Source organism: Phaethon aethereus (assembly GCF_964289735.1).
Source record: "Phaethon aethereus genome assembly, chromosome: 4".
NCBI lineage: Eukaryota > Metazoa > Chordata > Aves > Phaethontiformes > Phaethontidae > Phaethon > Phaethon aethereus.
The window spans coordinates 57,052,652-57,124,740 of record NC_138578.1 but is presented as its reverse complement, the minus strand read 5'-3'; positions in this window follow the sequence as shown (position 1 = coordinate 57,124,740).

Below are 72,089 nucleotides of genomic sequence, written 5' to 3'. Positions count from 1 at the left end.
TCTATTTAGTAGGTTTTCATTTCATATATATACATACTTACTTATATATTCATACATGCATATATCCCACACTGGAAGGACACATTGAATTTAGCCACATGAATCAAGAGCTAAAATGGGAAGAAATGAAAATTAGGCAAAGATAAAAGGAAGAGGAACTTTATGTGTGATATTTCAATGACTTCCCAAATTCATATGTGCAAACCTTTGCTTCCAAATTGCAGATTAAGCAAGCATTCAGTGATGAGAGCAGAGAGTGATAGTTTGTATTTGAGGAGAAAGAGTGCAGATTGAAAAAGAAATTGTACTCATCTATATGTACAACACAATTTGCATGCAGCTATACATATTTTGTCGAAAAGGACATTCTGATGAATCTATGCATGAAGCTGTTCACATTTGGCAAATGTAGAGAAAGATTTGATCTCCAGACTAAAGCATTCCAGCAGAGAACAGTTGGGTACATAAAAATGATATTCATCTCTAAATGTGGGCTCACATGTATTTTACCCCCAAAAATGAAGGTTCTGCCATTTCTAAGAGCATTTAGGTTTTTTTCTGCAGTACTACTGTCCATGTCAACTATCAAGAGTACTTCAGTTGTTTACCTCAATATTAATTACCTGCACAATTATTAGCACTGTAGTTTGTGAAAAAACAAAGCACATTTCAAGACCAGTGTTCCAGTTCCAATATATAACTCTTTGACTTTGCAACTGTGGTAATTTAGGAAATTCTGTAATATGAATAGGTCATTAACTCCATTTTAGTTTTAAAAATTGCTGCATCCTGGAATACTCCGGCTGGTGAACCCAACAGTAAAGTGTCAGGCCTGGCCCCTCCCCAAGATTAGCTAGGAAGGTGAAGATGATGGAGATTAGCTGGCCAGGAGGGAAGTTTAAAGTGCTGGAATTCCTTCAGCCAACCCTCTACCTCTGGAGATAGCAGCTGGACAGATGCAGAACATTCACAGAAGTAGAGAAAGGTCAGGCACGGGCATATTTTCATAATAGATGGATCTTTAGTTCTGGGAGCAGTGTAGCGAGAAGGAAACTGATTCCACACAGAAGCTGTGCTCCTTTGGTGAAGACATATGCACAGCTATAGGGGTGCCCTCCTTTTTAAGCAGGGGTCATAAACCTCAGAGTCTGGATTTGTTGTTGGCTGTTGCAGTGGGAGCTGCTGGAAGAGTAGTCGTCCTTACTTTGTGCGTGCACAGGAGGAACTACACATTTTTGGACAGCATTCATGCACCACTTCGTAGCAGCTGCCTAAGACCAAGCTTATATAGTATCCTCTGGGAGTACATACCCTGGAAAAACGTCACCTAACTTTGAAGAACTTGATCAAGAAACCATATTTATGAAAATACCTACATTTTCAGTCTGAATGTTTCTTAGTCTTTTCTGAACTCAAAGGGTTATTTTCAGAACCTTTGTAAAGTCTTTATAACTGTCTAATGCAATTATATTATGTTTCTGAAGAGGTGAACTGTAAACTCAAGGTACTTCCAAGATGCCAGTGCTAGAAAAGAATATTTAAACTAAGAATTTGGGAGGGGGCTTGAGCCACCTGACTCAGTTTGTTTTTTAGACGTCTCCTTAGCAGATTGTGAACTAAACGTATGCAGTCAGAACTGGACAGAGATGGAGAAAAAACTATTTCCCTTACGAGATACTCCATTTTATATTCATGAGCACAACTGGTATTTGCACAGTACTCTGTTCGTTTAAATTTTAATAGCATATTGTAAATGCTATCATCAATATTAAGCCTGGTATTAATATTAATGATCTGCTGCTTTCAAAAACTGCTACATCAAAAACACTCTAGCAATAGCCCTTAACACTTCTATCACTCCAGAAGTGGGAATGTCGTGAAGGCTTCAAACACGTAACAACCACCCTCACTTTAATCTTGAATTATGAATTTTTCTGTATGCAAGGTACAGTGTGTGTGATGGACAATCAGGAAGTTAAAAATTTCTACATTTTAAAGATTTTCAGTAAGAATCACTAATATTAATTCACTATTAGAAACTGCAAATATTGGCAATTATTTTGCAAAACCACAAAGCATTTTGTTTCTGGATACTGTGATGATTGTTCTTAGTGAGTCTAGATCTTTAAAGTTATGAGATATCTTATGTTCCTAATGACAAAGTTGTTGAGTTTGGCGATCTAATGGTGTCCATGAGCAATTGTTGTTATACATTAAGCTATATTAATTCCTCTGTGTATTTCTCACATGCCTAGGATATGCCTACATGGAGAACTTAATCTCTTCTGAAATCCAAAGAGGCCACTCAAGTGCCTTGCATCCACATAAAAAGGTCTCTATATTGGTTTAAGGACTTTAGTGCTCCCTCTCATTTTCATTATTAAAGTCACCCTTTGAGACCTGGACAGGCAGCGAGGTAAACTGATTTCTATTAATAAAAGTTTTCCTGCTGTGAGCCTTATAGCAGTCTTGTGAAGTCATTGGTAGCTGTATCAGAAGCTTTAGTCAGAAGCGACTTTGTATATTTTGTATTGTCAAGTTCACTTTAATTGGATTGGAATTTTGGTAAAGCTAACCCTTGAAAATTCCTGAGAGAAACGACAAACAAAATGCTTTCAGATTTACTTCACAGACTTCAGTCAGAGACCTCTGGTATTGTGATTTATCAGCTCCTTTTTTGCACACCAAAGAGAAATTTTGGTAGACATTATACTACATTATAAACATTGTTAAGGCAGATTTAGTTGAAAATAAATATATATAAGATATTCAGGGTTACAAACAGGATGTTACAGAGAGAAATGAGACCCTGACTGTAAGAGAAATACAAACATGAGTCCATAAGAAATGCAGTAGGATGGTTCTTACACAGTCATGTGAGACACTTACAAGACATTATAAACCAGGAAATGGACAATTAAATTTTCATTAAGCAGATGGAAACATATTTTCCACCCATCTTTTTCCTCGCAGCTAAATCACAGACATAAAAATTATTGTAAGAAAGAAGTTAGCAGTCAGCATCGTGTTCAAAACATGGTTACAATGACAGCAACAATACCGATATTTGTAAAACTTACGTAAAGAAAATTAATATTTGCATTTAAAATAATATCTGTATTTGTATGGTTTCAAAAAGATGTTATTTAAATATTAAAAATGTAAAATAAATGTTTATCTTCACACAGTTATCTTCAAGGATTCAGGAAAAAAGGCAATATCAGGGAAAGCTGTGCTTTACTGCATTTGAGGTCACAAGCTTAATTTGCTCAGTCCCTGCTACTTGTTGCCAGTTCATTCGGGATAAAGCGTGACATTTTGAAATCTATTTGCAGGTGGAAACACGACCTTGAAAAGCACGACATTTAGCAAAACTTGTATCCGGATGTTATCCGGTTCGCCGTGGAGGTGTACCCTGCCCTCAGCTGGCGAGGCGTCCCAGGGAGGGAATGGAAGGCAAGGCTGCCGCGCGCCCGCGCTGTGCCCGGTGCGTGCACGCAGCGTCACACGTAGCTGAACGCGCAGAGTGCCGTGCATAAATATTCCTGCCAGGCTAGTCCAGGTCACAGTGTTTGTCCCTTCTAGATGCTGGCATAATTTTAGCTTTCTTCCTATAGGGTGCCATGCCTTCCTTAAATTCAGTGTAAATGATCCAGAAAACTCCTCAACAGCTTTGAATCTGTAGGATATAAATTATGCCGACCTGTGGATTTTAATACATTCTCCTTGTCCACTCTTTGAAGCTCCTGTTCCTTGTAGCAGTGAAAGAAACTCCCTCAATATACAGATTGCCAGCTCTTCACAAGCAGCCGGTTGATTCCTTTCCTTATAGATCGTGCATCCGTATGCTTCACATGGAAGGAACAGCCAGCTGTTAAAAAACCTTAACAGCAAACAGATGAAGCTATAACTTTCACTGTTTGTTTCTCACTTTAGGGAGAACAGAAAATCTTTATTGTCAGGCATGCATGACTTCAGTTATTTATCAAGCCAGTTCAGAAATGATGAAAGTACTCCTAAGAGACGTCTGTACAGTGGATCTCTGATAAGGAACAGCCGAGTAGGACTAATTAGAAAGTAAGAAATTCATTTTGCAGAATGCTTCCAGGTCTGATTATTTGTTTGATTTTCTTAAATATGGGGATGGAATTGATGTTTTTTGAATTACTTCATGGAATATGAGAGAGAGACCTCACTCTCCAATAAACCTAATCTTTTGTAGAGCTAGCATGGGCTTACCGGCTTATGTAAAATATGAAATCCCCAAGAAAACTTTTCAGGACAATAAGTTGCTTTTCAGATTGGGAGGGGTATCAGAATCTGGTCTACATGAATTAGAAACTAAAATGTGTGCTATTCATGAACTCTATAAAATTTCTGTACTTCAAACCACTTCAAAGGAATGTACAAATCATTTTTTTCTTATTGTTCCTCAGGAACAGCTGTTGGATACTGCTGATTTCTTGCTGAAGTTCAAACTGATGAATGTTTTGAAGGTATAGATAGCGTTACACATTTGTCACATATTGTGATATATTTCCAAAATTCTTATATTCCTCTAGTCATTTCCTAAATTAGCTTCCTTTGAAGAATCTATTAGTATTAACTTGAAAAGCTGTACCTAAAATCATAAAAGAATTTTCTAACATGACATCCTAAAAATGTCAATGTTAAGTACTGTCTAGATGGAGGTCCTTCTCTAGATGATCCACGGTTTTAATCTTCATGAAACAACCAAAGGATATTGAGCAAGTATAATCTTGGCACCTGCTGTATGCAGCAAATATAAAGTATTCATGTCTAAAATAGACAGAAATAGAAACAGTTATGATTAAGAATGAGGTATCTCTGTCCCTTGCTATTAGCCTGAAAAGAGATTTTCTAAAGCAAAGATTATGTGGTATAAATTATGTTTTTTATATCAGATATATGGCTGTTAGAATCTTATACCAAACATCTTTATACCATAATTCAACTATATAGACTAGAAGTACCAATTCCAAGGATTTTTCAAATGTGTAACACTATATACTTATTTACATAAAGTTTCAATATTTATATACACTGATGGAACAACAACATGACTTGGTTTTCTAAATAAAGACCGCACATATCAGTTTGACAGACACAGCTGAGACAGCTGAGTTTATGTTTCTAAAAAAGTATTCATTTGTACTTTTTTTTATAGAATACTGAAAAGGGAATTGCTAATGAAGATAAAAATGATAAGGGTGGGATGTGTAACAGACAGGTGGTTCTGTAGAAATTAGAAAAAGATGTAAAGCACTGTTTTACTTTCCAGTACCATTCTGAACAGTCAGTGTTACTATTTTAAAAGAAATGAGATGCACAGGGTGCTGTAACAAATAAAATTTGATTTTTATTTGTACAAGTTACAAATCATATAACAGAATTTTCTGATTTGCAGGTTGTAATTAGAATACAGAGCTGATCTAATATCTGACTTCAAAGAGTTTTACAAATACCTTTGATATAGCTCTTAAAACGATCTTCTTGGTTCCTTGATGAAGCCATTACTGAAAATCACTATATATTGATTATTTTATTTTGATAAAGGCTTATTTTTAAAAAACAAGACTACAAATATTTAAAAATTTTGACCTTAGCTTGTGTTGCTGTAATTTAATCTGTTACAAGTATTGCAGAGATATAGTGGATCATTACATGGTGGTTTCTTCACTCATTTGGATCTGACATTTTTTAACAGCGTGTGACTAACAATAGGAATTTTCTCTGTCAAGGAGCAATTACCTGCTTTGTGCTTGTGTAAATCCTTTTACTTTCATTGGGTTATATTAGATTCATAATAAACAACAATGAAATTGTGATCTTTCCTGTTGTCACCAGCGAGAACCTCAACAGACCATCAAATTAAAAGAAATCTTACTTGGATTCGTAAAGTAATGTGTAGATAAAAATAATTACGTCCCTGATACTGCATCAGGTTCCATGTCATGTTAGATTACCTCACTCAGGCTGTTTAAGACTGCATGAATCAGGCATGATTCAAACAATTTTATATTCCTTGATACAACTTGACATTGTCACCATATTCTAATGAGTCATGTAAATCATTAGAAAATAGACTTGCACAGTTCCAGAAGATTGTAAATATTTATTTCACGTGCATACGTTTGTTTCGCAAATGTCGAAGGACACATAAACAAGTAGAAAATCTGAATGAATACATGGATTAATCTTATTTGAATTGATTTTATATATTAAATTATAAACACAACAACATCAGCAGTCTCTAGTCAGCAGCAGGAAGAAAAGATTCCATGTTATGCCCTAATTGGCTGTTAAATTAAAATTTCCAATATTCCTGCGTGACTTCAATGCCTAAATTAATAAAACTTAGTTCACACCTCTCTTAAATACTCTTGAAATTTTACCCACTGTCTTCAAACAGCAGCAAATTTTTTTTTACAAAATGGGATTTTTTTTTCTCCCTAGTATTTATCTCAAAGGGCAATACATCCATCATCTAAATAATTCAAAACAAGATTTTGTTTAAATAATCTACTCCAGAATTTCAGGGTGACAGCCTATCACCTCTTCTGTTTTGCGTCAGACGAGATAATGTTAATAACAATTCTGGTCCCAACATCTGTGGAAAAAAACCTTGTCTCCAACCACAGTGGTGAAAGTGTTGCCATTCAGGCAGGCAAGGGTTCCAGCCTGTCAATCTATGAGCTCTGCCAAGACTGCATTTCATTTAGCACCTTGCCATCTTCTTTATGGAAGGAATTCTTTACTAGTTTGACTGTGTGCAGACGATTACAAAATTGAGTGACCAACAGAAAAATAAAACAGCATTGCTCACAACTTTGTTCTGTGGTTACAAATACTTACACCACACATAAAGCAGTGCAGAGTCGGAACTTTTATTCTCTTCCTAAGCAAGGTTTTTATCTGTGTCACATACTCTGCATACTTATTTCGGAACTGGATCTTTCCCTCTTTTACCTCACCATTGAGGACTTCTTTCAGGAACATTGGGTCATTAAAAACAAAGGGGTTTTTAGCTCAGCTTTTTGTTTGTCATTCTAGAAACGTATCCAAAGAGACAGAACAGCTGTATCAATATTTATTCTGTGGCAATACAATGCCTTTTAAATGTATTAAGTGCCCTCTAAAGTGTAGGGACAGCACTATGTGTGTACGTGTGTGTGTATTATTGTAACATAAAAACAGATGTTTAATTTATAATGAATAGTTACATTTATTAGTACATCAGGTATTTATTATGGGCACTTACTTATTTCTATACCTTTTTAATAACAACCTCCACCAACATTTAGTGTGTTCTCTCAGAAAATGTATTAAAATGTTGATTTAAGTATTTTCTCAATTTTCAGGGGAAAAAATCCCTCGCTCTGATGTTGTCTTCACATATTTAACAAGAATTCACACTTTTTGAAGAATGTGTTGTCATAGCAATTCCATTTTTCCAAGCCATGTAATGGTGAGTAAGATTTCATTAACTACCTCAGGTATTAACTCTCTGCTGTATGTGGAAACTGTATTTCTTGCCATTCTTTTACAGGTGAACATATTTGGAACCATATTATTTTCCAGGTCCACAAGTTGAAGTCCAAACATTTTTTTTTTTTTCCCTCTGAATCCCGTTACTCACATGTTAGAGGTGGTCTTGTTTTTTACTGGTGTCCTCCACTTCTCCACCACACATCCCATTGGTTTACACCTTAACTTCATTTAGGAGCAATGCTTTTCCTGGAAGAACTGAGATGTTATCTCAAGCACTGCTTATGCCTGTACTTCTTCATAACCTGCATGTGTTAGGCACTAAGTTAAATAATTCAAGGCATGTTGCCTCCAGATTAAAGACAGAAACTGACGCTTACTGGCAAATGAGCTGGTGGTCGACGCAGAATAAGATGTTTTGGGAGGGAGGGAGGCTGCGATACAGCTTCATCTGCTGCCAAACACTGCAGTCTGGTTGAGATCCATAGTAGACCTCTGAACCCTGGAGCTATATGTCCATTTGCCTCAGTGTCCAAGCCATTGAAGCAGCTGATGAAAAGGGTGAAAGGGTCCCTATTTGTAGACGTCATCTCTGTCCGAATCCTGAATTCTAACTCCTATACAAGTTTTTGACATGGATGGTCATGTTCATGCTGGTAATTGCCTGAGAAAACACAGGAAATGTGGTTCCAGAGTAGGGACTTACAATTTTTAGGTAATGGGCAGCCCTTGAAAGACACGAGATGTGTTACCACCGGGATAGACAATATAAGGCAGGGCATACTTTGGGAAGCCCATCATCTGTCTGGTCCTACATTAGTCTTACAGAAAGGAAACTCAGATTATTTACAGGAAATGGTCTTTTGCCTTCTTGGTCCAGTGGTCACCCTCCAGATCTGTAGTGGACATCTGCTTCTCAAAATTAATGTTCAAGTAATGCCTAGAGACATGCCCTGGAATTAAAAGTCTCTTTAGTAAACTACAGACAACAGTAAAAACCCATCCCTGTCACAAATTCTTGTAATCGAAATCAGCAAGACAGTCAAAGGGGAAATGGAAACAAAAAGGAGTGAAATCACTTGCCTGGGGCCATAAAGAAGGTTAATGGAAGAGCTGAGAATAGCACCCGGTTCTCTTGAGAGCTGAACACATGCCCCCCCATTATTCATCGAGCTACATTGCAGCATCTCCTCATGGTTCCTGTTGGGATGCATGTGCCAGAAAAAAAACAGTCCTTGAGCTTTTCTGAGTCCAGGAGACTTGATAAACCTCAACTATACCCATAGAAAAGGAAATACAGTGGGGGTCATCTTTCAGCTTCCTTTATTTATGATTTCTCACTATTTTTAGACACTGATAAAAGACCTAAGCATGTAAATATATGTACTAATCAAACTACCACTTTGTTGCTTCCCAGTATTTCAGTAGTAGTCTTCTACAGAGTGAGATTTCTGAACATGCTTTAGAAATATTTTATGCAGAGATATGGCTTTTCAGCAATTTAAGTTATTAAGAGAAAGCTTTCAACATCCCTTTGAAATGCTTGCAGGCTTACATGAGAGATTCATGCTCTGTGCTGTAGTTTATGCTTCGTCTTATTGTGTCTTTACTTATGCCTGGGTTTACTTACATTTAATTGTGTTGTGAAGTTGACAGTCACAATGAAAATTTTGCCCTGTTATAGAACGAACAAAAATATTCCCTCTCTATTTTTTCTGGTGTGTGCTACACTAAGACTCAGGCCTTCTCTCTTAACATCAGTCATGAGAGTTCAAAACAGCCCAGTCCTCAAAGCAGGTGTAGGTGCATTGGTAAAAGCCCTAACAGTTCAGTCACATGGTCAGAATAAGTCTCTTGCCAGCTGGTTTTGCTCCTGTTGATATAATAATAAAAAAAACGGTGTTTTGTCAGAAACTCTGTCTTCATTGCAGTGATGGCTTCACATACCTATGTGAGTATGGTAAGGAAACAGCAGTAGCTTTATGATCAAACCTTTCCTAATTTGAAAAGGTCTCCACTTCTGCTCTTGTACTTGATCCATCAATGACATTGAGGCTTCAGTGTAGCAAGAGCAGTGATCAGAGCCATATTTTAGGCAATACGATTTTCAAATTTCCTCCAACGAGCCTTGCACTGATCTCCTGTTCTCTAATAAGAAATGGTGAGTGGTAAAGTGTAATTTTCCTTAGCTTTAATTTTTCATAGTGAGTTCTAATTCTGGGTTGGAATAGACATTTTTCAACTAGATTAATTTTCATATGAAAATTCTGATTTCTTAGCTCATTATTTTCATTTTAATAAGTAGGTTTTGAAAAAAAAATTTAAAACCTTACATTTTAAAAGAATATTTTAAGTTTTCTATATTGATATTCTGGGGCTTTAAAATACACTTAAGATATACTGTTGAAATCTTAGCATGAATTTTTAAATGTGAAATGGTTAACCTTGTGAAAAGGCGGTATTACGAGAACTAACACATATTCAGGATTTCCAGTTAGCTTCATACCTGTCCTGGCTTCAGCCTGCATAGGGTGAGTGGCTGCATGGTGCTTAATTGCTGGCTGGAGTTAAACCACGACAGTCCTCTTCCTCCAGATGCCTGTAAGTTATCTTAATTGCACATTTAAAAGATTTTCAAACCTTTGAAATATTTTCAAACCTGGAGTCTGAAAAACTTTGATATTTAATTCTATTGCACTTCTTGCTGCTCTCCTGAAAAGCAAATTTTTGAGAGAGAACCTGAGGATCCCACATCATTGCACATTTCCCTATGTCGTAATTAAAGAATAGTAAGTCCAGTGTTCTGGAGGTTCAGCTTCGGCAACCTGCATGTTTTTACGAAACTGCTGTAGAAACCTGGAGAAAAATCCTGTGCAACCCCCATAACAGACAGAGTGGGTAATACAAGAAATTAACTTAATGAATTTACAACTGCAATATTATTTTTGCTGGTAATTATACGAATGTACATAAGAATACTCATAGTACATATTCCTAAATTTCAATTAAAAACACGTGTAGAAAGGAGGTTTTCTCCTACTTACATTGAATGTCTGAGTCTGGTTTTTTCCTGCAGCAGACATTTTGGGCTAAGCTCTAGCGAAGACTGTAAGGGAAAAACAAGGCGAGTTATTCTGGCAGTACGAATAACTTGCTCCTTGAAAGAAATTCTTCAGGGGAAGCATCCCTGGCACTGAACACATTAATAGCTCTGACAGTTACCAGAGAGCAATTGGAGAAGTCCACAGGCAGCATGTTACTTACTCTTACTAATAGCTGCACTGGTGACCATTTTTATTGAGTATTAGACTGAACGAGGAGTCTGGGGACTCCAGACTCAGGGTATTTGCAGTTTCAGATTAGGACTGCTCAGTGTGGCACAGAAAGGTAAATCCAAGAAACAGAAATGACAGCTTCCCTCGTGTTGCCAGCACACTTGCTCATAGATTCTTTACTTTTTATTTCCTTTTATTATTTTTTAGTTTCGTGCTGTGTTTCCCTGGGACACATGACTCCTGTCTCAGATGAAACCTGCCGTTCAGCTCGCTCAGCTTTGGCTCGGGGCCTTTCCCTTGCTATACAGAGAACAGACACAAGCATTTCCCACCCCTTTCAGAAAATGTCATTAGAATCTCAATCCATGACACACATCAGCTGAGAAAACTGTAGAGAACAGAAGTAAAAAAGGTTCAGAAGATGCAGATAAATCTTAGGAGGCTGGGGATCATCTAAATGAATCCTCTGGTCTACTGGTGTTCACCATTACTATTGATGACTGTGGGAAAAGTCGTGCTCTTCCCAAAGTCCTGAGTGACAAATAACTACAAAATTCTGTGTGAGAATTCCATTAAAAATCCAGACCAAAGGCTTTCTTAAGAAAGGTGGCAAATGGGGATAATGTGGCGAGAGTTCACTGCTGACTTCACCGACGGCAAACCACACAGTGACATGGCTATCCTCAGATCAGCCACTTTCTTTTCCTTGGACCAGGGACTGATGAGGATTGCACCAGTGCACAGATACTGGTGGGAGCAGTCACTACGAGGCATACAAAATCAGGCCTCCAGTTCTGTACCAAGTGTAATGACGCTCTGCTACCATGCCACAGGGATGAATGTTCAGAAGGTGCTTATTTTCTGTAGCAATTTCATCTCAGCTTTGTCTAAGGCATGGTGTATTGCAGCACTTAACAGATACTTGTTCTGAGGTCTTCCTGCATTTCTCATCCCGCTTCCTTCCCTTTTTGTAACATTGTGTAATTGCAGCTTTGGTAAAGTGCTTCTCTGACTGCAGGACACTTACAGCTTCAGCTGTTTCTTTGGTAGTGCTTATATGAATATTTAAACAGAAGAAAGGGTTTTATCACCAGAATATTTTTAAAGCACATTCACTTCTCTTGATTTCCTTGAGACAGGACTCTTTACATTAGAGTAGAATGGTGGTAGGGTGCATATATCTATATTTTACAGAATTTGTTTTCCATCTCAATTTTAAAGCTTTTGTCTGGAACTCAGCATGTTCTAGCTACACAATGCACCATCAGAACTGCCTAAGAAGTTGACCTAGTGCTCTGCAAGACCTGGACCTTTAAGAGGAGCAGGGATGGGTCTTAACCATGCCTTAACAGGTGTACTTGGAGTTTTTTCATAATAGGGGTGGGAATAGTATCACCTGGTTTCAGGATCTCTAGTTTGGAGAAGCAGTTTGAGCATCTAGATGGAGTCAAGCTTGGTGGAAATGAAGCTGTAGCATGCATGGTGGTTAACGACTAGTCTGGTGAGTGCAAATCAGTAGAGAAGCAGAGGTGAAAGTCTGGTATATTGTTTGGAGTAGGCTTTAAAAGGAATGCTCAGTATTATGAGGTTTTGAGACTAAGGATAAGAAAAGGTAATTGAGGGAGTAATATGTGCTAATATGGGGCTGGATGAGTCCTCCCAAAGGCATTATTTTCTGAATGATAAAGATGTGTTAGTTAAGTTCACATATCCCTTCCAAAAGATTGATGGAAAAAAAAAAATGGGAGAGTTCTTCATTCAGTTGTAAGTGATAAATTTTTTGCCTGTGTTTTTTCCCTCGAGCCATTGTCTTAGGCTGTATCCAACTAGGTATTTTCTAAGGGTGACCTTGAGACAAAGAGACTGAGGTTGTGTAGTCACAAACCTTATACTCTGCACAAGTAAAGTGTGGATAACATCACACATTTTGTTTGAACTTAAATATTGTGCAGGTCATGACATTAGTGAAAAATAATAGTGTAAGATGGAGCTCCTGGTATAGTGGTTTTGGATCTTTCTAACTCCACACGGTTTATATGAAGCAGATAAAGAGCCAATTCCAAATTTCACAGATGGAGAGACTTGGATGCAGAGAGATACAAACAAGCACTTTTAATTTAGACCAGTGGGAGTTGCATGCATGCCTAAGTGGCTTTATTTTCATGGTTGCAGTAAACTTACCAATAACTTTAAAGAGTCAGGTGGTGAATTGTTTCATCTTACCATGGTGTTATTACGTTAAGTTTCTTAATCAGGGCCACAGCAGATCTATGTTGACAAAAGTGAGAGTAAAAACCATCTGTGACATGACTTAATAATTTATGTTGCTTACAAACTGCCAATATTCTATATTTAATTCTTGACAAAAGGCATAAGAATATTGAAAGAGCATTCTGATACATGAGTGTATGTTCCATAGCATAATATTCTGAATCAGTTTTCATTCTCCAACTCAGAGTTGTTTCAATCTAGTGCCTGTGTGCCCAAACCAAGTTTTCCTCCTTCATATTTATCCTCTGTTTACCCTGGAGGATAGGACTGAATTAGTGACAGAATTACACTATTTCCTTGTGTCCTCTGGGGACCAAACTATCAACAGCTCACTGCTTTGAGAATTCTTTACAGCTGTGAGTCAGAGATGACCTTTTCTAAGGCAGACTAAAGGCTTCAGCAGGGGAGTGAAGCTGACCTTGAATTGTGAACTGAACTTTTTCACTTTGATCTCTTGTGACACTTATCGCTAAGATGTGGCTCTATTTGTGACATGCTGTGACAACAGGGTTTCGTGCAACTTTTAAGCAAGTATGATACATATGCTTTGTAAGTCTTGATTTCATCCTGTAATAAACCTCCTGTGAAGGACATGTACAGACAGTTAATTGTTTCCTGTCCTTAGCGAGCCAAAATGTTGAGCCTTCTAAGGTTGATGTGTTCGAGCAAAAATATGATAACAATATAAAGAAGCAGAGCTCATCCTCATAAGCTGTTGTGTTTGATCTTCCTTGTTCTGTATGTGAAGAGATGCACTTGGCATACAGTGGGGGTGGCTGCCATGAAAAAGCTTTTTTAAGTTCCCTTATTTTTAGGGCTGACTCCAGCTCATAATCCATATGGAAGGTTCATCACAAGATTGTAAAATCTGTCACTAATGTAGGCTGCGAGATGAACTGATGTAATGGTAGGACTGCTTCACAGCCTTTCACTGCTAGCAGAGTGAAGGGAATTCACCACGTGTACACAATGTGGAAAAGTAAAGGTCTGCTTTTTATCGCTTGGCATGATATGAAGTCTTGGTCAATATGAGGAGGCCCTCGGACAAGCAATGCTCTTCAAGCACGTACTGTGACTGCATTAAATGTTGGAATTTCCTAAGCGGAGGAATATTTCAAATAGGATTATTGTAATTTTCCTTATAAGAACAAAAGAGGTGCATATCTTCTACCTTTGATGAACTATGTCCTCAAGGAAAGAATATCAATATTTATCCTCAGAGTATTTCTTTCAGAAGCTGCAGAAACAATAGTTAAATATGCTAGGGGCTGTACTGAAGAAGCTATTTTGCACTCTGCAACACACTTTACTGTTTCTGTGAAGTTGGGGAACTAAACTGAGCCATTAATTAATGCTTCTCTATTCATTATTGTTGTTATTGAGAGGAACTGCTGTTATATATTTTTTTATTGTTCTATTTGTGAATAACTCTTCTAATTAGATAGGTACGCTATTCTATACGTGTAAACCCTGAGTTGTGGTTTATATGTGTACAACACAAAGGTATTTTACAATGGATAGCAACATAAAAGACTACTCAGCTGGAATACTGTGCCCCATTTGGTCACCTCACTTCAACAAAGGGTTGAATCAATAGGAAATAGTCCAGATAAGAGAAGCAAGAATGGCCCAAAGTGGTGTTGTCATAGTTGTTATAAAAACAAAACAAAACCAAACCAAACCCAACACCCCCAAATAAACAAACAAAAAAAACCCACCCCAAAACACACACAAAAACCCTGTCCTGCTGTAGGAGGACATGTAGAAAAAATTTGTGATGTTTTTAACCTATAGAACAGAGAAAACATGAATTTTTAAATACACAAAAGGCTGTTACAAAGAAGAACAGAAGGATATGTTTCTCAATTCCTGATGACTATGACAAGAAGCAGTAGGCTTAAATTCCAGGATGAAGAATTCAGATTAGATAGTGAAGTGTTTCCAGTCGGGAAAAAAAGTCAGTGCCTGGCAAGGCTGTGAATCACTTGAAAGAGAGAGGAATCTTCAGGAAGGGAGCAACTCATTTTACGTTTGGGCAGATTGATAATGTCAGTGATAACTTGAGACCCCTTTCAGTCTGATTATGCAATATAGAACTGTAAGTCTATGACAACAGAAATCTGGTGTACCTAGCAAATGTAAACCCCACAATCATAATTTTATACATGCTTGTGTTTGAACTGTGATCCACATTGTACAGAAATACCTGAGCTTTGTCCCACTTCACATCAGGCATCTTTCATAACAAAAACTACAATGACTAGAGACTCCCTCCCTACCCCAACCAAACCAAATCACACCACACCACCCTTTTTGTAATTTCCAGTACCTGAGGTTATCATTCGATATGTATAAATGAGTAAATCATAGACCTTCATCTGTAATACAGTTTCTTACCTGTGGAAACTGTATTTTAAAGCTAATCCTCAGGACTCTGTTTTTTTTCCCTTGGGTCTTACTGCTACTATAAAGTATTTTCTCTCATATTTTGGATGACAATGAATCATTAAGCAAAGCTACTCTTTTGCTGGAATTTACTGGTGCTGAAAATTAAGGGTTTATTCCCTTAATTGGTCTACCCCAGTTACTCTTTTCAAGAGTTTCAGTGAAACAGCTTGAACACAATGCCAAAAATTAACTCCCTGAAGTACTTAGTGGAGTAACCAAAAGTTGAATTTATACATTTATATCTACAAATGTTAAATGATAATATTGTATCTTGGTTATCAGAAACACTGGCAAAAATTTAGTAAACTGATACTAAACACTGCATTATAAACGCAGTTTTGTAAAGTTTTTTTTAATGTAGCAGGAGTTTAAGATGAGTTATTTATTCAATCATTGAAGTAGATATTTCCAATTTTGCTTGTCTAGAATACTACCTTATTGACTTATTGTCTAGAGATGAAAAAGAATATGGTCATTGGAAAGAATGTACTTCGCATTTTTAGAGGTCTTTATGAAAGAAAATGTAGCTTCTGGTCTATGCCACTTTTTAAGAAAGGGTCATAATATTCATCCTCTTGCTATATCTGCTCTTTTCTGTCCTGAAGATGTCATTAATGATTAGCAAAAGGTGGAGCAGGCCAATAGTAAATTCTATTTACCAATCGTAAAGTTTTATCCTTGTGGGAAATAAGTTCATCCTAGAACTGCATGGTAGAGTCTGAGAATTGTTTTTCTGAAGATATTTCTATAATATAATAGCTGGATTTCACATTTGATTTCACATAGGATAACATAAACAATCCAAGTTTTATTGGATTTTTTCTAAGTTTACTGAAAAAACAGGGAAGCAAAATGCAACTTAGCAGCAGCTTGTGACTTAAGGGTAAACCAAAGATGAACAAAGACTTCTCCTTTTATACTTAGAAGTGTGGAGTGACATTAATATAATTTTTATACAATATTTCACTTATATTTTGATGTTGTTTAGGATAGTACCCACTTTATTTTGTTAATACTGTATTTATTAAAAACTTTGTGTTTTTGGAGCATTCACATCAAATCTTTATTTGCTTGTAAAACAGAAATCCTAGTCAAAAGAATATGAGATACATGGTGTTAAATCAAAGAGGCGTGAAATCTACTCATTGGAGATTTGCTGTTTCTGCTTGGTGGACAATTCCTTCATTCTCCAGAGAAACTGGTCATCCAAACTGACATAGCAATTTTCTGACTGGCTAACTAAGGACATCTTACATTTCTGAGGACAGCATGACATTTTGATAATCATTATTTTAAAAAGTCATCTGGAAAGAAATCATCTAACATTTGGTACTTCCAAACATTTGAGTGTTATTGCCAGTGAATGCTTCTTGAATAGTTTTATGTCTTTTTCACTCTTGTTTAATTAATATGTGATTATGGTGTTATGAAGAGTTTTTCCTATAATTGTATGCCAGAAGTGATAAATGAGGATCACCTTAGTTCTTCCATGTGTTGTCTAAGAGGAGGATTGGATCAGGATAGAATAGTACAGCTCACTTATGAGCTGTCCTCACAGTCCTTGGGACTTCTCAGTACACTATTTCAGTTTCTGTTAGAATGGGAATAAAGAGCATCTCTATCTCCTCCTCCTATACTGGAGATTGGAACTTGGACCAGTGAATGCTTGTTTGTTTTTAAATCTTGGATATATGATTTATTTGACTTCTATATGAGCAAAATGATTTTTTTACCCTTATTGCATGTTTTACGGGCCATGTTCAATAGTGAAAAGGAAATGTGTTTCCAGCATTTTGACTTGGACTAGAACGAGTGATGCAATGAGGATAATTGTTTCCTAAGGAGTGGATAACAAATGAGACTTTACCTACCAAATCAATGGGTTATTCCCTGAAGTATTTTTGGTTGGAGCTGGATTTAAGCTTTCCAGAAACAAAGTACAGATTCCAAACCTTCTAAAAGTTGGGTGGGTGCTTTAACGAAAGTCACACCAAGTGTATGCTAGAGAGGCTCTCAAGGAGGATACGGTCAGTAATAGCACAGTCCCTCCTTTCATAACAGCCCTCTCTAGTTCCTGTCCTGCTACAATAGACATTTCTTTGTATGTTCTCTATTGTTCCTTTCTTCTGATGATTTCTCTCTTCATTTTTGTATCAGGTTAGTGAGTCTTCTAGCTTTGAGTTATTTACGCTGCAATGGGTCTGATGCCTGATATTGACATCCTTTCTAATGGCCTACAAATAGAAAACAAAATCCCCATGTTACAAATGCAGATTATGCTAGCAGCTTCTCAGAAATTGAACATTCCTGTTTTCTGCTATGCAATTTCTTATCAAAAGCTGTAAGCTTTCCTGGGGTAACACAAGGCAACACAGAGAGAATATCAGGGGCAAAGAAACAGTGGTAAGGGAGGCAGGTAACAGAAATTCTGTTCCCCAAACTGGCCATTGACCTGTTCCGTGTAATGGATGTTCCAATCTTGCTATCCATCACCTCCTTTGTGTATTGAGATTGGAAGAAATCATGAGTATCATTGTGTCTATAAAATGCTTGATGGAAAAGAGTCTTCCCAGTAGCACTGTAACACAGAGAATCCTCAAAAAATGCAACATGTAAAGATTTTGTACTTTTATTAGGAGTTGTCACTGTTTCGAGCTAAGCAAAAGCTAACCATTTTGATTCCATGGAGGGAATGTCTTTATGGACTTCTGCAAATAAATCACATGCCCACACATCTCTATCTTGTGTACACAAGTACATATAAACAGACATGGAAAGGTCAATTCAATTAATCTAGGACTGAGGTATACACTTCTTAATTCTCTGTATTTTTAATGTGTAGACTTCTAAGTTATTCACTCCTGATAGTACCTGGGGTGGTGAAAACATGCAAGAAGTCTTATTTCTGTGAACTGTCTCCCTGCATGTTATCAGTGCTCAGAAGTAGAGAAACAGGCTAGCTGGCTGATTCTCTCATTAATTTGGACGAAAAGACTCTGAATGAAGAAAAAGATTAATTTTTTTTTTGAAAGATCTTTAATTATCTTGCATTAGTTTTTAAGCCATGCTTTCTGGCTTTTTTCCCTACAAAATGGTATATGGTGTATTATCACAGTAGTTCAGTATGCCCCTAAAGCCAAAATATGATTTGTTTTGTCTGAAATTTTACAGCTGATTGTGCTCAGTTTATTAGCACAATATTCCTTTAAGAAATCCATAATAAAACCAGAAGCCTGAAATAATTTTGTAATTACAGTTTAAAGCTTTAGGGCTAACCTATATGTTAAGCTCAGAGTGAAAAATAGCCTTCAGTGATGTGGGCTGGTATCCTGGCTCTGGCTGGAGAGGCTGCTTTTACATTTTTGAAGGACCTTCAAATTATTTCAAATTATAAAGGTATGAAACAGTAAGTATGAAGAAATGCGATTCTTAGAAATTTTCCATAACCTACACATACCTTGGGCTTTTAAGAAAAATCTTCTATTTTATCAAATTTTCAGGAGAAAAGGTAAATATTTAAATGAAATACACTATCATATAGAATATTTATATGAATATCAAGGATCTTAAATAATCAGTAAGAAAATAATAAACAGTAAGAAAACACCTGAATTAATGTTGTCCACATAAACCTAAATGGTTCCTGTTCCTTTGTAGGTATTCCTTAATACAGAGCTATAACAATATGAGCTATAAAATGTTTTCTGAAAGACATTCTTGTAATTCCTTTCAAAAAATATATGGTGTTCACTGAAAGAACAACCATTCCCTTTTATGTCCTCATCAGGTGCCTATCTCTTGCGTTTTTTTTCATGTAGTGGATAAATGCTGCAACCTCATAGGTGTTTCAACAGCTTACATCACTAACATCAGGGATAACAATGAATGCGTGTTCCCTGTGATCCCAAATTCTTCTTCACAGAACATTTCAGTCACACAGATGTCAAAAAAGATCAGTCCTTTTGTGTATCGCTTTGAAAAAACTATTCTCCCAAATACATTGCTGATTTTTATCCCTAGATTTCTCCAGAGCACAATCTCATTATCTTTTAACTTAAGTCGCAAATTTTCAGTGCTTCTGTGGCTCAGACATCCCCAGTTATCTGAAACCGCAAAAACAAGTTGTGAGGAATACAGAATCTATTGACAACTGTGAGTGGTTTAGTTTGAATTATCTGGCCATGACCTTGTAAGTAGGGTTTAGCAGTGTGCAGCTGCCCAGGTCGTAGGACTGTAACTTCCAACTTGTGTCTGGAAAGCTGCCTGGTGGAAAAGGACCTGGGGCTATTGGTTGCCAGCCAACTGAATTTGAGCCAGGAGCGTGGCCAAGAAGGCAAATAGCATCCAGGCTTGTATCTGAAATAGTGTGGCCAGCAGGACTAGGGAAGCGACGGTCCCCCTGTACTTGGCACTGCTGAGGCTGCACCTCGAATACTGTTTTGGGACCCTCACTACAAGAAGGACATTGAGGTGCTGGAGTGTGTCCAAAGAAGGGCAACAAGCTGGTGAAGGGTCTAGAGCACAAGTCTTATGAGGAGCGGCTGAGGGAACTGGGGTTGTTTAGCCCAGAGAAGAGGAGGCTGAGGGGAGACCTCATCACTCTCTACAACTCCCTGAAAGGGGTTTGTAGTGCAGTGGGTGTCAGTCTCTTCTCTCAAGTAACAAGCCATAGGACAAGAGGAAATGACCTCAGGTTGTGCCGGGGGGGGGGGGGTTAGATTAGGTATCAGGAAACATTTCTTCACTGAAAAGGTTGTCAAGCATTGGAACAGGCTGCCCAGGGAAGTGGTGGAGTCACCATCCCTGAAGGCATTTGAAAGATGTGTAAATGTAGTGCTTAGGGACATGGTTTAGTGGTGGACTTGGCAGTGCTAGGTTAATGGTTGGACCTGATGATCTTAAGGGTCTTTTCCAACCTAAAAGATTCTATGATTCTATTCTATGATTCTGCAGTAAATGAGACAAGAATATTCCAGACATCAAATTTCATACTTCCCACCTCCCATTAATTCTCAAGGCACTGTTTACAACTTTTGCTGAAACAGCCCTGGAGTGGATGTCTTTGGAGCTGGAATAAACTATTAGGTGTGATCTTGTCCATTCTCAGATCTACATTCCTTTGCTTCCAGGATACTAAATTTAAAATTCTCTGTGATACCAGAGAGTCAAATACCACAGTGATGTATTTATCATTTCTTGGAGGTTCTTAGTTTTGATTCCTTTAACAAATACATTTTTATTGCATATAGGCAAGTCTCTTGAGAATAAGAATGGTAGTTGTGAAGAAGGTCTAGATTTTAGACCTCATTCTAATTTTAAGAATTAAAGCAATATTTGTTTAATAGTTCAGCAAAACGTATGTTCTGAAATGCAGGTACTATGAATTTGTTTACTAGTAGGTTTATTGTACCTGTATATTTCTTCCTGCTTATGAAAACACTGCTGAGATAAGCTGCTTGTATTAAAATATTTTCAGATTGCTCCAAAGAAAGGTGAAATATCAGAAGGTTAAATATTATCAGCAGTGATGGACTACTCTGAAGTGATTCATTATTTCACTTCCAGTACTTAGGAGCTTTGCTGTGAGAGTGGCATGCCGAATGGCCACGCTAACACATTAATATACTGAACTGTCTTCTAAGCTGGTGAAAGCTGTGTTTTCATCAAGTATGCAAAAAATCACAGCTCTCTGTAGAAGTGAAGATGCCACGGAATGGATGAATTTGGGGAAATAATGCCTTTATATGGGATAAAAATTTCAAAGTTTACTCACAAATCAGCAGGGTTTTGTAATGAAATAGCATAATTTTCATAATGAAGCGATTCTCAATCTTAAATGTTAATTTCTTGGGATTTGTAAACTCTTAGAGGGCAAAGTGTAAGGATAGAATTTTCAAAGGGGAGTTACATGCTCAATTTTTATTAACTAATCCTTTAGGCAATATGGAAAATCTCAGCTTTACATCACAAATGTCGCTGAGGAATCAGCTAGTTAACATAACAGGTTGTGAGCCAAAGGGGAGGCATGAGACTCAGTTGGTTTTACGAAGAATGTATCAGAAAAGAGGAGCAAGACTGGGTGCTTCTACGTACAAAATGAACCGTGTTAATTGAGGATTTTTTATCTTCCTGTTTTCTTTCATTTTATGTCATTATTTTTCTTAAGGTTTGATTCTTCACATCATGTTGTACAGCAGCGGGGAAAGAAGGTCACTCTCCTTCCCTTGCTCTCACAATCAGTAGCTGACTCTATCTTGAGTTGTCCCTCCGTCCTGGAAGCTGGGGAGAAGAGCCCTCTTCTTTTTCAGACTGCATTTTCTGCACACCTCTGTGGAAGAGCAGAAATGCTAGCCACTGGGCTAATGTTTTTGCAGTTTAGATTTGAAGAGCTAACGGTAGGGATCCTGACAGGTGTTAGCAGTAAATTAAGTTTGTGCTGTTGAACTCAATCCTGAATGAGGAAGAACTATTTCACGTCTACTTTTAGAGGCAGAGGTATTTGGTCTTAAAACAGGAAGTGTAGGCACCTAAAGAACTTTGTGCCCTCAGGAAACCAAGCATGATCTGAACTTTGGACTTGGGTAGTAGTGAAGTAACTAAATGCTGTGTAAGTCTCTGAGGTTTTATCGCTGAATTTTTATGAAAACCCTACCATGTAAGGGAGCCCTTGGAGTTACCTTAGAGCTTTCCTGGAATGCATGTAGTAAATGGGTACAGCAATTTTTTACAGTAACCAGAAAGACAATATCTGACTGGGTACGAGAATGGATGTTTTCATCTCAGCATTTTTAAAAATATACCATATGTGGAAATTTCTTGCAGTATTCAGTGGAAAACTCATGCCTAGTGTAATGTAAATATTTTTAAAATAAATAATTAAATTTATTCAGATATTCATGTTTGAATTCAATGGGCCCCAGACTGACCTGAGATCACAGGAGGATTTGCTCAGGATGTAGATTTAAAAAAAAAAAAAAAAAAAAGCAAACATATTTAGTTTTACTTTTCTGACAAACTCTTCATATTTATTTACTAAAGCTCAACCACAGGGAAGAAAGAGAGTGGAGAGATGTGCACTGAGGAAGTCTTGAAGAAGTTGAAAGAGGAGTTGTCATGCATGAATAAAAGTGACAGAGCAAGAAATACTGACATTCAGTGTTGACTGATAGTGAGACAAAGGCAAAAATGCATGAAGAAAAATGTGCACAAAAATGTATGAAGAAAAATGTGCAGTATGAGCAACAAATAACTATAGCGATGATGTGAGATGAGAATATTTAACATCAACATTCTAATCTTATCTGGAAACCTTTTCACAGACAAATACAATTGCACAAACATAAGTGAATCAAATTAAAATGACATCCAGGTCAACGAGGCAGCACAACCATCAGTAGTTTAACCATGTGACAGTCCCAAGATCCACTCTCACTGCCAACACGGCTGCCTATGGACCTTGCCAAGCAGCCAGATGCTGCTGGAAGATGACCTTCCATAGTCGGCATTTAACTCTTGAGAGGGCAGTAATAACACTCAGGCTTTATTTTAAAGACTGAATTACATCTTGCTTCAATAGCTGAATTTAAATTGTCATACGATCCTACAACTGTTTTAGTAGTGAATTTTATTTTGACATGTGTTACGTAGTACATCCTGATCTACTAAGAACATTGCTTTTTTCTGTGAGAACGTTAATACTGACACAGCCTGATCAGATACTACTTTGATTAAGACTGCATTTGTTTTGGAAGAAAAAAAAGGAAAGGTATGATTATTTTTTTTAAATGTAATTATAGTAACAAACATTTATTAATCATAGACATGACATCTAATAAAGCACTATAAAGTTACGGGACCTTAGAAACCTGGCAGATCTCATGATCCCGTGTCATAGCTTCCCAAGCACATTTTCTCAATACAGTGTCAATATTTCCCTTTTGGTTATTTTGGAAATATTCTCTTTGTAGTAAGTATAAGAATCTGTTTTTACGCAACCTATGTGATATTTTATTTCAGAGCACTAACTGATTAGATGCCTTTTTATCAGAGACCTTCCAAGGCATAGAAAATACCCAGCCTTTATTGAATAAGATTTACTGAAAATATTCCTTAAAGACTTCAACCTTGTCTAAGGTGTTTGTAGAGAGCCATTTGGACTCAAGACCCACCGTGAGAACTTCCAGCTACTTCAGCGCACACTCTCAAAATTCCCACTGTGGATGGGTTTTACTTCGTTGCAAATCTCTGTATTGCTACATTTCAAATTTACAGGAATTGATTATAAGAAGATTTATTCTTATTTATAAGGAATGATAATAGGAAGACACTGTATTTGTTGCATGTAGAGGAACACCACATGTGGAGTTTTTGGTAGTTGGCACGTGCTACAATAGGGAAGTGCCTAACTGTCATTTAAAATGGATGGCTATTTCACTCTAGTATGAATTACATCAAAGATAGTATGCATGACGCAGTTGTTCCTCCAATATCAGCCAAAAAAAGTTGACATCCAGAAGACATTCTCTTGGTACAATTCTATGGCAACCTGTTTTAGAATATTGGTTCCTGTAAAATAAGAAATAGAGCAACAACTAAGCGTGGTAAATCAGGCAATATTCTGTTTCAAGCTTATTTGATGTTATTGAAGTAGAGTTTAAGGTTGGAGTGAGGAACAGACAGGGAACAAAGGAGAAAATGAATTGTTTCGTGTCTCTTGTGAGACTCATTCTAGTCATAAAAGTAATTGTATTTGTTGGTTTATCTCTGCTGTCCTCGACTAACATAAAACTGCAAAGAGTACAAGGCAGAATAGAGACAAATATACCCTTTTGTCATGCTGTTCGGACAGAGCCGGTGAAAAATACCCACTTTTTTTCTTTCCTTTTTTTTTTTTTTTTTAGTAAACAGGAGTACATTTCTTTCAAAACCAATAATTGAATGAAAGATATCTACAGATACCTCACTTCCTTCTTCACATTCTCTCTACATCAGCTGTATATTTAGCTGATAACTTCAGAATTTGTTGGCATCCATACTGGAATGTTATGAGATACAGAAAGTAGGAAATAGTTATTATTGCCCAAGAGTTGTAGATATGCAGAAGATGCAAGTGGTGATGCTTAGATTGTTCATCTAAGTTTCCTCTGATCCGTATGGGAACAGAGATACAAATCAAGAAATTAATGGGAGAATTATCTGTGAAGAAATAAGAGCTTGCACTAATTGTTTAACTTTCAACTTTTCTTTCACAGTATATCCAAAATGGAATTGTTACCTTCCTCTGTTGTGGAGAGTTTTCTGAAACTGCACTAACATGTAAAACCTAAATTAATCAAAACATTATGAAAAGAGTATGCCTCAGGATAAACACAGGGTGAATTTAGTACTGAATATCTGTTTTACAAATTTCAAAAGAGTAGGGGAAGCAAATCTGTTATTTAATAAGTAGAAGACATTTTTGCCAGCTGTAAAAGCCTACATGCTGCTAAACCCAGACTAAGATTAGAAGTGTAAAGCCCTCGGATATGGTGATACTTATCAGAAGAATTTTTGATGCATTCACTAGAAGAACTTCTCAGGGATCTTACCAATAATAAAAAAATAGCCTCTGAAATCAAAATCATGTCATGCAGCATTAGTTTATCACTCCCCAGGATGCTGACCTTGTAATGTTCAGACAATAATCCTTCAAACTCGCTCTCACCCCAAAGCAAGCAAGTAAAGTTATTAGCAGATGGCAATAGCTATGACAGAAGTCCCAAAAATGTGCACCTTAAAACTAAGCAGCTTTCAGCATACCTCAGGGTCATCACCTGTAAATATGGATAGGGTTTTCCATGTTTCATTTTCAGAATGTGGGCATGTCAGCTACAGATAAGTCTACGAAAAATGAGTTCCAGGTTTCTGCCATCATAAATAGTTTTTTCAGTGGTTTGTTGGGTGGTTTAGGTTTTTTTGCATTGCTCTAGTTTATGAGGATATGTGTGAGAAGAATTCACCTTTCAAATGAAGGGAAATTCATGCAGTTCTGATCTAAAAGCTATTTATGACCTTTATGGCAGCATCAGTGTCTAATGCAGCTTTACAGTAGTCTTATCAGCACTCAGAAGTGAAAGGGAGGCCTAAGACAATGTTAAAGCTAAATCCTACATGGAAATCGTGACCTGGATGTTGAAATTTAACTGGCAGAACATGGTTTTTAAAAAAAAAAAAGAAAGCAATAGCCGATTTAAACACTGAGCATCCACATACACTGAAAAGCTGTAATCTACACTATAGCTGAAATTCCAGTACAAAGGACTGTATTTAATCAGAGTTTTGCATATGTGTATCATTTTCATGAATCTTGGAGCACTAAAAATTGGACACCTTTTGGGTGGATTCCTCCTGTAATATAGTTGCTTTGTGCTGCCAGATTAACTTGTCCAAAAAAGTTAAACTCATATGGTGGTATAGAGCCACTGTGGCAGCTCACTTTTGGTACAGTTTTGGCCAAGTGGTGGAAGGAGAAGGATGGTCACAGTGTATTTAAACCCAGGGGATTGTTTTCTTGCCATAATGGGATTTAGGCAGTGGAGAGTCAGCTAGTAGAAAGATCTGTTGTTCATCTTCAGCTTTAGAACTGGTGTGTGTCTGTTTGCATAGGATACTTTGTATAAACTTGCCTTAAATTTCCTTTTTACTTCCCCATCCCTTTTCTGAATGGAGCTTGAATGCAGAGTTTGATCCAATAGCCCAGAATGTGGGCTTCCTGATATTGATATCTGACATTAAGAAGCTTGTGTGTACACAATAAAATGTAATCTAGACCTGAAAATTGAAATATGCTTTCTAAAATGCACTGAACATGCATTAAGAATTGCAGGAAGTGACTGAGAATAGGAAGAATTTTCCCTTGGAGAGGTGATGAATTTGCTTCTCAATTTCTACAAGTTAATTTTTCAAAATGCTGCTTTTAAGTGTATTATACAGTGCATTATTTTTAATACTCATATTTCAAATTGAATGTAAGGGCAGACATGAACTTCCACCAGAGTTTAATTTAAGCTTTACCATATTTTCTTGTTGTATTAAAAGCTAAACCTTTGAAATGTCACTATCTTTAAACTGAAAAACTTCATGAAATTGCTATGTAACTGGTCCACATCAGTATACATCCCATGACTTTAATGCTGGTATGCTACTTTATACTAACTCAGATCCTGGTTCATGTTATGGCAAGAAACAAACCAAGTTATCGTATTGACTACAAGTATTCTGTTGAAAGAGGAAAAAATCCTAAAATTTTAAAGATGCTTTCTTAGTTCTGACATTTTTGGGTATCATGCAAAATATCTAGCTGAAAAATATTCTAATACTTATGGGAATTTCAAAGTACTTGATATTTTGCTCTCTGTGTAAAAATAAGTCATTGGACAAATGGAGTCTCTCAGGGGTCTGTACTGGGACCAGTACTGTTTAATATCTACATCAATAACATAGGCAGCGAGATCGAGTGCACCCTCAGCAAGTTTGCAGATGACACCAAGCTGAGTGGTGCAGCTGACATGCCTGAAGGTCGATATGGTATCTGGAGGGACCTGGACAAGCTCAAGCTCAACCTCATGAGGTTCAACAAATTCAAGTGCAGGGTCCTGCACCTGGGTCTGGGCAACCCCCGGTATTAATACAGGCTGGGGGATGAAGGGATGGAGAGCAGCCTCATAGAGAAGGACTTAGGGGTACTGGTGGATGAAAAGCTGGACATGAGCCAGAAATGCATACTCACAGCCCAGAAGGCCAACCACATCCTGGGCTGCATCCAAAGAAGGGTGGCCAGCAGGTCAAGGGAGGTGATTATGTCCCTCTACTCCACTTAGGGGAGATCCCATCTGCAGTATTGCATCCAGCTCTGGAGCCCTCAGCACAGGAAAGACATGGACCTGTTGGAGTGGGTCCAGAGGAGGCCACAAAAATGATCAGAGGGATGGAACAGCTCTCCTCTGAGGACAGGCTGAGAGAGTTGGGGTTGTTCAGCCTGGAGAAGAGAAGGTTCTGGGGAGACCTTATTGCAAACTTCCAGTACTTAAAAGGGGCTTGTGAGAAAGATGGGGACAGACTTTTTAGCAGGACCTGTAGCGATAGGACAAGGGATAATGGTTTTAAAATAAAAAAGGGTAGACTTTGATTAGATTTAAGTAAGAATTTTTTCCCAATGAGTGTGGTGAAACCCTGGCACAGGTTGCCCCGAGAGGTGATAGATGCTCCAAACCTGGAAACATTGAAGATCAGGTTGGACGGGGCTCTGAGCAACCTGATCTAGTTGAAGATGTCCCTGCTCACTGCTGGGGGGTTGGACTAGATGACTTTTAAATGCCCCTTCCAAACTAACCCATAAAAAAATTCTGTAGCCGACAGAAGCTGACAAGAAAACTGCAAGCTACATACCATATGGAGGCTGTTTCTCAGTATGTTGAAGGTAGCCAAGCATACAATAAATATTGCTGATCTTTGTTTTGATTGTGACATATTAGTGTCAAATATCAAATTTGAGTATAACGTAGATTGATTTACATCCCAACATCTTGTGGACCCCCAGCCTACTTACTGTCAGGGAAGCCTGAGAAACAGGGAAGGCTTTGATGCTGTGCAAGCATTTCTCAACAATAACTAAAACATCCCTGTGTCATCAAATCCAGACATAGCACCGTGTGAGCTGCTGTAAAGGAAATGGACTCCATCCCAGCCAAAACCAGTGCACATAGTCATATAGAAGACACTATGGGGAGCAAACCTGAAATTGGTGCTCAACAGCCATTCACTTAAGGAATCAGGTACTTTCCTTTGATGTGTTAATGTGGGATTTTTCCCCCATCATTTATTATTAAAACCTCATCAGCTGATTGTTTGACTACAGTATCAGCTTGGCACTCATAGAAATGTGAGATTCTTGCTTCTAATTACCAGTCCATTTCCTTTATTAGAAAATAATATATATACAATGCAAGAGGGATACATGATGAAAAAAAATATTCCCTGTGTAGAGAAACAAAACAAAACATGGCACCCCCCTAGGGTTTTTTCTCTTCCTCTTCCAACAATTCTGAGGACCCGTAGGATGGTTGTTTCATGATTGTACCACTAACGCATGTAGCACGTGTTGGCGCACTGAAATGGCTAGGCTTGCAGAACATACTAATAGTATACTTAATAAAAAATATGTAATGCCTTTTTTTAATAGAACGTAACCCTTCTTTCATCCTTGTTCTGTTGCTGCAGAGTCTGTGTGTGTCTATCACAGTAGGTCAAATGCTTTTTTTCCCCCCAGAAAAATCAAAAACCTAAGAATTTACAGTAGTATTTTGTTCAGTCTAGCACTTCCTGCGAATCCATGGCTTAGAGAATAGCCGTTTCACTGTGGAATCTTACCAGTCTGACGCTTTGTGGCTGGTGGGAGGCAGCTGGGGAGCCAGCTAGGCCATGCTGGATGTGATCCTGATGGATCTGTAGGCTACTGCCCTGGTTGCCTGCCCATGGATGGTCCACATGGCCAGCATGCCTGAGGTCAAGGAGACACCTGTACTAACAGAGGGAGTGACTAACTTGCACATTATGTTTCTGATAACCTGCATCTGACTTATTTTCAGTCTTTTGATGATTTTTCTTACAAATAGGTCCTATGAAGGCACCAGTAACATAAGACGTTGAGTGGAGACCTAAAGATCCATAAGCTTCAGAAAACAGGAGCTTACAGTCGTAGTGCAGAAGAAATAGATTTTAACAACTGTAAGAATTTATTGCTGAATCTTTTGTTTTGGGCATATGCATGTGTACTTATTATTAGGTAGTGAGAAAGAGTATGGCTGGGACTAATTAAAAGAATAACATGTAAAAGTTAATAAACACTAAAAAAAACCCCAACAACTGGATAGTTAGGAAAATCTTTTGTTCTTTTATGGACAGTTAGTGTAACATTATGAATAATAAACTCAAATCACTGGAGTGTAACTGGGATAACATGGTTAGGAAGGGGGAAGAAGTTGCTGGGCAACTTCAACTAAAATCACTGGGATTTTAGTCCTGGCGGACTTGTTCAAATCAAATTCAATGTCACTTTTGAGGTTGTAACAGATGTCTGTATAGACTGGAAGCTGAAATTCCTTTTCTGATAATATTCAAAGCATTCAGTGTTCACTCCACAGAACCTGATATTGCATTTACTATCTACTAAGATGAATTTTTCTCTCCACTGGAATCAAGAAAAGTTTTACATTTGACTATAACAAGTCCCAGTTTCACTTCAGGACTCTGGTTGTTATTTTACATGCAGAAAATAGAAGAACTGGATCTTAAAAGGCCAGCTTTCTCTTTTTTTTTTTTAATTCCATGTCTTCATTCAATCAGTCACTCTCCTTCCCGTTCTTTAATTCACTGTCCCATTAATAGGAAGTCCAAACTCTTCAAGAAAATATTGTTATGATGAATGCTTGACTTGTACAATGACAAATTTTGTACTAAATTATTCAGATAAAAATAAACATGGTGTGGTGGGTTGACCCTGGCTGGGTGCCAGGTGCCCACCAAAGCTGGTCTATAACTCCTGCCCTCAACTGGACAGGGGAGAGAAAATACGAGAAGGGTCAAGATAAGGACAGGGAAAGATCATTGACTAGTTACCATCACAGACAAAACAGACTCAACTTGGGGAAAATTAATTTCATTTATTACCAATCAAAATCAGAGTAGGATAATGAGAAAATAAAAACTAAATTTTAAAACATCCCCCCCCCCCCCCCCCCCCATCCCTTCTTCCTGGGCTCAACTTCACTCCTGAATTCTCTACCTCATCCCACCCAGTGGCACAGGGGGCTTGTGGTCAGTTTATCACATGTTGTCTCTACCAGCTCCTTCCTTTTCAGGGGGAGGATTCCTCACACTCTTCCCTGGCTCCAGCATGAACTTCTCCAGCATGAGTCTTTCCCACAGGCTTTCCCAGTTCTTCACAAACTACTCCAGCCTGGGTCCCTGCCACGGGGTGCCATCCTTCAGGAACAGACTGATCCAGCCTGGGTCCCTGCCACGGGGTGCCATCCTTCAGGAACAGACTGATCCAGCCTGGGTCCCTGCCACGGGGTGCCATCCTTCAGGAACAGACTGATCCAGCCTGGGTCCCCCACAGGGTCACAAGTCCTGCCAGCAAACCTGCTCCAGCCTGGGCTCTTCTCTCCATGGGGCCACAGGTCCTGCCAGAAGCCTGCTCCAACGTGGGTTTGCCACGGGGTCACAGCCTCCTTCAGGCATCCACCTGCTCTGGCATGGGATCCTCCACTGGCTGCAGGTGGAGATCTGCTCCAGCGTGGAGCTCCATGGGCTGCAGGGGCACAGCCTGCCTCACCATGGTCTTCACCACAGGCTGCAGGGGAATCTCAGCTCTGGTGTCTGGAACACTTCTTCCTCTTCCTTCGCTGACCTTCGTGTCTGCAGAGTTGTTTCTCTCACATATTCTCACTCCTCTCTCCGGCTGCAGTTGAAGTTGCCCAGCAACTTCTTCCCCCTTCCTAACTATGTTATCCCAGATTTGGCTAATATATTTGTATTTATTCAATATTCTTGATGTCTTTATGGTTATTCCATAGGTGGTCCAAGTTACTCACAGAGGCCTTTACATGAAGGCTGTTTTTAACTTGGGTTATTTTGTTAATTAACTGCACCCTAAGAAAATGTAAACAAGTTGTCAGAGAGAAGGGCAGTTCCTGTGTCTTCTCATTAACGTATGGATGCTCTGTCCTGCTACGCACCTATAGGTGTGCAGTGTTGGTTTAGGTGATCTCATTTTTAATGGTGATTTAGTCCAGCTGCTCCCCAAATGCTGCCTGGATGCCAGGTGGGTCTCTATATCACAAGTGTGTGCTTCACCTGTGCAAAGGACACTTACGAATGAGATGTTCAGGCTCTGGACTCTGTGTTCCCATTGCCACAGTTGCTGCCTGTCCAGTCAAGTGTTGTGGGAATCACAGAATCACTAAGGTTGGAAAGGACCTTCAGGATCATCAAGTCCAACCATTAATCCAGCGCCACCATGTTCCCTAAACCATGTCTTGAAGTGCCACATCCACACGTTTTTTGAACACTTCCAGAGATGGCGACTTCACCACCTCCCTGAGCAGCCTGTTCCAATGCCTGACCACCTTCTCGGTGAAGAATACCACACAATGTCAGCATCCCCCAAGAGGTGTCTACAGCTGACAACTTTTCATGTCCACAGATGCTCTCGTGCAGCGATGCTGCTGTTAGACACCCACACATAGGGGATACCACAGCTCCCTAGGGAGTGCAAACAGTCCCCATGACAGCTGGGGTCTAGGTGCAGATCCTGTGCCCCTGGAGCCAATGATCAGGGTAGACATCTTTAACGAGGGGACTCAGATGTAAATAGAGGTCTATATGTGAGAAAAGGAAGGCATCTTCCTGTGGGTATTTATGTTTGATTAACTGCATGGGACCCAGTAGTTATTGTGCAAGTAGTTGAGTTACATTGTCCATTTTTTGAGTCCTGAAAGGGAGAATGTAAATTCAATGAGCTGAGTCAGAACTCAGTAACTCATGAAGAAATGCTAGTTATTTTGAATTAGACTGGCTGAGAAAACTGCAAGAGCACCAGTTATGAGTTAAAAGGTTCTTCTTAGTAAAGTATCCAGGACAAAGAGGTACAGTGCCAAGCAGTCCGGACCGAGCAAGCCAAAACATTAGGTCTTCTCTAGCAAAGATATAGGTTCTTTCTGATTTTGTTCCTGTAAAATATTCCAGGGTACCAAAAGGAGGATGATTTGTATCTTGCTGTCACATCATATAGATGCTTCTGAGGCAGAAATGTGGATACCCTGTAGTCTTTCATTTAAGTGCTGCTGTGATTTGTGAGCATGCATGGTTGTGCCTCACAGTGGTCATGACTGTGATTCTGCTGTGCTGTACAAACATGGGACAAATAACTCCAGCTCCAAGGAGCTTCCTAAATTTCCCAGTGTTTCCAGATAGAGACTTCCTGTAGAGCCAAAAATCCCACTGCAGTGATTATTAGTCTTTTAGACTACCAGCACTCTGTACAAAATATGTTTCACTGCCTATCAAAGAAAAGCAAAATATGTATATCATTCATATATAACTTGGTGACATAAACAAATTTCCAGGCACACCCAGTATTACATTGTGCCTTATGTTTTTTATTTTAAAAAAACAACATACTTAAAGGACTGTACTATTCTCTTTTATCTGAACTCAAAGATGCACAGTAGAGAAATATGTGCAGGAATTATCTTTTATTTATTTCATTTTGTTTGTGACAGATGCATTGTTTGCTTTTGCCAGGCTCCAAACCACCCACTGAACAACATGAATATTCAGGAGTTGTCAGCAGCTGCAGCCAGTTTGATTTTTCTCAAGAATTCTAGCACATACAATGACAATTAATTCACTTTTGTATGCAGTGGTTGTGTATGAGATGTTCCCTGATATTATTATTTTGGAAACTTTTAGAAAAAGATTGAGAAATACTCATGGTTATCCCAAAAGCTCATCAGTCCAGAAAAAACCAAAAACTTGGGAAAAAAAAGCTAAATATCTCTCTGTTCAGACATAAATGCCTTACAGACAGATTGGGAATGTATACACTTGAATAACTTTATTCATACAAGCAGGCATGGTAGACTCAGCAGGATACATGAATTAAGTTACTTAAGTGTTATTTCAGAACATATCAGTCTTCAGTGACTAAGTATGTGTTTTTGGAAGGGATGGTTTGTGATTACCCAGAGAAAGAAGTTACAACATAAGCATAGGATTCTGGATCAATCTATGAATATTTCAGGCTTTTAATGGAATTTGTGAATGTCATTTATTGTCTTCATCAAGATTCTGGAGACGTAAGGTATGCATATGCACGATGTTCATGTTATAGTCATGATGACAGTGGTGGCTGTAGTGAATAACGAGGTCTATGGGACTTGTGCTAACAGAAAGCCATAGCAGCAACAGGAACTTTTGAGGATGACTTGGAGAAAATCTCCAATTAGGTGCAGTTTGATTAATAGGAAGACACTGCTCAGTGTGCTTGAGAATGGTGTAGTACTCTGAGATATCCCAGATACACTGCTACAGGAAGAGAACAGATTGCTATCAAGACTTAAGAAAGAATCAATTATATTCAATCAGACTCCTAAATAACTTAGTATTTGCTGTAACAGCCATTTGGATTTTTACAAGTGGTGATCGAAGTTTTCTTTTAAGAGGCTATTGTTTAACACATGCATGGATAAGAACCTGCCTTGACTGTAGAGTTTGGTCAATGTGAATATTCCCTTGTCTGCCCATGTCCACCCTTCTGAAGAAACACTCTATCCTTTAAATTGTCAGAGTTAAAATGGATTTTTGCTCTTTGAAATAAAATAGTTAGATCAGTTAGAGCGGAGAGGTTTCTATGTAGTTAAGATTTCAGAACACAGTCTGTTATTTATAATACAACTCTAGTTTTGGTTACTCCTAACTTCCTGAAAGACAAATATTTTGGACCTCAAATTTTCCATTCTTGGTATGAATTTATTTGTAAGTTTGATTACAACTCAGGTAACCTTCTGAGGAGTTTGAAATTACACAATAATATCTATTTTTAATAATGCTTTAATCACATTTTCACATTAAACAAGAATTGTTACAAACACAGAGATTGCTAGTAACCAGCAAGGTTTTCCGAAGTCAGGATACAACACAGATGCTAATTGTAGAGGGCACCTTTCCTCTGTGTTTGGGTGTTCTCATTGCTTTAGATCTCATAAACCCTTAAAGTCTGTCTTCATGCTTCCCTTACAAGGTCTAGCTCTCCAAACATATTTATACAGGATCCTTGTATTTAGTTTGTTTTCAATTAACAATAATAATAATAGAAAATCACAGCAAAGCAAAAGACATAGAGGTACAGACTTACTCGTGATTGGTCATATGTGTATGAAAAACCAGCCAATAGATAAAACACACTTACATGTGCCCTCTTTTCCTGAGGAGTCTTCCCCAAATTTTGTATTAGGTAGACACTTCCCAAGCAGCATTATGTTACCCAGAATTTTATCAGGGTTTCAGCTATTAACAATTCATTTTATATGTGGTTATCACAAAGAAAAAATATTTTGCCTTTTGGGCCTCAGCAGAATAAACCTGAGATCTGTGCGCAGGGAGAACTAGAAAAATATTTCCTCTCCAAAAGGAGACGTGCTTTTTTCCAGAGTTGGACTTCTCAGTGTTCAGCACAAACAGCGAGGAACTCTGGTCTGTATTTTTATCTTGGGCAGCAATGCTCCAAACCTGCCTCAAAGCATAAGCAAAGCAAATAAAAATAAACAAAGCATGACTCTAACACCAAAAGCATGGCTGCGGTGAAAGGCTCTCTCAGTCTGTTCTATACTGCTGCCCATTGAAAGAACATGATCTTAAAGGTCCTGCAGGTTCCTCACTTTGCAAAGTTTTACAAAAGCAGATATAATAAGTGCTTTGGCTGGTTTTTTTTCCTCTCTGATGGATAGTATTTTTATTTTATTTTTTGTAGAAAAGAAAGAGGGAATAAAGGGGAAATGTAATTTCATTAACTTGCATGAAATAAGTAGTCCAAGTATGGTTTACTGGTGTAAAACAAGAGGACAGCTAGAATTCAGTTTCTTACTGTTACAACCTCATCTAGTTTTTTTTCTTTCTGCTTTTTCTTCCCTTCATAATTCATTTATTCATTGTTCATAGGTGTTCGGGTCTCTCACAAGCATTTCCAGCCATCTTTTGTGCTGTGAAATGTGAGGATAAAGACCACCTGGAAGTGAAAAACCTCCCATTTTTGTTTTACAAAAGCCTAACAACACCTGTGCTAGGTTTGCCCCTGTAGACTAATTCCATTTCTCCACTGTTGAGGTTTCACTCACTCTCCTCATATTGCAGCTCTGAGGGTTTTAATAAATTTAGAAGAAGTTTCATTATAGTAAAAATTGATTCTAACTTCTAGCAAGCTATAAACTCTTGGGGGAAAGAAGGTGAAATAAAAGAAAGAAATATGGAGCAATAAAACTATATGGTGTTTGCAAACAAAGCAGAAAAAGGTTTTAAGAAATACATGTTACTAATGAAAGTTAATGACCCAGAAACAACTGAGTGCCATCCAGATCATCCTCCCAAACTGCGTTTGTTCCCGCTCTTTCTTTCTTAATCCAAATAATTCCTGGGGAAATGTTATGACGATGTTCTGCTTTTTCATCTCCCCTCATATCAGTCATAGACGCAACCCTTTATCACCTGTGTATTAATTTGCATGGAGAATGGATCTGGTTCAGCCTGAACCACACAGCATTTAAGAAAGTGAGAAAATGGAAAGATTTAATTTGATTCAAACAAACTTTTCTGAAGGGTGTGGGGCATGGGGAAATCGAACGCTTCCAATTTTCATTCTTGATCTGTGGTATGCCAGATCATTTTTTCAAGCAAAAAAACTGGAAGACTCGTTTCAGAGCCAGATTATTTTTACTGAATAACCTCAGGGGGCCTCCAGGACTCCTGTTTACCTCAAAACCTGGTGAGGTTTGTCCTGGGTCTATGACCAGGGTCAAGGTTGTTCCAGTGTTTGTGGTTCTGTGGCAGTCTAGTAGGAATCTAGAAATAACTCATCTGGAACATGATTTGTGTTTGTTACAACTGCTACAAACCTGAGGTCTTCTGAAGGACCTTCAGAGCTGTTTTATTGGAAAAGTTCAAGGCATCTGTAGTCACACTTACTTCTCTTGTACACCTCCTCTCCTCAAGACTTAACTTCAATAATGATGATGCTGGGAGACAGAGGCAGCTAACGTTTGATTTGAGATAAAATTTGATCCCTTTCTTGCCAACTCCGTTTAATTCTCTACTTAGACTGTAGAGCTTTATTTAGTTCTGTGCAGGACTTTGTGGGTGCTACCAGAAATTCTTGTTAAATACAGTGATTCTATGGCTAGCTTTACCCACTTTTACAGACTGAATTTCGTAATAGGTGTGCTTCTATAATGCTGTGAAAACACTTATTGTTTCCTGTTGTTTCAAGCACTTCACATGAGCTGCACACAGAGCAATTCTCATCAGAGTTCACTTAATAATTACATTATCCACATTGGGAATGGACTAGCAGTCACACAGGTGAAAATATACATTGCTATTACTGTTCATTTATAGACAGAAATTAACGTGTGGCTCCATAGTATATTGGCATAAAATTATTATTTCCTTTACTATATTATTCTATATACTTTTTCATAGACACCTGAACATAGTACCCTTTTCCAGTATTTTCACTTCTGAATTCATTACTGGTTTAGCCCCAGCCAGCAGGTAAACACCATGCAGCTGCTCGCTTGCCTTCCCCCCCCTCCCCAGATGGGAGGGGGGAGAGAACCAGAAAAAAGACCTTGCGGGTTGAGGTAAAAGCAGTTTAATAGGATGGAAAAGAAAGAGGAAATAATAATAATAATGATAAAGGAATACACAAAAAGTAGTGATGCACAGTGCAACAATTGCTCACCGCCCGGCGATGGACAGCCCGTCCCTGAGCAGCGATTCCCGCCCCCGGCCCACTCCAGTTTATGTACTGGGCATGGCGTTACCTGGTAGGGAACATCCCTTTGGCCAGGCTGGGTCAGCTGTCCTGGCCGTGCCCCCTCCCAGCTCTTGTGCCCCTCCCCGCTGGCAGAGCCAGTCCTTGACTTGAGTATAACCACCACAACTACTTAGCAACAACTAAAAACATCAGTGTGTTATCAACTTTATTGTCATGTTAAATCCAAAACACAGCACCATACCAGCTGTTAGGGAGAAAATTAACTCTATTCCAGCTGAAACCAGGACAATTACTCACAGTTGCCTGCTACTGTGGGGCACAAAAAGAAAAGGTGGTTTTGTAAACATTCGGTAAGCTGAATCTTGGTCTCTTGCGGACCACCTAGAGAAAGAATGGTTCTTTCTTTTTTATTTCTCTGACATGGATTTCTGTTGTCTCCCTTGCTAAGACTAAAAATATATCACACAAATTATCCCTATTTGTGGTACAGCATATGTGACAACTCAAAAATTGCTTTCATTGTAGTCTTTAAAAGTGACTCAGGAGATTTATTTGCAGTCTGCCATCTACCATTAACATGATGCCAAAATTTGTGTGGTCTTTGATATGCCAATATTATGTTTGGGGGTTAGAGTGTGCTTTAAATAATATCACCTGAGTGCATTAGGAGAGGATAGAAGAATATTGATTATTATTTAGATAATAAATGTCGTCTTCTTCTGTTTCCTTATTTTTTCCACCTCTTTAAATGCATTACCTTGTTCTGTCAATAGAAAAATAAGAGGACAATAATTTATCAGCTTCTGCAAGTCTATATGCTTTTTATTGAAAATAATGTATCCTTAGTGGAGAAAGGACTGAAGCTCTCTGTCCCTCCTTTTTAAGATGGCTTAGCGTGCTTAGAAAAGCTGGAAAAATTTCATGAGCCTTAGGGAATGATATGTAAAGTTTAGTTTTAAGTTTTGTGATTTTCTTTCTTCATTTAGAGAGTTTCATTTGAACACACTGGTCATGTAACATGCATTGCTCTCTGCCTGAGTCTCTTATAAGTCTATGAGCAAGCCAAATTTCTTGAACTAGTAGGTGAAGGTGTTCTTTTGGACTAGCTCTGTAACCTGGTTCAGCATTTTCCTTCTTTACAAACCCTGAAGTTTAGAGGCAGAAATAATAATAAACAGCCATTTGCAGAAGGCTTAACATGAACCTTTCCTAACATGTGTATTGAAATGTATTCAGTAACATCTCTGAAAAATGTCAGCCGCTGCTTTGAAGTGTTTCTTACTCCATTCAGAACAGAGCGACTCTTACGTTGTCTGTCACTTTATATGGTCTCATATAAGCAAGGCCTGTAACCTTTTTGTTTCTGCAAGTAATATTCAGTAGCAAACTCCTAGTCCCTGCCAGGACTTCGGTCTCTGTCCCTCTCGTTCAATTCTTTCCTGGAAAGGCTTATCTAAGGTCTGGTATGAAAGGTATTGCCAGAAGTTAAACTCTTTCCAACATAGCATTGAAGATCATAAAATATGCAAAGCTGCCCACTGTGTGAATGCCCAATAAATCACTAGATAAGAGAAATATGCAGGTAGTTATAAATAAATAACTAGCAGAATAAAAAATCAGGGAAATCAAAAAGAAGCTGTCCATAATATAAATATGTTTTGCAAATTTAAAAGTATGCTGGTATATTTAAATTACCTTCTGACTGTGAAAGGCAATTAATTCTCTTCCCTTCAATGTGTTCAACTTGTTCAATGTGGGACAAAGTAGAAAATATATGTGCAGTCCGTAGCACAGCATAAAATACCTAGGAACTATGCAGTCCTGCAAGCAGCACATACTAAATACTTGTGCTATTCAGCAAGATGCTCTGCAAAAGACACTTTAAAATGCGTTTGGACTGAATGTGTTGCTTTCTGTCTGTAACCATTAGACACAGTATTTCTGTAACAGATGTAGTAATATGAATAGCTAGCAATCAGATACAAAAGTCTTTTGGGTTTGTTTTATTTGTAAATATAAAACCAGAAACAAGTGGGAAAATATGAGACAGTGTTACTCTGATGCATACAGTATGGTTTTCCCTCAGGACATGAAGAACTTCTTTCAGATAGCAGAAGATTTATAAAATTTTGTTATTAACTACTTTGTTCATGTTTTATAGCATACACCTTGGCAGATGCTTGTAGATTCACTTTCACTGAGGAAGCATGATCTTTAGTTTACTTTGTAGGACCTTTTGCTAGGTATAACAAGTATTTCCATTTTCATCTGACTGAAGTAAGACAGGTCAATAAATAGCTAAATTCAGAGGTATTATCCAATTTTGTTCAAGCAGTGAAATAAGAGACAGGAAAAATTGGAAAAAAAAATGGAGGAAAAGGAGGAATTGGAGGGCCCAATAATATTTGAAGTCTGTTTGGACATGGCAGATTCCTAGGGATCTAGGGATTCCTAGTCATCATCTTTCTAGCATGTGAAAATAATAATCTCCTATAAAGAATCATTGGATATTGTTACTTGCTTTAAAAGCTTGGCTCAAAATAACCTTACAAAGCTAAATCTGGAAGATATATACAAACTATCCTTAGGATATGAATACATGTATTATATTCCTGAAATGACAACATTTAAATGTATAATACTTATGATTCAAATCTGGCAATTACATCTTTACATTTCAAAAACATATGTGTTAAAAGGAATATAGACAATCTACTTACCATTATACAATTTTGTCTATCTGAGGAATCTAAAGAAACTTCTGGCATTCTGTGTTCTCTTATATATTAAAATGAAAGCTGTTCTTTAGAGGAAGCTGTGTACCCTTCATGATTGTTGTATCTGGCCTCTTCATTCACGAAAGCACAGGATGAAATTTCAGCTCCCACTGCATGCCATACAGGAGTAAAATCCATAGACATCTGCTTCTAGTCCACATCTATTTTTCTCTTTCTTCTCTTCTTGAAATACAAAATATAACTGGTAACACTTAGTGAACTTTTGCACTAAGCAATTTTGCCTTTTGGGGGATAGAAATTGATTTTCCTTATCTTCACATGTGAATACTCTGAGTGCATCCCTTTTTCCTCTCCGTGGGAGGTGTTCAGTGGAACCAGCAGTGCAAGATAAGGATGTACCACCTTTAGGGCATGAGCAAATTTATGTTCAGGCAGTTTTCCCTTACTTCGGAAGGCGAGAACCTGAATCGATCATCAAGCATGAAAAAAGGGATAAAAAGTATACCGTTCAGATGGAAAACAATATAGAAACAAGAGAAAAAAGCTCAGCTAAACATGAAATTTATTTATTTTCCTGAGCTGGATTATGGTGGTGGTATGCTTATTCATTTCTTATAAGTACCCTGAGACTCCCTTCAGTGAATGTAAAATTTTTTCATGTGGACAAAACCTTGATAAAATATCTGCAATACTTCTATCTTACTATTCTGAACAGTTAAATGGGATTGTAATAGAACATGGACCTTTTCTTGGCCTTCTTCCACAGGCTGGCTCTTACCCATCATGTCTGCCAACTCTGATGTCAAATATAGCACAGCATGGTAGGAGATTCATGAGTAATGGATACATTCAGGAAATACAATTATCCTGTGCCTAACTGCATGCAGTTAGCAGTTAGATGAAAGCATTTGGACTTTAGGTGATTTCCCATATTAAGTCGATAACAAAATCCTCCTAGATTCTATAGAGGCAAGGATTTCACTCACTGTTTTGCTACATAATTTGTTATATGCAAAAGAGAGAGGGTTAACTTAAAGAAAACAGTTTCCTTGGTGACCTTTAGATATGCTGTCACGAAATCACACAAGTCCAAAGCTTCTGCCCTATGGTCATGACAAAATGGCCCAGGAAAGTGGATAGATCAGGACTAGATAAAACTTCAGGGAAGACTCATGATCTACAGGTGATGCTTGTAGTGCTCAGCATATAGTAAACAATGCAGTTAAATGCTTGAGATGGAAATAAATCGCATTCAGTGGATATAATACATGATCATCATCAGAGCAGAAGGGACTCAAACAGATGTTAAGAGAGAACCATACTTTGTCATAAATAGCTGCAAAGAAAATGACTCATGTACCGGATAATGGAAATAACAATTACGGTATAGAATACAACAATAAGGGAATGAGTCATAAACCACTTGAATCAGAGGAGAGAAACATAACTGGCAGTTTCATGGTGGGGAGATATGCAATGACTGAGACTTCTGAAAAATCAAAAAAACTGAGTTGTGAAAAACTATTCTCTTAGAAGAGGCAACAATTCTGGCGTTTGTTGTGTAGCTCCAAGTGCTGTCTCTCATTCTAAGTTAACGGTCACACTGTGGTAAGATTCTCTGTATTTGCATTTTTTCTCACTGACCGCAAAGGATGGGTGATTTTTTCATTCATGATGTGTAAGTCATGAGAAAGAGCACTGAAGTGTCATTGCAATGGCTAAAGTAGTATCTCAAATAGACAAGATGCATCTGACTGAACTTTGTTCAGCTCGGTGGAGCTTAGAAAACTGAATTGCTGTGTGAGCCCCAAATCCTCCTTCTAGTTCCTTCACTCCAAGGCCCAAAGCAGGCTATCAGGTAGTGAGTTTCACCCGGCAGAAGGTAAGCACAGATCCTGTTCCCTGTTTCAGAATACTGGGAGGTGCTGACAAGTATGCAGATCCCCATACATGACACAACTCACTTTTTAACTTGACTCTCAGGTTTCTCTACATCAAAACAAACATAAGGTGAAGCCTGTTTGGCTTCCTTTTCCATTATATCAGACCCATTAAAATTTGGCAGAATCGCCAGAGGAGTAGTCCTTTTGGCAACCTTTCCTTGGCTTTCCTCGACTTTCCTCATGCCTTTGACCACACAGCATTTTAAATTCATGGTGCTTAAGAATTTAAACTAATTTAGGTTTAAACTTTAACAATTTAAGATGTTGAAAGAACTCACAACACAGTGATTCCTTGGGGTGGGTCAGCACTCTCCTCATGCATTCAGATACCAATGTCTTAAAGTCATGTCTACACAGAGAGCTTGGGTTAACTTAAGACAACCCTCAAAAATTCACCTGGTGCCATAGGCCTGAAAAATACCAGGTTGACTTCCAGCTCAGCCTGTTTCTGAAAGCTCTGCTTCTAGATGAGAGACCAAGATGTTCCCATTGTCTTTCAGCTCGCTTATCTTCAGAGAGCACTTCGCATTTGGTCCCTCTGTACTCAGGTTTTATCTGTGCTGCTTCCATGACACAAAGAAGGTCAGGGTGGCTGCAGGCCAGATCCTGAAAAAAAAAAGCCTCACATTGCTTAGAACAAAGAAACTTGGAATACTCCATACTTCCAGCAAAAAGAAATGCAAAGTGGTAAGACTGCAATATGGACTAAAGTGCAAATGAGGAAACAGTAATTTACTTGGCTCTCGTAAACTGTGATGGGCTTTAACTTTAAAGACGAAAAATCCCTCTCTTTTTCCTTAAGTTCAGAAAATTGTTTTGTAATTATTTTTTTGTAAGACATATTCAATTTTGAAAAGATTTTGCAGCTTTTTGCACTTATGCTTTTTGTACTTATACCAAACGGCTTGTTAAATCTTCTGATAAAACAAATAACGCTTGCAGCTTGGCCAAATCTTAATTCCAGACAAGACTAACTATATTAGCCAGTGATATTGAAATAAAGGTGTGAAATGCAGTTCTGAGAGTCTTTCAGCTAATGACTAAACCTCAAATAGATTTATGTGGAACTCTTCATTCCTCTCAAAAGATATTCTGATTCTATTATCTGAAATTCCATTAAACTCAGAGAATATTTTGTGTGTGTGTAAAATGAAAGTGATGTATGTTTTGTTATATGAAGCCTAAGAAATTCGATAAAATCCTCCTAACATTGTAACTGTACAATTCTGGAATGTCTATATTCCTTTCAACATCAATTTCCTTTGTGTGAACATCCATGGTATTTGAAGATGATTACACTTGCTTTTTACCTGTTTCTTTATTATAAAATATTATCATCACCCCAAGATTATCAGAGAGAAGAGAGGAAATGCTTCAAAACTAAAATTGATATGCTCTAATTTTTTCTCTGTTGATATTTTCTTGCTTTCTGGTTGATTCACACCGTGCTGATAGTATTTTATGGAATCAAAACAGATGAAGTTAATGCAAATCATTTTTTTATTGCAATAGGAATAAAAAACTGCATGAAACCTGGGAAAATAAAGCACATCATTTTTAATTTCACAAAACATCATGTGCAGTTCAGGTAAATCTAGGAAAAACATTTTCAAAGCAAGCCATCATGACAACAGAACGTCATGCAGTTTTATTCAGATTACTTTTGGCAAAACAGTAGACAAGCAATGTTAAACATGATGGTGTTTCCCACCCTTCTCAAATAAAGTATAAGAGATTGTTTCAGTAATTTTTAGGAAAAAATACAGGAACTAAAATGAAATTAAGGAGGGGCGGAAAAAAAAATGTTGTTCTTCCCTAACTGTAGGGGTCTCATATATTTTGAAATCACACGCATTTACCTTTGGTATTTGCCGTTATAGATTACACTCTGTAGGTTATATTTAACTGCCTGTAAAAGACAGGATGTAAAATATATTGAAAATAAATGTGTTAGGCTGAAACCTCAAGAATGATCTTCGATAGCAAACTGTGTGTTCATTTTGTTCGGATGTCAAAAGATTGAGGTACAAACTGAAAAAAAACCAACCACCAGATAGAAGAAGCTAATGAAGGTTGATGTTATGGGGGAGGGAAAGCTATTGCCAACACCGGCTTCGGTGTTCAGACACGCTTACTACAGGAAATATAAAGAAACACGGTGAAGGTCTACTCAAAGGATTTTACCTGGGAAAAAAACCCAAAACTTATTTTAGTTGGTCCTATGGGACAGTCCAGAATCACAGCAACCCCAATCTGATGGGGAATACAAGGACTGCAAATCTATTAATTTTATCCGATGCAAACTTCCCCCTCATCACATGCACACCAGCAGAGCTGCCTGAGAACATAAGAATATACTATCAACACTGTAATGTGTTTTTGTTATCACTTTTCAAATATAAAAAGGAAGTTTAAGAAGAAATGCAAGTTGAAGAACTGAACATGGTACCCAAGTCTCAAAACTCAAGGAGGAACCTAAAGACTGGGTATAGTGTTAGGCCACCCACTGAAAACAGAATTTCCATACCTGTCATTTAGTCAGTGTGCTGTGAATGACATCAAATTACATGAAACTGTAAAAAGGATGGAGTTAATGAAGGAAGTACAGCTGAATTAATAAAGTATGCAAATATGAGTGGGAGGTAGTTTCTAGGCACAGTAGGAAATTTAAGACACATCTTGTTTGGAAATTCTTGGATGAAAAATAGATCACTTGTGCATGCCCCATGCTGGTTTTCAAAACACTTGTACTGAAGCCCAATTTACCTTTATGGACTAATCAGGAGAAAAGAGTTTGCAGAAAACTCCCTTCAAAATGCAGCTCAGAGAGAGAGAGAGGGAGAGACAGATCCTCAATGTATACGAAAAGCAAAGTACCTATTGCAGTCAGTGGAACTCTGCTAGGGAATCCAGCTGCTAAAATTAACTCTCATTCTTGGCTATCCTGATTACCAGCTTTCCACTCTAGAGTACTTTCCTATAAGAACTGAGGATGCTCTTGGTGGGCTGATCATCAGTGGTTGTAGTGTTTAGGGTGGGCTCAGTGAGAGGTTGCATGAGATGCTTGAATGTCTTTGGAGAGATTTTAGGGTTTATCTTTATAGGCACTTTAGGAAATATAAGATGAACTAGCTGCAAGTTTTATTTGAAATTTCTTGCAGGTATGGTGAGGCCACTTATGTTTGCCTCAGTGCCTTTCCCAGTCACACAGCAATTTGTTAAGGCCATAACTGATCCAAACTGGGAATGTCATCCTATGCCACCAGCTTGGTCACCTCTGCTGAGCTCTTGCTACCAGAACATGGAGATGATGACTGTGTTACCTCAGGTCAAATGATACTGCTTAGGTTAAATGCCTGTCTCAAACTAGAGCCATCAGGCTTTCTTGAGGAGAAAGAAGAGAGGAAGGCTCTGTCTTAGGACAGGTATCAGAGAAACAATGATGGTGGTTTTACAGCTGCCTTTTGCTGAGCAAAGTCAGGCTTTGCCCAAAAAAAGGAGGTTTTTGAGCAGTTGGAGGGAAAAAGCTCCTTAACAAAGTTTCTACAATAACCTTTGTTCTTGAAGATTGTCTCGAAGAAACTCGTGTTGAAAGCCAAGTGGACTTTGACCCAGAGTCTTGTGGGCTCTGGCTTTTTCTCTTTTGGTCCTTGTTTGCTAAAGAAATATCCTGTAGGGTCTGTTCTTGTACTTGGACTTGAGGAGCGACCTGGGTTACCAGGAAACGATCCACCGTGCTCCCACTACCATCTTGTCTTGGCACTGCTTTCTGGGTAAAAGAATGCATCCCCTAAACTGAGTTCTTCAGATGAATAGTCTCTGCTCAGATTCCCTTCATTGCTTGGCAGACATAGGTACCATTGCCCATATGGAGGGAAAAATAAGACATGAATACAACTGTTTCATATTTTTCCAGCAAATTTCAATATTCTGACCAGTAGTAAATGAGGAAGAAGTACCTCAAAGTCCTTCTCTAATTTTACAACAAAAATTAAAACTTAAATTAGAAGTTTGTTGACCTAAGAGTAGTATAGGGGGGAAATAGAAAGTGTTTGGGTTTGGTTTGGTTTCGTTTGGTTTCATTTCGTATTGTTTCGTTTTCCCCCTACATTTTATAATGATAGACATTAGCGATGACTTTGCAGAACCCAAATATGTCCCTAGATATTGGCAAGACTAATTCAGACAGATGTTTTGAGTTTCCCCTAACTGGTTTCCACCTAGCTGCTGAATCCTGATCTGTACCACCACTCTTGTTCCTGTGCTGGATCTCCCCCAGAGCACAGAGCACCTAGTGAAATGAATAGTGTGCAGGGCTGGTGGCAAGAACCCAACAGAGATTAGACTGAGAAAAGTCCTGTAAAATCTTTCACTCGTGTAATTGGGATGAGCTTTCATGAATGCCTCTGCAAAGTGTTCCTTTGGTATTACCAAAGGAGTTTTAAATGGTGAGTTTTGAATGGAAATCATGGTTCGCAAAAACCTGAAGTATTAGTGTTCTGGGTTTCATTTTCAGTCATGAAAGGTTTCTATACCAATATCGATGACAAACACACTAGACTAATAATGCCCTGTACTTCCTAATCTAAGATCTAAGGAGGGATAGGTCAGTGATAAATTCTTCCCAGTATACTTGAGAAACCATGGTTAACTCTCTTCTTGGAAACAAATTTGACTATCATACATCTTCAAATCTATATAAAGTATGGCAAAAAACCATCAAAAAATTACATTAGTTTCCGTCTCATGACAAATAGCAGAACTTGATCACAAATCTGTCAAAATGAATTCTCCATAGAAAATGTGTTCTCTGTAGAACTGGCAATACTTTGATTTTATCAACATTTTATTGTCTTATTATTTTCATCAAAAATATTTTCCTCATGTAAAAAAGACTTAAAACTCTGTGTAAAAGTGTAAGCAGAATCATGGGAAAGATTTCTTCTTAATTAATTTTGTAAAATTATGTATCAAATATGATTGGAGAATGCACGTTAATAAACAATTAGACAGCGATGTAGAAATTCATTCCACAGCACTCTTGCTGACATAGCTAGCAGAAACCTGAAGAAATGCTTGGATGTATGCAAATTCTTTGCTTGGTTAGTCATGCCTGAACCTGAAAATCAGAGCTCATGGACAAATATCTATGAATTCAACCTTTACGAATAACTGTATTTAGATCCATATAAAAATTCAGAGAAATTTTTTTCATTCAGGTATTAGCTTACTGTGTAATAATTTATAAATGCATTTTAGAAAGACCAAGAGGTTTTTTTGTTTGCTTACAAAATCAAAAAACAAAAAGTTGCAAAATTTACTTTGAAAGGATATTCTACAGTGTCCTGGTTTCAGCCGGGATAGAGTTAATTTTCTTCACAGAAGCTAGTGTGAGGCTGTGTTTTGGATCTGGGATGAGAAAAAGTTGATAACGTGCTGATGTTTTGGGTTGTTGTTAAGTAGTCAAGGACAGTCCAGTTTCTCGTGCTGGGCTGCCAGCGACAAGGCTGGGGGTGCGCAGGAAGCTGGGAGGGGGCACGGCCAGGACAGCTGACCCAGGCTGGCCAAAGAGATATGCCATACCACATAACATCATGCTCAGCATATAAAGCTGGAATGAAGAAGAAGGAAGAGGAGAGGGGAAGTTTGGAGTTACGGCATCTGTCTTCCCAAGAAACCATTACATGTGATACAGCCCTGCTTCCCTGGAGATGGCTGAGCACCTGCCTGCCCATGGGAAGCGGTGAATGAATTCCTTGTTTTGCTCTGCTTGATGTGTGGCTTTTGCTTTACCTGTTAAACTGTCTTTATCTCAAATTATAAGTATTTTCACTTTTACTCTTCCAATTCTCTCCCCTGTCCCACTGTGGGGGAGTGAGCGAGTGGCTGCATGGTGCTTAGTTGCAGGCTGTGGTTAAACCATGACAACAGAAGAGTATTTCCCTAAAATATTTAATTTTAATAATCATCATTTTCTGATGAACAAAATAAATATTTATATGCATAATATCTGGCTAGCTCTAAAGAGTGTTGCCGCTACTAATAGGAATGTGTGTGTGAGCATGCATGTGTATGTGTGCAAAGCAGTCAGTGCACTTCTGAAATTGGTACAAACCATTACAGTCAGTATGGAAGTAACCAGCAAATAACAGCTTACATTCCAGATAGTTTTCAAAACAATAACACTTTCCCTGAAGGAGGAGGTAACGATCCTATTTGTCTGATTCTGAATAGTGTATTAATGGGAAACTGTTACTGTTTGCTGTCATCAGAGCTGTGTTGCCCTTTGATGACTATGGTGTGCATCCTCATGAGATTCAGTCAGTTATCAAGAAGAAGTTGCAGTCTTTGTTAGAAAGGCCAGCTGTTGTGAATGTAACCCTGCTGCGGACAGCTGAATTCCCTCTGAAATAAACCTGTTCTTTTTACTTCCACAGGATTTTTGAGGTTAACTTTCAGTGGCTGTTTCTATGGTGAGCATCTCGTTACATAGGTACATCAGCCATCTCTGCAGTCTATATTGGGGTGGAGGCATGATGCACACCCAGCAGGGGAAGCTAGCTGCCGCATCTTCTAATGTATTTTCTGGCTTGGGACTATCAATGAATCATGCTGCTTTTTGTGAGATGTACCGCAGAGAGAATTTGCCAGTGAGGTAGGAATGGCCAACAGCATATTGATTTCATTCATTATCCTAAAGAGGTCTGCAGTATGGCATCTGCAGTGAAAATATGGTGACCTTAGGTCTTTAATTCTCATACTTTTGCATTGTAAAAAATGATCCTTCAGAAGCTGTGCAGACAATTTTCTACCTTGACCTAGATACCGAATTCCTTATTCACTGTCTTTTCTGGTCATACCCCTCCTGCCTGCAATGGGACTCCTCTCACACAAAAAATAATTTTTTTAAGAATTTGATTGCAAAAAATCATGTTTCCTTAAAGCAAATGAAAGATAATGGTATACTGCAAAACTACTTCTCATGCCTTTTTACATTCTCACTGAATTCTGCTTCCCTTTCTGCTAATTTTAGCAGAGGAAATAATATGAGATGTAATCAAGGAACATCTTTCCATAGAAACCATATTTCACTAATTAACAGATTTATACATGAGGTAAGAGGAATTTACTTTTGTGGATATTTCTGTTCAAAAAATTGCTTTTTTATTCTCCAAAAACATCGTATGAATTTTCTTCCACTGTTACATGTCTAGAACTAGAAGTTAGCAAATGCGATACCAATCTACAAGAAGGGCTGGAAGGAGGATCTCGGGAACTACAGGTCTGTCAGTCTGACCTTGGTGCTGAAGAAAGTTATGGAGCAGATCATGTGCCAACAAGCAGCACATACCGGGTGATCAGGCCCAGACAGCATGGGTTTATGAAAGGCAGGTCCTGTTTGACCAACCTTATCTCCTTCTGTGACAAGGTGACCTGTTTAGTGGATTGAGGAAAAAGCTGTGGGCATTGTTTACCTAGACTTTAGTAAAGTTTTTGACACCATTTCCCACAGCATTCTCCTGAAGAAACTGGCTGCTCATGGCTTGGATGGGTGTACTCTTCACTGGGTAGAAAACTGTCTGGAAAACTGTAGAAAACTGCCCAAAGAGTTGTGGTGAATGGAGTTAAATCCAGTTGGTGGCCAGTCACAAGTGGTGTTCCTCAGGGCTCAGTCTTGGGACCAGTTCTGTTTAATAGCTTTACCGATAATCTGGATGAGGGGATCGAGAGTTCCCTCAGTAAGTTTGCAGATGACACTGAGTTGGGTGAGAGTGTTGATCTGCTGGAGGGAAGGAAGGCTCTACAGAGGGATCTGGGCAGGTTGGATCGATGGGCTGAGGACAACTGTAGGCTGAACCTCAACCTTGAGGTTCAACAAGGCGAAGTGCCAAGTGCTGCACTTGTGTTAAAACAACGCCATGCATCACTACAGGCTCGGGGAGGAGTGGCTGGAGAGCTGCCTGGCAGAAAGGGACCTGGGGGTGCTGGCTGACAGCTGGCTGAACATGAGCCAGTAGTGTGCCCAGGTGGCCAAGAAGATCAACAGCATCCTGGCCTGTATCAGAAATAGTGTGGCCAGCAGGAGCAGGGAAGCGATCGTGCCCCTGTACTCGGCACTGGTGAGGCCGCAGCTTGAATCCTGTGTTCAGTTTTGGGCCCCTCACTACAAGAAGGGCACTGAGTTGCTGGAGCGTGCCCAGAGAAGGGCAATGAAGCTGGTGAAGGGACTACAGGACAAGTCTTATGAGGAGCGGCTGAGGGAACTGGGGTTGTTCAGTCTGGAGAAGAGGAGGCTGAGGGGAGACCTTATCGCTCTCAGGGTTGTGGTGAGGTGGGTGTTGGTCTCTTGTCCCAAGTAATAAGCAGTAGGACAAGAGCAAACAGCCTCGAGTTGCACCAGGGGAAGTTTAGATTAGATATTAGGAAAATTTTCTTCACTGAAAGTGTTGTCAAGCATTGGAACAGGCTGCCCAGGGAAGTGGTTGAGTCACCATACTTAGAGGTGTTTAATAGCCCTGTAGTGTGCTTAGGGACATGGTTTAGTGGTGGACTTGGCAGTGCTAGGTTAATGGTTGGACTTGATGATCTTAAGGGTCTTTTCCAACCTAAATGAATCTATGATTCTACATATCAGACTGGATAACTGATTTTGCATCTAATCTCTTTCTCTTGTTTTACTTTGATTGCCACAATGTTACATTACAATTTGTTGATACTTCTTTGAAGATATCGAGAATGTCATTTATGTATTAAATAAACCAAGACCATCCAAATCTATTAAACTTTTATAGAGGTGTCATTTTTGTCAAATTCTTTTTTATACTGAAATAACAGACTCAGTGTTGCCAAGTTTCTTGGCAAAGGGAATGAAATTCATCAAAGCCCATACTAAGTCTTTTAGTTGTCGGACCTCTGTTCTCCTATATAGACAAGTAACAGTTTAGAAGTACTTTCATCTTTTCAAGTAAGATGTTTTCAAACATGAACAGCATGGCTATTTCTTCTGGCAGGGGATCAACAAACTTCTTCAAAGGTATCAAATCAAAACACTCTGATGGAGCTTTTGAATTTCTGTTCTGGCACAGTTCAGGTAAATATGAACATTCAACATTCAAAACCATTTTAGAATTCAATATGCCACTTGTTGCTGTCCAGCATTTCTATAATTGATAGTGTCTTAAATACAAGCTCTTTCAAGGTTTTCTGACTTGCTTGATTTCAGAGAAGTCTTCATAATTCAGTGTGTGCAATTTCTTCCATCTTCCATTTCTTTTTATCTCCTGTACAAAAGGATGGGAGATAAGACATACCAGAAAGTATTGTGAAAGGAAAATATCTTTGTATTCAAATGTTTTTATAAAAATAAAGCTAGTGAATCTTACCAAATAAACCAGGTACCAATCACAAATATTCTATTGACATCTCTTCCATAGATGTATGGGATAAGAAAACAAGTATTATATTTCAGAGTAGAATAGATGCAAGTGACGACAGACTCTCTAAAATGCAGTGTAGTCCTATAAACATCCATTGCTTTTGATATTCAGTTCATCAGTGGGGGCTGCAGGTGCTCAGAAATGCTGAGAAAAACATTCCTGTCCAGCTATATTGAGGTTTGGATGTCTGACAATTCCCCCAAATCCTAGGGTGACCCAGTCCTTTCAGTTCACAGTGCGGCCTGTTCTTAAACTGTTGCTTAAACTTTACACACACATAACATTTTGCAATTGATATTTCCCATTACTTTAAACTTTAGTACCTCTTTCAAGGGAAGGTCCTCTGTCTCTCTCTTACTGCAGTCCTTTTTTTCTTTGAGAAAGAATTTTGTTCTAATTTGTTTAGGTCATTGGTAGCCATTTGTTCATTAGGACTTCAATGTCTATGCTATCCAATACTCCTAGTCCTGTTCCTAAGACACCAGTTACATCTCTCCTTGATTGTTTTGGAGAGGCGAGGGTTCATCCATGCAACCATGCTAACCATCCTGTATAAGATGTATTCAGGAATGGTGAGTAGGTAGGTTTAGTTGCAGAGGTATCAACCTGCATTGACAGTTCCACTCGTCTGAGTGACCATGATGGGTTGAATAGCATTTACTGTTGCCCTATATTTTTAATTATGCAACGACCAGTGTTATAAATATGAGGAGACAATTTGATAGGAGGGTGAGTTGGCGAATATGATTGTTCAACATCAATCTTGAATTGAAAGCCTAGATTGGAACAAGAGTTAGGGCATGTCCAAAGGCACATTATGAGGGCTGAATGTGGTACAGTAAAAGTATACCAACATTCATGTTTGAAAGGACAGTCATGTCTACGTTGTTTTCCCTCAACATAGTTTACAATAATGTGCAATGTTGTTGTCATACATTTAGTGTGGTTTTCAATTCGGCATCCTATCGAAATGGTGTCTCCTTTGGTTCCCTTTAAAGATGGTATTTGTTGATTTTCATTTTCATCTTTAATGACCCATTCCTGTATATGGAAGGTGACATTGTTGTGTAGTGCTACTGTTGATACATTTAGATTAGGTGTAGGTATGCCAAAAAGTATGTATGCATCAACCCATGGCCATCCTGTCATACATGAGTTCCACATTTGCATTCAGTAATCATGAAATCAAACAATAGTTCTACGGGGTAATCACAATTACCCCAGAGGAAGAGTACAATGACAGGTTGTGTGAAAGAGAAATTATACTAGCAATCTGGTTCTGGTATCTTATAACAAGATTTCTCATTGTCTTTTGGTTTAGAAAAATCAGTATAATATATTTTTAATTTTTCTGGGTTTTCTGTAGGTTGATTCATTGATTGCTTGACACCCTATTGTTATTTCTTCCCCTGGTGTGGCCTGAAGTGATAATATTTGATAAATGTTATTGTTGTTCTGAGAGATTTTAATATTCTGTTTATAGAGTGTCTCCCATCTCCAGTCACTTTTTAGATATGCCTCATTTCCATGCATGACCAAAGTAGCAAGGTTCAGGTTTGCCTTATCTTTTGGTTGGATTTTAACACTTCCAGTATAATTTAGTAATACATTGTCCCAAAGATCTTTTGCCCAAATTGGAGGGATCATACTTATCCCGATTAAGAGGGAAAGCAAGGTTAGGTAGAGAGCATGCTGTTGTTGTTGCCATTGAAGTAGATTAATTTTGTCCTATAAAAGAAAAGAAGGAAAATGTTTCAGTGGGGAAGGCTGAATGGGTTGCCCCTTGTATGATGCAGGATAGCTCTACCATGCACTGATTTCTTGTTTTGTACGATTGTTATCAGTATCATCCCATGCATACGGGCCATGAGGCTTAGTTAAAGTCATGGGCGCAGTGCCAATGGACGGTAGGTTAACCATTACAGGTTGTCCTGGTTGTAATGTCGTAAGGCACTTTCTTTGCTTTGTAGATGGAACACTGAGCTTAGCCTTTGAAAAGAAAGCTCAGCTCACCAGGCTTCCACTGGGCCCATACTGATTATTTAATTGACAAAGCACTTTGGAAAATCAAGTATTCCAGCAGGCATTGTATGGTTCAAGGCTCCTTCTCAATAGGCCATTAGCTCTTTCTACCATCCCATTTGATTGGGGGTAATATGGGGTGTGGAACACCCATTGAATTTCTTCCTGTTTTGCCCATTCTTCTACCTCTTTGCATGAGAAGTGTCAGCCATTTTCACTTTGGTTGACATCAGGAGTAGGTAGGCCTGAGAACCAAGATGATAATCCTCGTATTGTATTTTGTCCATTGGCTTTTTGATACTTAGTTGTCATAAGGAAGCCAAAGACTACCTCTACTCCTGTGAGGATATATTGATATTCTGCAGAGGATTTGAGTGGTCCGATATAGTCAATTTTCCATGCAGACCACAAAGTTTTACCTTCACTGATATGTAGAGGTGGTGCTTTAGCAGGGTGATCTGCTTGTAGTTTTAATCTTCACGGGGGACGTTCTGTAAGGATAGTTTCACAAGTTTTTCTGTTAATAGGCTGGCCTTTGCTTTGTGCATCAAAGAAAAGTGCTTCTTTACCCGTGTGGCCTAGGTTTTGATAGAAACATTCTCCCAATCGATACCACTCAGGATCTAAAGTGATTTTCCTAATCTTAATTCAACCATAGCATGAGATTTCACCCATCCTATCTTGAATGGAGTTTTCCTGGCTCTATTTAATAATAATTGCCAGTCTTGAGCTCTTCAGACTGGAGATCTGTTCACTTCCCCCAGTTCAGCGATTCCCACTGACAGAGCCATTGTGTCGCACCAGGCCATACAGGATGGGAATCTACATATATAATTTTTGCCCCATTTTGTGCTGCTAAAACAACTACCCTTAATTCTCCCACTTGTGCACTGCCTTCACCTTCTTCTATCATTTTTTGGCCAGTGGCAATTTCTAATGCAACAGCCTTGTATTGCCATTTATCATTTTTGCTGAGGCATTGGTGAAGCAAATGTTTTCTGAAGGTGTCCCCTCAGTGAGGGTAGCTGCATCTAAAGTCGGTGAGAGTTGAGAAGGTCATTGTAATGCCAGTGGGTCTGCATTTACAGCCATTTGTAATCTGGAAACTTTAGTATGCCCTTCACTTAATTGCATTTCTTCTGCTACTCCTGTCAAATAGGCATACCATTTCCCTACTCTGAGTTTTTGTGCAATTCCTTCTGGTGGAGCAGTTCCTTTTAGGACTGTTTCTAATAAGTTAAATGGCCCTCTACTCTGAACAGGCTGTCCCTGGTGTATTTTCTCAACTTGTTTGACTGCTCGGACTAATGACAAAAGTCCCTTTTCCTATTCCATATGTCTCTGTTCTGTTTCTCTAAATGCAGTCAAGCTGAACAATAAAGGTCTCTTTGGTCCATCAGGGCCAGTTTGGAATAGATTACAATAAGTACCATATTCATCAAAACCCCATTCTGCTCTAATAGGGTCGTGGGGTGTACTGGTCCTAGTGACTGGCATGTTTTTAATTCCTGTATTAAGGTTTTGTTGCCTCTTCATGTTCTGAGTCCCATTTCCATGGTTTTCCCTTTCATAAAAGTAAGTACAGTGGATGAGCAATGATAGAAAATCCAGGTATGTGTTTTCTCCAATATCCTAAAGTACCCATAAGTTGTAATTCCTTTCAAGATAGGGGCCTCTGCAATCATTCTATTTTATTTAAGGTGTCCAGTGGAACTGCTGCACTACCTGCAATCCACCAAGTACCGAGAAATGAAATTTCTCTGCTTGGTCCCTGACATTTTTCAGGTGGGACTTCAACATCTGCCTGCTGTAGCCCTTGCCATACTGTTGTTGCTGCCTCCCCCACCTTTTCTGGGGAGGTTCCTCCAATTAGAATATCACCTCTATATTGGTACAGTTTCACATCCTGAGGGAGTGAGACTATTTGTAAAAGTTCAGCAAGCGCAGCATGAGCAATCGTGAGTGAATGTTTATTTCCCTGTGGGAATCTGTTAAAGGTGTATTGTACGCCTTCCCAAGTAAAAGCAAATTTCTCTTTATCCTTTTCTTGTAAGGGGACCATAAAGAACGTATCTTTTATGTCTAGCGCTGCTATCCATGGGTGCGCGGCTCCTTGGAGTATGGCTGTTAAAGCTGCAATATTAGGTACTGCAGCTGTTAATGGGACTGTGTTAGCATTTAAGTGCCAGTAATCAACAGTTAATTGCCATCTCCCATCCAGTTTTCTGACTGGCCAAACAGGTGAATTTTATGGGGAATGGGTTCTGGAGATAAGTTGTCATTTTTCCAAATCTCCTATTACCTCATAAATTCCATTTTGTGCCACAGAAGAAATCGGGTACTGAGGGACGTTAGTAGTTTTTTTATCAGGGAGTACTCGTGCTATAAGCTCCTGATTTTTACTAAGGTTAGGCTTGATTTTTAAACCAAAGGACCACACACTGCTGACCAGCAGGCGCCAGGTCCATCCACTCAAAACATCGTAAGCCAAAATATTTTCACTGTGATCTTTAACTGTACAGCAAGCAGAAGACATGCGCTTCTCACCTGGGAGCCATAAATTAACCTTGTCAGTTTGGCAAACAGCACTCCAGTGATGTTAACTCTTTGCCATCCGGGTTGTATACCCAGCTTCTCAGCATCCTGTTGTGTTAATACTGAAATTTGTGCTCCTGTATCTATTAGGAATTTTATCAGTTGTTGTCGAGGGCCAGATGGGATCAGAATGCATTCTGCTTTAATGATGGGTCTAGACTCATATTCAGAGGAATCTGAGAGGAACAGGGAATCCTCCTCCCCTGGGTCACTGTCATTAGAGCCACCCCATATGTTCCTGTCCCATTCTTCAGGGGACATAATTAATTTCCTAATCTGCACAATTTCAGGGGGATGGGGAGCCTGCACAAGAAAAATTTCAACCTTGTTTCCAGCTTTTGTTCTTTCTCCTTTTTTTTTTTTCCTGTAACTGTTTCTGCAACTGCTCAATTTTCAAGGACAGTATTAATTCAGCTGCTTTTCTGCCCTCTGTTTCCTTCTGTAGGTCCTGCTCACTCTACTCACTTTTACCGCTATTCTTCTTATACTGACAAGTAGCTTCTAGGCAGGTGCCTAACATTTTGCAAATAATTCCTTTTCCTTTGCCATCCTTTATAAGACTTCGGGCCTCTTTTAGTTATTTTCCCATGGCTCCCCAATCATGCCAATTATCATGAGCCCATTCTTATGAGAATTTGGGACTCAGACATATTGCATGCTTTCATAAGTAATCAGTGATACTACTTGCCATCCTGCTGACTATGCAAATTTGTCATGAATGAGTGGTTTAGGCCTCTTAAAGAATCACTGCCAAAGATATTAGGAAGGAAATGATTTTAATATAAATTTGTAAAAAGCACAACTTAACAGAATTTGATGGTAAGGTCCACTCTATTACTTATTCAATATGGAAAAAGCATACAAAGAAAAATCAAATTAGAATTGGGTTAGATTGATTTACAAATGGATTGGGGGAAATGATGTTTTGATGTGACGTATGTGTGGATTAGGGACAGAAAGCGAGGGAGACCCTCCCGTTGAGTCACAAGATTCAGAGTGGACCAGAATCCACCCCTAGTCCCAGACTTGGTCAACGGTTTGTGTCTAAAGATTGGGTGCAGGGCAAGATGAAGGCTGCCCTCTCATTGAGTCACGAGGTTCAGAGTGGACCCCCTTGCTTTCTAAACTCCTTCTCAGAGAGGAGTCTAGGTACAGCTGAATCCATTCCTAGTCCCAGGCTTGGTCAACAGTTTATGACTAAAGGAATCAAGCGCTGGGGATTTTAGTGTGGTGACATAGCCTATGATTTTGTGCTTTGTGTAACTTTCAGGTGGCAACAAGTCAAGATAAAACGGCAGCAATTTAAAATTCATTAACACTGTTAAGGCAAATCACAATGTTAAATCATATGGTTTCCTAATAAAGCTTAAAAACACAACTTAAAAACTTAATAAGATTCCCTAATTATGCATACACACACACAGAGACATGGATATAGAGATAGAGACATATAAAGAGATACATGTAAAAGAGATGTATATGTAAGAGGAGTTATATAAAGAAGATATTTTTATATGTGTACACACATATATATACAAAGGTACCTGTTAAAAGTTTCCCCCAGAATTCCTTGAAATACTCATGTCTAGTGCTTTTGCATTTCTCAATGGGCAAAGCGTTGAGCTTCAAACAGGGGCTTTAGCCCAGGTTCACACCGGTCCTCCAAACTTAATGCAAACCTGAGAGTTCACAAGAGGTATCCCACTCCAAGGGAAGTGCTGGTAGCACCAGGATAGCTCAAAGGACCTTACTTGGGACCACTTTTATAGGGTTGGGAGATGATTGGCATCAGTGAATTTCCACCCTGGCCACAACCCAGACAGGTAATTTCTCAAGTCTCCAGTAGCACTAGTGCTGGTCGTTCCAGGGTTGTCACGAGATGATTAGTTAGTCCTGTTCTTGTTACTCACCCTAGTCAGACCACCACATTCCTGGTACAGCCAATGCCATTCCCCACCTCAGCTGTGCAAGAGTGCTTGGTGCAGTTGAAGGGCTCTCAGCTGCCAAACTCTTTGTTCAAAGGCCAAGGCTTGCCAGGCAGCTGAGTTTCTAAGCTTGTAGAGTAGCCCATGTGCAAGGTGAGTTGGGGGGGAGTGGAATGCACTGCCACATAAAGACAAAATTTTTAGTGCTGCTTCACAGATTTATACCCTGCTCTGTCATGTTAAGAACAAGAAAAACTTCTTCTAATCCAAACAGAGTATTTCAATGTTGAAATCCTTATTTGTCAAGGGTTTGGACACAAGTCTTTTTTTATTTTGCAGCTACATACTACAATACTGATTTCTAGGATTAGTTTTCCTTTCATATTGTTTTATTGATCCTTTTTGAGGGCTTAAAAATGTCACATTATTTCAAAATGATGAGGCGTTGTCAGTTGAGATAGCTCTTGTCCCAAAAAGCTTGTAATTCACAGATCCTCCTCCACAAGGAACTGGCATTTTTGTTTAAACTTTGTCTTTTAGAGGATCCTGAAACAGCAGCCACCTGTGCTTGAGCAGCCATGTAAGGAAATATATACACTAGGTTTCCAGCAACAAACAAGAAAAAATGTGAAATAACTGCTGAAACAGAAGGGTTGTGAATTTCTTTTGCCGATTAAAAAAAAAAAATTCCCTTTCATGGTCACGTTTCTCTATGAAAATGAAAACCCATGTAATTCCTTTCCAGGGAAAGAATAATTTATTTTATTTTATTTTATTTTATTTTATTTTATTTTATTTTATTTTATTTTATTTTATTTTATTTTATTTTGATTTATTTTGATTTATTTTATTTTATTGTGCTCCTATATGTTTCAGTTCCCAGGGCCATCCTCTGTCTTACTGCATTATGGCTCATGCTCTGTAATCATATTTTTCCAAAGTTTCTGCCCTCTTAATAGGTGATAAAAAATAACTCATTTATCATTCCAATAAATGAGTCAGTTAACCCAAACACTGGCTTTCAGGTTACTAAATAGAGAATACTTATTTATAGGCATCAAGTAAGATTTTTAGAAACAATATGGGCCATGTCCAGATAACTTAAGGAACTAGAGGTGTCTGTTTGGTGAGAGCTGTCATCATTTCTCACCTCCTGAATCAGGATGTGACCCCATTAGGCTGTATCCTAACTCAGTATCAGGATGAGGTGTACATATGTGCTTTCCTCCAACCGCACCACCTTGGCTTCCATGGGAAAGAAACTGAACGGCTTGATCCTGAAAGGAGTCATGGAGTGCTCAAACAGATCCCTGATGGGTACTAGCAGAGAGCAGGACTGGAGAAGATGCCAAGGACTCCTGTTCTTCCATGGAAAAGGCAAAGGCTTTAAGTAGAATAAAACATCTAAGCCTGGTGGTGCAGACCAAAGGTCTGGGCTGTGGCTGTCTAACGTCAGGGTTACCTAAGAGCCAAGGGTGACACTGTGTGTGCATTTAAAGTTTCCCGTGCACCTGAAGGTTTGTTTCTGCACAGATGCAGAAATGCCTAAGCTTCACAAGACTGAGCAGCTTGTGCTGTCATCCTTGCCAAAACCCAGCTTTCAGAAGCTATGACATCTTCTGCATAAATCCTGTTTTTACATTGTAGATGACACAGCCATTGGCTATCACACATCAAATGCCTTCTCCCAGGATTACATATTTTTTCCCCTGTTTTATCTCCTGTGCTTTGGCCACATGGCATAAGATCATTTAAGTATGTGAGCAACACCACTGTTCACACTGCATTATTTCACTCTGTGAAAGGATGTGTGAGAGAATATTAAAATAAGGACAGAGAGTTATATGTGGGGCATGAAACGCAAACAGGAATTAAAACCTTGATTCCAGGGTTCTCTGTGTGTTGTCATAAAAGATGGTAGTCTATTGGATTAGGGTAATAGGAGCTATTGAAATTAATCCCTGCAAGCAGGAGAAAAAGTTTTCCAAGAGGGTAAGGAGCTCTACTGTCTTCTTCCATAGAACAAATAGGAGCTCTTCCTGTGGCATCAAGCAAAACTCCAAACTATTGAGGAAGTGATGGAGCTTAGAAACAAGCTTTGTTGTTTGTTTTTTTTCTCCAAGTATTTTCAACTGACTATGATTAAGTAATCGTATAATTCTTACTTTGATTTGTCCAAAATCTTTTAGGAACTTGGGTCTCATTCCAGCATCCACAAGAATTTTATAGTTCCTTAAATGTTTTTAATATTCTTATTCTATGGAGTTCGTTATGGCAGGAATATAAGAGAGCAAAAGCAAAGCACATTTGCCCATTTTCAAAATTAAAAATTTCTGACTAAATCATTGTTGAATTAGGAAAGTGTTTTTTAGTTCTGTGTGAAATTATAGTAAGTTTAATGGATGATAAAGATTTTGAATTCAGAAAAATTAAACTATCTCTTTCTGACATATAAGCCATGGGGGACTCTTTCATAAGTGCTCTATGAACTGGAACTGGCCTCTTTTATTGAACATTTTAGAATGTTCAGGAGCATTTGGGGTTTTATTTTAGGGGAAGGAGAGAGCTATATCTTACCTGTTCTTGAAAGGGACAGGTAAAAACCAGTAGTCTTACTTGTTTATTTTTGGATCTGAAGATGCAAGTGCACAGTTTCTATAGATACCACAGGGTAACCCAGAAAATGTGTAGGCTGTTCTGTGTAGAGAGTTCAAACACAAGACTGGGCAACTTGTTCAGGAGGGCTCCAAATCTCCCTTTTATGCTACCTTTATGACTCATGCTTTCAGCAGTATGTTTGCTATTAAGAAGTTGTCAGATGTTTATCCCAAAAGTGGCCAACTATCCTCCCCAGATTAATTTAATTCTGCAAATTCCATCATGCCGGAATGTATTACCATCCTCAGCTTCAAAATGAACAGAGGATTCAAAGCAATTGTATAAAAGCAATTTTATAAATGCTTCTGAATGTCCATGTTTGAAAGAGATCATAGGAAGGAGACTTTTTTATTGGTTAAAATGTGCTGCCTTTTTCTTTCTTCTCCTTAATGTCACTATGTCACCCTTGAAGTCTATGTTGGTGACTTAGGGAAAGTGGGTGACTCTGGGAAGTATAAGCGAGGTGACTTTGAAATCTGACTCCCTCTGGGCTCGAAATATTTCTCTGCTGATTGCAGAACAAGCCCATGCTCCATTCCTGCTCCGTTCCTAGTATGTAAGATGAAAGCCACCATAAAACAATGAGCAATAAGAATGCAGGGAGCAACTTCTGAGCTGTTACTCAGGCATTTTTGATTGAACCACAAGTTCCCTGCAAACACTGAATTTGTATCCCTGGGAAAGGTGAAGTCCACAAGCAGTTAGAGCCAGTGTTGGGACAGAAGAAAAGACACCATGAAGATGCCATGCTCGTTTTGCCATTTCCCTGCCCAGTTTTCTCTGCATACATATGGAAAAAGTATCTCCCAGCCTTGTAGATCCTATTAGATCTGAGAATTGGGCCAAACTCCTGCCATCATTAACAACAATAACCACAGAAAAGAAAATACTGGCAAATACCAATTTCTAAGTTTCGCAGTCCGAGTTTACTTGATAGTGGACATGTACATGCAAATACAGCTGAGTCTTCCATTAATTCCTTGGCCTTAGAGGTGTAGCAGTTACAAACATTGTTTTCTGTCAATACAACCAGCATTAATGGCAATTAAAGGACACTTCAAGAAGAAGAAATGGTACCTTGTCAGTTATGAGCATGTCATTTTAACCAGTCATTAATATGTAAATTCATTTTAAGAGCTGGCAAAAAATTAAATTAGAAAGGACTTTATAAAGTAAAATTAAGGAGGAATCAATTACTTTTTTCTTTTTGCTGCTCTTTGTAAATCCACCATGTTAGATTTGATGTTGCTCAGTTTTAAAAATCAGAGATTTACTTAGTATTCCAAGACAAAAACTGCATATGTATTTTTCCTGTTAAACCAAGCTAGCAGGATTCACTTTTTTACATAATAAGGTGGTAAGGCTGAGAATGTTTACTTCAAGATTAATTAGCTGATTGATCTTAATTGCCTTTGTATTCTGTCTTCCTTATTGCTTTTGCACCTTTCATGAGCCGATTTATCTTTGGCATGAATACATTGAGTTTCAGCCAACATATCTAACAGATTTCTGTTGGATCTTTCAATCAAAGGAGCCTGTAAGCAGTCAGACATTGTATGGGATATCTCCAAGAATAAATCAGATATTGAGGTTAAAAGAGGTGATGATTCAATACAGAGTTGTCTTTCCTCCACGACAGATTTAAAAAGCTCATCAGTAATTTTTTGACCCAATAATATTTTCCTTCAATGACTTCTTAGATTCTCCCTTATTTTCCAAGGGTGAAGGATACCTACATGGTATTTGGAGCTCATCCACACAGAAAAGCAACAGTTTTTGACACTTATGAACCCTTCAATGTAATATTCTTATAAGATACAGACCAGTTTCTTTATATTTCAACCTGGGCTGAGCATCCTAGGGATCCAAAATCAATACAAATGAGGATGGTGCTAAGAGATCGTTCTGTAGTAGAGAAATGGCCCTAGGACTACCTCCTGAACTGGAAATGACAGTAGGAGGTCTCATGGTGACCAAGCCATCTTTCCTTCTGAACTTTCTGCCCAGTTAGTGCAAAATAGCAGAACTGTAGCCTGCTCCCTTGGTTAATTGCTACAGAGCACCTTAGCAGTGATTTATAGTGGCATATGTAGACACATACCTTAATTTGTACCGGTAAAATACTTGGCTACCACAGAGATGTGTTTATTGTGGATCACGACAATAACCCTGAGTCACCCATATCTGTGACATTTCCAAGCTTGTGAATTGCTCAGGAGTTAACATCGTATTCAGTATTTAACAACTGGGGAGTCAAGGCTGACAGTTGCCATCCTTTCTACGTGGCGCCTGAGGCTAGGATTTGTCTCCGGTTTCATTTATTAGTTATGTAACCCACATGCTATTTTTGAGCTATTAAGAAAAAAAAAAGAAAAAAAAGAAAAAAAAAGAAAAAAAAAGAAAAAAAAAGAAAAAAAAAAAAGAAAAAAAAAAAGAAAAAAAAAAAAGAAAGAAGCCAATGCAAAGAAAAAGAAATCACCAACTGGGAATTACCCACCAGGTAGCTACATGCAGTGGCCTGATCTACATATGCATGTATTCATTTTGATTTAAAATGTTCATGCCAGTGAAAACCAAGCTAACAAAACCTTTTAGGGTTATATAACAATGATAAATGTACTGCAACAGTTCCAGGCGAACACGGGGCCCCTGAGATTTATGAGTTGTTTGTCTCTTTTTTTTTTTTTTTAACCTCTTAACTAGAAAAGCTCAGCTGCAGTGCAGCACCTGTATTTTGCAACGTGATCTTCCTTATTTTATCCTATGCTTTAGTCTGGACAGCCTGAGCCCTGTCCAAGCCATAAGGTGAGTCTGAATCTTAGATACTATCAGCCACCACCTGATTCCCAGTTCATTCTGTTACATTAGTTAAGAATGAGGTAAACAACTGTTGTTTTTTGTTGCGGTTTCATAAGCTATGACAGTCTGAAACATACACTCTCACCATTATTATGGTAGCATCTGAGGTCAATTTGGGGGGGGAGCAGTGAGGGTGACAACAGGGGACATGGAGATAAGAAGCTGAATTAAACAATAACAATGCAAATCAAGCAAAGCGCGGGTGGGGGTGTCCCACACTCGCTTCTGACGACTGCTCCCTGCTCCGCTGGCCGGGAAAGCAGCCTCCTTCACCCTAAGCGTGCTGCAGGTGGGATGCACCCCTCAGCCCTCCGCCGGGCACGCCCTTTCCTCCGTGCACAGACGGCTTCGCTCTGCGGTGCTGCGGGAGCTGCCGCGGCAGCGGTCCGAACCGGCCGCGCTGGCAGCCCGCGGCTCCCTTCCCCGCCGCAGCGGGGCAGCGGCGCAGGCAGCAGCGTGGGGGAACCGGGGGAACAGAAAGCGCTAAAATGAAACATAAAGCGCTAGGGAAGAGGACAAGCCTGTGAAGCAATGTCTGGTTTTCAGAGGTTCGTCTCAGCTCTTCTCTCGGAGTGGGCCTGCAAACCCTTTACTGATCTCAGGTAGCATCCCACTGGTGGCTTTAAAAGTAGTTATTGTACATGGAAACTGAGAAGATACTCACCTCGTGAAAGTTTTGTACAGGTAAACACAAGTTCAATTAGGTTTTGCTCCTTAAAATGAAAACTTTAGGGATAATTTAAACATAGTTTACCAGCTGTTTATCAGTTCCCTGGCAGAAGACACTCTAAGGAATACATAAATCAGGCTACCCAGGTTAGGTTCTTTTTTTGTTGTGAAAGAAGTAAGATATAAGGCAGAGCCAGCAGAGCAAGTCACCTTGCCTTAAAACTGCCTGTCACAGCAAGATACAAGTGAAAACAAGAAACATTTCAGCTTTGTCAGCAGAAGAACCTATGCATTATCTGTTACTGGAACTAACATGTTTTTTACTCTACCTAGTGATTAAATAAAGGTGATAGCAGTAATAGAGCACTATCAGCTGAAAACAGTTTAAAAATGTAGCTTCTGCAAAACTCTCGGTCTCGATCATCAATACAGACATAACTGTTTTCAGAGAAGAGCATAGCACTTCAGCATGATGAAAATGTGAATCAGGTTTTCAGGTTCAATTGCTTCATTATTTTGCTTTCTTTTCATCACTTCTACCTATAGATCACAGCTTAGATTTTCACTCAGGCATTTTTGTGTGTGCAATGTAATAGTAGTGCTTTCAAATTGACAAATGGGTTTTCTGCATACTTTCACACAGTAAGTTAAGTATCCTGCTGCAGGCCTTAATGAATTCATCAGTTTTAGTTTGTTTTATTTTGCTTTATCTTGTCATATTGGACAGAGACTGAATTATCTAAGTTGCTAAATCTCACACTGGTATATCAGAGTGATTAAACAGTTTACTTTTATATAGGTATCAATGATATAGATATAAATATAGTTATATATATAGAGGTATATTTAGTCCACACAAACTTCCAAATTGAAATGTCATGACAACTCATCAAATATTCATGTTTTCAATAAATTCAATTATGAACACGATTTTTGCATTATCTTTTCCCAAATATTGTTCTGTTATGAAATATCACCAGAGCACTTTCCACAGAAAACTTGTTTTTCCTGTGGAAAGACTTTGCTCTTTCCTACCTCTGCCCAACACACAGGTAAGACCCACTGGTGTGTTCTCTTCGCTTCCAGCCCTGTCTTCCCTGCTCAGTAAAGGGGAAGTCAAACGGAAACTGTCAATAATCGGAAGTCTGTGTAGAATTGTAACTATGATGTGATTGATTCTTTTATCTAATATTTCAATAAACCTCATTTTCCCTTAGAGCTCTAAAACACACATGCTACAGCTCTTTGGAGTACACACCTAAAATGAAGAGATGTTGAAATAGAAGGAATTGGCTTAAGTTCAATAACTGGTTTTTTTTAATGCAACAAACAAGAATAAAGTTAGCTTGAGCTCATATCCTGTACTCGCAAAGAATTAATATAATTTAATTTAGCTCTATTAAATAGCTTGGCTAGTTTTTTCAATTCACTAACAATTCTATCTGAAATACATTCTAGTGATTGGCCACATGTTGTGACAAGTATTTGGCAGCCCATCTGTGCCATGACCTGCAGCTCAGTCTGACAAATTTAATGGTACATGCCTAGTTGCTTCTAGTCAATTTAGACTGTTTTTCATGCCATTGCCTACAAGTCTAAACACTGCATACCATTTGTAGACAAAAAAACCCTCAAAAAAGCCATCAAAGCCGAGCACATCTTTTTTAAAGACAGTCTGTGAAAGTGGTGGTCTGAGGAAAGTAAGTTTTTAGCAGGGTAAGGCAACATGGCTTTAAGCCATATTATAATGGCATTGTCTGCCTAGAGGTAGAAATCTTTTGGCAATTTCCAGTCTCTTTAGAACAGTCAGTCTGATGTGTATGACAAGGTATTTTGCATAATTTTGTAGTGATGTTGCATACAGTTTGTTTTTTTAAAGAAATAAAAGAGAGATCTTATTCCATAAGCTTTTTTTTTCCCTAAGAAGGAAAGCAGACAACTCAGCAAGCAGCACCCATATACGATGAACATAGGCTTTACACTGCCAGCCTTCACACCTGCATTATGGTGGCTCAAAATCTGTAGAGTTGTAATAGCCTGGGATTGGGGGTAAAATACAGGCTTGTTCAAAATCCAAAGGTTGTCCATAAGAAAACTTTCCTGTTTGTGGAAGAATTTGAAACAAAAATAATACACAGGCAAACACAAGAAATGTGAGATTTGGGATGGTTGCCTTCTCCCTTCTTTTGTTTTTGCTGGATTTTCATGGTATTTCTTTTAGTTTGCTGTGGTCACCTCTCCAGTGAGAGCAGAAGAGAGTGGCGGAATCACAGCAATGATATAGTGCTCTCAGGAGAAGCAAACCAGTGGGGAAGCTTATTCATAGCAAAGGGTGTGAATGAGGACAGAAAGTAAACAGTATTTATGACGAGGCACTACAGAAGTCAAACATAGTGGAAATATTTGGGATTTCTGCTGACACTTCTTGGTTTTGGTTCAGCTTCAAAAGAAAAAAATCTTACTAGGAAAAATGGAAATCTTGACAGAATAAAAGAGGAAGAAATTATTTAATTGAAATCAATTTTACATCCATTAATTTAGACAGGGATTTTGAACAGCTGATATTTATATATTGCAGGTACTGCAGAACAAATGTATAATGAGTGAAGCAGTTCATCTGTAGTTTTCAGGTATTAGAATTGTCTCACAGTGTTCACTATATTTCCACTTAGATAGCAGGAACACTTTACAAAATAGTTCTATTCTGCCACGTAACTCCAACACTGGAGGATACAAGGAACTCCTTCAGAAATCTCATAGGTATGTTTTAAAATGGGTCCTACTCTGGGCTCATCTCAGAGTCTGCACACATGCAAAGAATTTAAGCCTTGTTTACATTACTGAGCTAGAAAATGTTTGTAACACATTTTACCAGTGAGAGTCCGTGTAAGTATTGTGAATTGAAAGACATGTGACACAATTAAACATGCATACAGATATTTTTTAGATATGCATGAATTGTTATGCAGCAAGATTAATTTAAAATATATACTGCTTTCTTACTTGATCGCAGCCAGGAGCTGGGAAAGGAGTTGGCAGGAAGTAGGAACAGACTTTTCTCAAGAAATTTCAGGTATAAACAAATTTTTTCAAGAAAAGAGATTTTTTTGGTGTCAGTCTTTGAAAATCCCTCATGCTAAATGGATTCACTGTGGTGTATACCTGACTACATACTTGCAGCTGAAAAAGAAATATAGGGAATTAGATTTTGGCTACATTGATAGTGTTATGGCAGTACTTGTCTCTTACTTTTTTGTTTTAGTCTAAGAACACAAATCCATACAGTGTAGTGGAAATTCAGCAGTCATCTTATATAGCTATCAACATTAGAAAACTTTCCATGACCATGGTACAGCACAAAAAAATAAAATTTTCCCAACGCTTCTGCACAGTGTATGGATTGTCTAGTCTAAATATAGCCAGTTCTCCAATTCCACACCTTGAAGCTGTGAATAAGTGCTGAAACTTAATAACACCAGACTAGATGTAAGCTTTTGGTAGAAATAATGAACTAAATGACCTTCTTATCTTCCTTAAAATGCTGCATGAGAAAGAACTCTGTCGCAGAAACCTGCCTATGTAGGCTTTGCCCTCAATAAAGCCCTGGTGCCCTGCAGCTCCCCATTCACAATACCTAATTTTGTAATGAAAGGATGGGAGTATTGGGACACTGCTTTCTAGCAGAGTACCAGGGACCTGGTTTTCCCAACGTGCCTCCAGAAGCACGGGTCTTCTTGAGCATCCCTGCTGGTTCCTGGGAGACAGAGGAGTAATTTTCATGCCTTACCTATCCAGGGCAGGGCTTCTCCCTGCACAACCACGTTGCAAGTGTGACTGCCAAAACCAGCTCAGGGAGTCTTAAACGACACATGCAGAACGGAGTGTTGCCAGCCAAAGGATGGGTGGCCATGGTGAAGCTAGTTCTCACTAAAAAAGTGGAGAAGGAGCTGAGATAAGTACTGAAAACTTTGATTTCTTGTTCTTACCACTCTTAGAGGAATGGTGAGAGTTTGTCACTACTGAAGATAAATAGGACCTCCTCACCTACCAGTAGTTATACAATCCCACCCCCAGCATCAAGCTCTAGTCTGGCTTTCCAAGGCTTTGGCTGAAACAAAACTGAAGTGTCAAAATGGCAGTGGAGCCTGCTTGCTAATTGCTGATGTTTGGCAATGTCTACTTTGCCTGTGCCCAAAGACAGCCTTGACCATTGTAGTGGTGTACAGGAGCCAAAGGACCTTCAGGCTTTCTGCAATTCTGTCACCTTCCATTTCTTGTGCTGTGGGGGAGCACTGCACCATTGCATGCATATAAGCATATAAGCATATATGCATATAAGCATACACTTCAAAAGCCTTGACGGAAGTCTCATCAGGGTCACACAGACATGGAGACACTGTTGTTCCTAAACATGGGTATAATAAGTTCGGAGAATCTAGTTCTTTACACTGTAAAGACTTTACAAGTGCTGACTTTCATATACCTCTGCTTCTGTAGTTGTGTGGGGTTTTGCACTTCTCTACAAATAGCAATAGAATATTGCAGTGCAAATATTTGCCTTAATTTTGCATCCTGCATGAACTAAGGACATTATGACATACTCAGCTTTTAATTCCAAGCTCTGATTTCTTTAACTAGAATTTTCCAGCTGCAGTGCATTAACAAAACCAATCAAATGTATATATTATTCTGGAAACAGAAAGATAGTGTATATATGTTTTAAACCAAAGTAAATTGTAGCTTATATGTAAGGCAACATATTAGTTACACTGAGCATCATTTTAAGCTCAGTATTTATATTTTTTCAATTATTTTATAATATTATTCTGCATTAATTCCTTTTCTATATAGAAAAAATATATATATACAGCTATATTTCTGCAATCCTTAGGATTAGTAAATGTTGAGTTGTCAAAGTTGTTACAACTGATTATTGCTGAAGTCCTAGGTGGGTGTTCTGAATAAAAAGCAGGCAAGTATAGAACAGTGAGCTTCAGCTTCCTCAAGAACCATGAATTTGAAGCATTTCTTCCAGTTTTGGTGGGGGTATTAATACTTAAATATATATGTTTACTTCATTGTCTACTTGCCACTTAAGTGTCCACAGTAACCAGGACATGATAAAAAATAATACTTTGCATGTTTGGAAAAAGTAAGTAACACTACTAAATTTTCATTGTCTCCTTTGTTATCATGTTATCAATGCATCTGTGTTTCATAATTCTACATCTAATTTAAAAAAAAAATTTTTTTGCCAATCAACGTGTTAAAACCCAATGATACTTCTCCTTTTTTCAGTAATTCATCTGACCTTGCGGAGGTACCCTGTCCTGCACATCTGCAGGCCGTGTGATCAGAATAGGCTATAAGAAGATAACACAGATGCATTTAAAAGAGCAACAACTTTTTTTTGAAGACTAATAAAATAAAAAGATGTCTCCTATTCATAATTTAGTCTCAGACTCTGATCTCTGAACCCAGGAAGAACTTCAGTTCTTCAGATTTTCCCTTTGCTTGACTTGTCTCCTTTGAGCTCTGAGAAGACCATAGCTAAGCTTCTCTTTTAACTCTCTCACACAGCTGTTCTCTCCCCTTCCCCCTTCTGGAACAAAGATGTGCACCGTACATCTTTTAGCATCCCCTCAGCTGCTGTACACCTGAATGAATTGCACAAAGGTCTAAATGGTCAAGGTGGGATTAAACACCTTTTCTGGCTTTCCTGGATGGGAATTGTCCTCATGAAAATTCTTGCAGCACCTTCTTGTTTGGGCAACAGATAACTATTAATTTAAAATAATTGTATGAATTAGGCAGCTTGTTGTAGTCAGTGGAGCTGAGAATTTAGGGTCAAATTATCCATAGAAATGGCTCTCAGTAGACCTACATTAGGAGGGAATTTGTCTTTTGGTTTTCAAGTAATGTGATATTTCTGTGAACTTTATAATTAAAGAGGATGTAAACTTGTTACTAAATCACTCGATTGACAAGGTTGCTGTACAAATGTTAATGACTTCATCTCTCTTACCTCTTGTAGAAATACACTAATGTCTTTTTTTTTCTTGCCGTAAAACAAAGGCTCCATGAAACTGTCTCATGGTTATAGACTGCAACTTAATAAATTTGAGTACACATGGAGATAACTTGCATCCTCTAACATAATATCCATCAAGCTTCTGGTGCAAACTGCATTCTCTGTACTTGGCTTTTTAGGGATGTATTATAGCAAAGCACTAGGCAAGCTATTGAAACAACGGTCACGGCTTTGTGAGAAATTTGGCATGCCAGGATGTGAAGACTCATCTGACAACTTAATGCTGAATTCTCCATGGACTATTCTCTCCTCCGTTCTCCCAGCAGAGCTTGGTCTTTCATTTTTCGGGAGATGTGGTATTTTTGTAAAATGTGTAATTAATCAGGGAACACAATGTAATTGCAATACTAATTACAGTTGCTTATTCAGGTACCAACATTTCTGCTACAGTATCAGTTGCTTAAATATCTTTGTGACTGAGGATTTTTAATCCATATTAATCCAATTACCCAGAATCAGTCCCAAAACAGTTTGGTATGGGTAGTCCCCTAAGCCAAAGCAATTAACCATTAAAGTTAGTGAAGCTTCTGAGGGGAAATGAGCAACGGAGACATTATTGCAAATTACCACCCAGTTGTATCTGGATTTGTGATTTTTCTTCAAGTTTTTAAAATGGGTGTTTTTTTAATATCTTTTTAATCCTTCCTTCCTTTCACTCAGGACTTGCATGTTTGATTTAAATGTTCTGGGATAACCCACCATGTTGAAATGCATGTCTGTAAAATGACCTGAGTCTGCTGGCATTATCCTACCCTGCATGATAGTTTCTGTGAAGACAATGATGGCTGACATTTTCCGAGTCTGTTATTTATCCTGTGATATTTTTCTATATGTCTGTAGATGCAGCTTGAGCTGAGGTGCTTGGAACTGATGTGAGGTTTGGCAACACTAAACCTGAAAGAAGGAAGGAGAAGTGGAATGTGGCATTAAATTCTCAGGTTGGGCACAATGTGTAAGATATTTCCAGCAAAAATCGATTGAATGTAGAAACCTGTGGTGATCATGAAACCTCTTTCCTTCCAAATCCATCCTTTGGTGGAAAGGAGCCCTCCTACATTATGTGCAAATTACTCCTTTTGGAGCACGCTTGGTGTGACACTGCCACACAGAGTAGCTCTGCCAAACCCACTACACTTAAACAGTTCCCCCTGACACCAGCATGTAGGAAAATAGGGAGCAGAAGAACCCTTAAGTGTACTCGTGACTAAAATAAAATCAAACTGCATCACTGAAAGTAGTTCTCTTGTGGATAAGACCCAGGTAGCTTTTTTCCACCAATGTGTTTCTGCGAAACTCATTTCTTGGCTTACCCACACACCATCTGCCTTGTGCTGTAGTTGCCTTATGGTTTATGGAGTTCCAGCTCGCATGCTGACTGGGCAAAAAAGGAAAACAAAGGAGTTTAAAAATCAGAGTGAGGTACTCTCTGTCCAATGTATTTCTAGTCTGAACATAACACTTCTGCTTATTGGATCTGTTGCTTGGATTTTTTTTTTAATTGTTGTAATGGAATGGAGCAATCGAGGAGTTTCAGGAACTCTCAGTTCTACCTGCCCTTGTTTTTACACAGCAAAAAGAGAATATATTATTTCTTTTGTCCGACCTATTCCAACTTTTAGGGTAGGGTGGATTTTAACCCTGAGAGGGAACAAAGTCTTATGTGAATATTAAGGAGAAAAAAAATTTTGGTTAACAGAGTTTGCATATTAGTGTATATTGCATATTAGTGTATATGAACCATGTAGTTCAGCTGTAATAAACAAACGGTTCTATCAGTGGCAGGTTATTGTTAGTGATAATAATTAGTTCTGATAATTTGAAATAATAATGTATCATGCCTTCCCTCACAGGATATGAAATTACTGCGTAATTCAACTGCTGAAATATCGCATTCCCTTGCCAGTTAAGTAAAGCATGTTTTCTTTTGACCATTTCTCAGCTACAGAACTCTTCCCCCCCACCCCCCAGTAGGGCAGAACTTTGATTTCCAAAGGCCCAGCACCTCTAAATAGTGTGGCTAAAAGACTGAGTTGGTCCACACCTAGAGCTTTCTGGGCCCA